Here is a 71,828-nt window from a genome sequence, read left to right as displayed (position 1 = left end):
ATATAAAGAGAAGTAGCAAAAATTAATGTTTCTTCACCACTTCAAACTTTTTGTTGCATCTTGTTTCTCTACTCTCTCTCTCTCTCTCTCTCTCTCTCTCTCTCTCTTTCTTTCTCTCTCTCTCACACACACACACACACACACACCTCATTTCTCTTATTTTCCACCAAAAATACAAAACCCTAGTGTCCATAATCTTTCCCAATGTCTTCCTCCCTCCCTGGTCCCAATTCCTCGAACTTACAAAAACCAACTATCTCCTTTGGTTTCTATAAATAAAACCATTTCTTATTTGTTATGGCTCATGGCACTTCGTTGATAGCTATTTCCCTCAAGCCTCACAATTTCTCATTCCCTCATTTGACAACAATGATACTGCTACACCCCAACCCTGACCATGCTCTTTGGCTTCAACAGTATCAACTTGAGGTGAGTTACATCACTACCACTCTCTTCGAATATGTACTCATAGTGTGTTTTGAGTCCTCCAACTCATGGACATGCAGAAATGCTCTCAATCTATTGATCAATACAATCGTCACACCAAACTCCTTGTCGACTCTCTTATTGCGATTGATGAGCTCATCTTCAGTAAAAACCTTGTCATTGTTGTACTATATGGTTTAGGCCCCGACTACAAAATGATGTAATGACCATTTTAAATTTTCTTCCTCTTCTTGAGTTTATTGACTTGCATGTTCATTTTCTTACCTATGAGGTTCAAAACCCCAGCATTTACAATCTCTCCTCAATTCCTTCCATCGCTTTCATGGCTGTCCAATCTCCCAACACTTCCCAAAAACATGGTGGTCTTTCTCACCGGAGCTCTAGAAGTTGTCTTAGTTGCGGTCGTGGTAGTCTTATTTTTGGTGGTCGTGGCTATATCCAATCGATGTAGCAGCCACAACACTACTGCAACACTTCCATAAGCTCTGCATGTTGTTGGCCGCAATAGGTGTTTGACCCACAGTGTGTAAACTTCTTTTCTAGACTTGTACACGAGGGCTTATTTTGAGAGCAGACACTAAGAGAATTATGTGCCTTTATATATATATACTATGAGTAGCCATGAATGATGCACCTTGAGGATCATTGACACCATTCATTGACATTTTTTCTTGAGCATCTCTATTGATGTAGGCAAACTTACTTGCGCGGTCCAATTTCAGATCTTTTTGCATTATTAATTTTGTTTAAGAGGTTTCTGTATGAATTTTGTTTTGGAGGTTTCTAAATAATTCTACTCAATGTTGGGTACATCTTTGTTTGTCTTGCATTACTTTCTCACTCAGCCTCCAGCTTGTGAATAGTCATTCATCATTTTTCAAAAAATTGCAATTCTACAGTAAGAGAGAAATGGAAGCGAAAGCTTGAAAGATTTTAATTTTGATAAGTTTGGGTACATCTCTCCCTATATCCTCCACCATTACCTATGATTCATCACAATCCTCTCTCTCTCTCTCTCTCTCTCTCTCTCTCTCTCTCTCTCTCTCTCATAACCCCTCTCTTATTTTCCATCAAAACCACAAAACCCTAGCTGTCCAAAATCTTTTATAATGTCTTCCTCCCAACCTAGTCCTAATTCCTCTAACTTACAAAAACCAACTACCTCATTTGGCTTCGGTAAGTAAAACCCCTTGCTAACTCAATCTATTGATCACAACCATCGTAACACTAAACCCTTTGCTAACTCTCTTGCGATAGATGAACCCATCCTCAGCCAAGACCTTGTCATTATTGTACTCCGCGGTTTGGGCCCCGACTACAAAATGCTAGTCTTCTTCAGTTTAATGAGTTTAATGAGCTGCGTGCCCGTTTTCTTCCCTATGAGGTTCTAATCTTCAGAATTGATAATGCGTCCTCAAGTCCCTCCACCATTCTAATGGATGCCTAATCTCCCCACTTTTCCCAACAATGTGGTGGTTTTCCTCACCTAAGTTCTGGTCGTGACTCTCTGTTACTCAAATCATTACTAGATCTGTTAAATGATGGAAAGCTTGGACATATATATATATATATATATATATTTGCTGATATGGACTGGACAAAAAAGTAATAAAATATTATTTTCCTATGAAATAATTTTAACAAACTAAGATCAAATATGTGACATAACATAAAAACAAAACAAACAAAAACCCACCTCCCACTCTCTTATGCCTCCACCACTACCACTCTCTCTGTCTTCATCTTTCTCTGTCTCCTCCACACCAAAACTCTCAACCCACAATCTCTCCTATGGCTCCTAACTTTATGTGATGTTATTCTAATCATTTTGCTAAAAACTGGATATTCTATTGATTACTACTCCAATCAATAGATGCAGTATGTTGAATCCTTAAAAAATATAGTCTTTTGTTGTTCTAGCTAACTGCCAAAAATGATGGCACTAGAATTTTTTGTCAAACACAATAATTGTGGGAGCATATCGGCAACCAATAAAAAGATGACACATGGAAAAAGGAATATTCCTTGGGTAAACTAATTTATCTAATTAAATATTTAATTAGGGGATTATCTTTGATTTATGATAGGAATATCTCATTCAATCAAGGATTTGATTTCTAGCAAATCTCTTTGATTAATTCCTATCATCTTTTTTTGGTAACAATAATCCTAATTAAATAGAGATTAATTTTCAAACCCTAGCAAGCAAGGAGTCTATAAATAGATGGCTACATAAAATATTTGAGGTAATGCTAAACCCCTAGAGAAATCACTCACTCACTCACTCACTCACTATCTCTCTCTTTCTCTCTCTCTCTCTTGCCGCCCTTCTCATTTATCTCTCGCCTCCCCTCTCATCTCTTTCTCCTCACATAGCTACGCCCCACCACACATAGCTAATGCCCCCTGGCTTTCCCCGTCAGAGAAAACTCTGACCTTTTTGTTATCTCCCTATCTTTCTCAACATCATTTAACTGACTTAGGCATCAGAGGGCCTTTAGCCAACACCCATCGGTTGTGGTCCGTTGACCTAGATTTGTTTTATAGGAATCAAGGAAAAAGAAAGAGAAGGAAGCTCAAAGGGTGGAAGAATCACATGCGAATATTCTCCCGTGAGAATTTTGTTTAAACATTTTAGTGCTTTCATTTATAGCAACAAAATATACTCAAAGTGTTGCTCTCAAATTAAAGGAATCTGCTTCCTTCCATAAATCACTCAACCAAAGCCTTCCAAACAACCATCGCTGGACGCAAGCGCACAAGAAGCAAGACCTCCATGACCACTCAATCCGCGAAGAGTCCGAGTTGTCACGACAGTGCGACGACGAGCCAGCTGTTGCATTCAACTATTGAGACCGTGGTTGCCATTGTTGCCGCCTTCATAGCTCCACCTCTCGCCCATCACCGAGACCATCGCTCCAGGCGAACTGCAGAGCCTCCTCGCCATCCAGCAGCAAGGGTGGTCCAGCAATCAGCTCTACCTTGCTTTCATATATCCCCACAGTTGAAACAACAATTCCACCTCATGGCTCCGCTTCTGGAACCAACCTGCATCCAATGGCCTCACAGCTGGATTCGCTAGTCATGACCATTTTGGTGCTGCCGCCAATTTTGGCTCTCTTGTGGAACAACTGCATCCATTCCCTCCTTTGTCATTTCACGCCTGACGTATGCTCCCATGCACACCTCCAATGAAACCCTAGTCCGCAAGTAATTGGGCTCCACACAATTCTTTCCTCTTGATCCACTCAGTCAAGCAAACCTCAGTCTTAGAGTTGACCAGCTGACTCAAATAGTAAACGACCAAAACAACTTGGTCAGATAGCTCTTCAGGCAGATTGACTTGGTTTGAGACATTGACCTTGGATCCAATGGTGAAGATAGAATGATGGACGAACTCACCGGCAGGTAGTTTGAGAGGTCCCAAGTAGGTCGAGCATGAACCAGCTAGCGATAAGGAGGACAAGAACGATCTGCCCAGCATCCTGACATGTCACAAGCATACCCAAGTTCTAGCCCAAATAGAGCAAATCTTCTTTTAAGGCTAGGTCCGAGGATCAATGTGCACGAGAGGTTGGGCCCATGATCCAATGTTTATGCCCATTTGGGCCCGTAGAGAAGCATTCATGCGAGATTATTCTCCCAATGAGATATCCTTATGATCCTCCTCATGAGATATGAGTAGGAAGAGGCTCACCAGCCCAATTTGAAACAGTCAATTCACGGCGAGAAGCCACAGGGAATCCCTTGCAAGCTCAGTCCACCAATAGGCCGTGGAGGCAAAATAACTGAGGAGATCAACCCCCAAGAGTCAATAAAGAGGTCAATTAGCGACCCTTGAGTCATAGGAGACACCGACGTAAGCTACAAGCCTTGTGAGTAGAAGACATCGAGAAGCTCATGAATGATCGACTTTGAGACTTGAAGGTTGGAGGAGACTTGGAGGATGCCCTGCGCAAGGAGGTTGACCAAGTAAACTCATTTCCTTTTGCTAATGAGATCAAGCAGGCGGCCTGCCAAGGGGATTCACAACGCCATATTTCATGCCATTCAAAAAGGATTTTGATCCCGAGAACCATATGAACCATTTCAAAAGTGTCATAATTCTGTATAAGTCTAAGGATCCGCTGATGTTCATGGTATTTGCAATGACCTTGTAAGGAGCAACTCAAGACTGGTTTCATACCTTACCATTTGGGTTAATCAACAGCTTTAGAGAACTAGCACTCGTATTCATAAATGAGTACACCTTCTACCATATGATTAAGAAGCAGACTGACCACATATTCAACTTGTGCAAAAAGCATGAGAAGTCTCTTTTTGACTACATTAAGAGATTCAAGGCGGAAAAAGCTAACATTGTGGGATGCTATGATCAGATCACATCCTCTGCTTTCAATAAGGGCTTGCCAGCCTAACACGACCTATACCGCTGAGCTGAACATCGCTCCCAGCTAGACTCTGCAGGGTCTTCAAGACCGGGGAACGCTATGCACTCTGGAAGGATGACCACATAGCCGCCAAAAAGTATGCCAAGCAAGTCAATCAGCCACCCAGGGAAGTAGGTCAGAGGGGTGATATAGCTAGTAGTAGGAACAATAAGGGAAAACGTAAGTCGCAACCTCAAGAGAGTGCCTTAGCATATGAAAGATACACTAAGTTGTCCATGCTGATACATCAAATCTTGGCCCAAGTGAGCGACAAGCCCTGGCTGAAGAGACCGCTACCCTTGAAAGGAGATCAAACTAAAATGGATACTAGCATGGGACGCATGAGCATTATACAAATTTTACTTTGCATGGAAAAAATACCACAAGGAGTTGGTCAAATATTGTCATTGCACAAAGTTCATGGCAAAGAAGGCTATCCAACAGATCAAGGATCGCGATGCAACCAAGGAACCTCCCCATAAAGTCATAAGGATTAACATAATCTTGGTAGACTCCGAAGAGTTCAGGCTGACCAGTAAGGAAAAAAAAGAGGAAGATTAAGCAGGCAACTGTGATCTCCTAGGTCTTAACCAGTTACCCAGCAATAGAAGACGATCCGATGATCGGCTTCCAAAAAAAATACTTGGTCGAGCTTGATCTGCTACACAATGACGCCCTCGTCGTTAACATCCATGTTGCACAGGTGTGATCTGTTGACTTCATATGGACGAGGGCGTAATAAGCTAACATCTTTCAGCTTTCTGTTGTCTAGTAGTTAAGCATGGAGACCAAGATCAACAAGTCAGCTAGGTCACAAACCGGCTTTAATAGGGCAACCACAGTCACCGTGAGGATAATATAGCTTAATGTCTATTCTCCACTGGTGATCAACTCACAGACATTCATGATTATTGACGAAGTCTTCCCTTACAATGACATCTTAGGAGGCCATGGATTGGCAAGATCAACGATATCACTTCCACTACCTAATTCCTAGAGGTGGTGTCGGGCATATCAACGGCGATTAGTTGATGGTGAGAAGATGCTCAACCCAAGGGTTGAAGAAAAGTAAGCAAGCCTAATTCATACCGATAAGTCAGACATAATAAGCAAGGGAGGAAGCGAATCTCGTTCCTGATAGTCAAGCAGACCAGAAAATAAATGGAATAACCATCTCCCAAAAACAATCAAAGAGTCCGGACCAAGAGGAGGGAATCCGTCCAGAAGTCTCTTCTGAAGAAGAATGGAGGCCCGAAGAGGACGTTGAGCTAGTACTCCTTGATCTTGACAAGCCAAAAAGAAAAATGCTGATCGGCTCACGCTAAAGCCTAGAATAGAAGATAAAGCTGACCACTTTCCTCCATAACAACAAAGACATGTTTGCATGGTCACCATCTGACATGTCTAGATGTGTCTTTCAACCCAAGTCACGAAGTACTATATAATGTACCAAAAGTGTATCAACCTCTTTCAGTGAAGCCTTATCTCAGTTCAATCTTTTCTCCAATCATAACTATCATTTGGATAATATGGATACCAAAGCCAAGCAATCTCACATTTTTCTCTTCCCTTATATGGCACCTGGCCACATGATACCAACCATAGCCATGGCCAAACTATTTGCTTCAAGAGGCATCAAAACAATCATAATTTCTACTCCTCAAAATGTTGCCTTCTTCTCCAAAACAATTGAAAGAATCAAGGATTCGGGCTCTGAGATCGAAGTTCTTCTTCTCAAATTCCCTTCTGTAGAGGTTGGATTGCCAGAAGGCTGTGAGTGTGGTCACATGGTTGAAACACTGGAAGAGCTCCAAAAGTTCTTGAAGGCCACCTCCTTACTTGATCAACAACTTGAAAAGCTCCTTGAAGAACACCAACCTAACTGCCTTGTGGCTGATAATTGCTTTCATGGACAACTGATCTTGCTACCAAATTTGGAAATCCAAGGCTTTTTTTCCATGGAATAAATTTCATCTCTTTATGTATTTCACAGCATTTGATCAAGACATTAGTGAAGTCTGATTTTGAGCCTCTAGTAGTTCCTGATTTACCAGATGAGATCAAGCTTGCAGGAACCCAGATACCAAATTTCCTCAAACAAGAAACCGAGTTGAGAAATTTTTAGAATCGACTGCATAAACAGAGAGGAGGAGTTATGAGGTGGTTGTTAACAGCTTCTATGAGCATGAGCCAGCCTATGCTGACCATTATAGGAAGTTCTTGGGAATCAAGGCTTGGCATATTGGTCCCACATTTTTATGCAATAAGGACACTTATGCCTTCCTAGATGAACATGAATGTTTGAAGTGGCTAAATTCCAAGACACCCAATTCAGTAGTTTATGTGAGCTTTGGAAGTGTGATCAAATTTGATGACGCTCAGCTCCTTGAAATTGCATTGGGTCTTGAGGCTTCTGGGCAGCAGTTCATTTGGGTTGTCAAGAAAGAAAAGAGTGATGAAGAAAATAAAGAGGACTGGTTGCCTGAAGGGTTTGAGAAGAGAGTGGAAGGCAGAGGACTTGTTATAAGAGGGTGGGCTCCACAGGTGCCAATTCTTGAACACCAAGCAGTTGAAGGCTTTGTGACTTATTGTGGATGTAACTCTGATTGAAGCAAAGTGTCTGCTGGGTGCCATAGCTTTTTCTGATCAGTTTTATAACGAAAAGTTGGTGACCCAAATACTTGGGATTGGGATAAAGATTTGGAGGGGAAAAAGTAAGGAAGAGAAACATAGAAAAGGTAGTGACACAGATTATGGTGGGGGAGAAAGCAGAGGAAATGATAAGCAGAGCCAAAAGGCTTGAGGAAATGGGTTTTTGTAAGTTTTGGTATCCGATTGTGGCGTCTTTAAAGTTCATGTATGAATTTGTAACGACCCCTATAGTTTGGGGAGATTTATATGGTTGATCCCAATTTAAATAAAGGTAACATGGTGGCCAAATGAATGTGATTTAGCATGATGTCACATTATGGTAAGCGAACAATTGATGGCTGTGATATTAGTTTAAATGAAGATGATTTAGCATGATGGTTGGTGGACAGGCGGTGGTGCCTACCTAAACTAAAGTTGGCATACACGTAAATGTTAGTCCCATAATTTTTTTTGAGTAATTTTCACTTTACTACGGTAAAGTGTACTGACTTTTGGAGTTCGATACATCAAATTTTTTTTTTCATCTCAGTCGCATACATAATATTTATTTTCATACCAATTTAATATGTCCATCAATGCCTCCGTTAAAACGTTGATGTGGTAATCAATGAATCCACATAAACACATATTGTGACATGTGGACTAGAAAAGAAAAAAAAGAAAATAGTTTAATTAAAATAACATTAAAATATCTTTGCTTTTTATTTTTATACCTCAACCATATCATGTTGTATCTTGAATTGTGTGCAAATCAGAAACAATAATGGATGTTGAACTGTTTGCAAAAACGTAATAAAATACCAAAGGATCATATTAAATGTATTTTACAATCCAACGATTCTTTTTGGATAAAATTATATCTTCTCCAAATTTAAATATTTTTAGGTCTATTTGTTTGAAAAAAATAAAAATAAACCTAACACATACAAAATTAATTTTATAAAGTTAACACAAAATAAAAATTTAACACAAAAACGAATTAAGACAAAAAAATCAATTATACATCTTTAGAATTACATCTTCCCCAATGAAGCAAAAACCACATTTACAACCCTCGGAGGTGTAAAAGGGATGTAAAAATGGCTTTACAAGCCTTGAAAATACTCCCCCACTGTAGATGCTCTTATCCGACTACACATTCTCCCTCATCTCTCCCTCATCTCTTTACCTCCCTAAACCAAGATGGTGATCAACATGGTTTCAATTTTTCATGACCTTACAGATCTCGATAACTTAAGGGCATTTCAACATACCCAAAATCTAGGCAGGTCCTTGAAATACCTAAAATCCTTCTTAAGCGTGGTAGTGTTCCTTTTTGGACTTGCTACTGCCACGTACGCCACGGAGGTTGCAGATGAGCTTGAGTGTGGTCGGCATGCTGTGGGCCCAAGCCAGGGAAAGTTGCTTGTTGTCATAGTCGGCCAGGGTGTTGGGCACCAAGTGAAAGAAGAAATTGAGGCAGGGGTTGTTGGTGGAGAGAAGGTGGTGGAATTATTCTCGGTCAAGCCCATCAGGAGTTTGTTGGCCATCGCTATGTCATTGAAATTTGAGACAATGAGGTCGACAAAGGGGTCGCCGGTAACGGTCTTGGGTTGGGATCCGGTACGGGTTGAGATTGGAGGAGTGGGGTATGGGTAGGTTTCCTGAGCTCTGGAGGACCGAGAAGACTAGGAGCAGCCATTGTTGCGAGGTGTGAGAAATTGTGATCAAGTAAGCATGGTAGTAATGGGTTTGTTGGTAATGTTCAACTTGGGTTCTAATCAGTTAATGAGTTTTCAATATTTGGATAATAATGGGTTTGTGGTTAAGATTACAAGGGAGGCTTGAGAATGGTGGCTATAGCTCTGCCTTTCTTCACATAGGGAAGAGAGAAAGATGAGGGGATGGGCGGTAAGGAGAGGGAGTGTGTGGGCAGCATCGATGATAGGGTAGAAGTGAGTGGCGGTCATGAGCGGGTAGGGTAAGGGTTGGTGGCGTTAAGAATATGGTGGGGTGTTGAGCTTGGGGAGGAAGATGAGTTGGAGATGGATTTTTATTTATTTTAGGCTTCTTTACTGTAATGCCCCCTGAAATTTCGGTCAAATCTCACTTTAAACCCCCCACCCCCCTAAAGTTAAAGTGACCTACTTTCATCCCTTAACCGAGGTTTGGTGATCCACTTTGTCCCCTATCGTTAACTCCATCCAAAACTCTGTTAAATTTGATGATGTGGCATGAGTGTTTTTGTAATTTTATACACATGAATCATTACACAATTGAGTAGGTGACATGGCAAGTTGAGCCCACCTCCACATAGATAAATATATAATTAAATATTCTTATAATTAAAAATAACAAAATTAAAAAATATACATATATATTCTAATAATTAAAAACTGTACCCAACACCCAATCACTCCCCCAGTCACCACAATCCTCGCCAACCCATCCCTCCATCATCATTTGATCTCAAATCTCTCTGCCAAGGAGAAGCAAAGCAAAAGCAAAACAAAATTACAGTAGAGATCAGTTCCCAAGCCACCCCCTATCTTTTCCTCTCTCTCCATGTCTCTTTCTTTGTTTCTTCAAACCCCCCAACCAGGTCGATATTTTAATTTAAAATCAAATACCCACTGCGTTTCTCCCATCCCCACCCATCACCATCAACGATACCCACTGCACCACCTAACAACCCCATGGCCGCCAGCGAACTCGTTTGAATTTGTTTCGCAAACTGGGTTTATGCATTTACATTGTCTTCTGTGTGCGAAACGGGGAGAGAGAGAGAGAGAGAGAGAGAGAGAGAGAGAGAGATAGCCTAAAGGATGAGATAGGGAAGGGGGAATTAGAATGGGGTCGGGAGGATGAGATGGCCTAGGTTTTTTTTTTTGGTTTTTTTTGGTTACTTTTTCTAATATTTTGGTTATTTTATTATTTTATATATTTTGATTTTAAAATTTTTAATTAATTTAAACAATGAAGAATTTTTAATTAAGTTCTAAATCCATGTGGTATCCACCTCACCCACTCAATTAGTTTAATGATTCATGTGTATAAAATTACAAAAACACCCTTGCCAAGTCATCAAATTTAGCAAAATTTCATATAGAGTTGACGGCAGGGGGCAAAGTGGGTCACCAAACTTCGGTCAAGGGATGAAAACGGGCCACTTTAACTTTAGGGAGGTAAAGTAAGATTTGACTGAAGTTTCAAGAGGCACTATAGTAAATAAGCCTATATTTTATTAAACTTTTCTTTTTCATATTTATTTAATTAATAATGTTGTTCTATTTATTTAGTCTGGGCCCATTTAGGTTATTGAGAAGATATGGTGGGTCACAGTACCGTCACATCAGCGGTTTAACAGAGGGATTGACTAAGCACTGATGACGTATTAGATTGGTGTGAAAATAAATATTATGTATGCGACTGAGACAAAAAAAAAAATTGATGTATTGAACTCTAAAAGTCGGTAAATTTTACTGTAGTAAAGTGAAAATTACCCTTTTTTTTAAAGGATCTCTTCTGTTGAGATGTGTGATAATATACTAAATTCAAACACACTACATGAATGCTAGGACTCAAAACCATGACCTTACCTGATGAACAATTACTTCAGTCCACTTCACTAGTTGGCCTATAGTATGAGCTTACACATTGACCTATAACCAACAATTATAAATTCATTTGACCAAGACAAAAAGTAAAAGATCCCTTTATCATATCCTAATTACTAAAGATTTTATTGAGTTTAACCTAAATTATCTAAAAAATAAAAGACTTGGAGAAAACATTCAAAGTGGAATTATCTGAATTTGAATCCAAATCCAAATTGTAAAAGATGGTTAGGGTTAGGTTGACCTTCAAACACGAATAAAAAAAAAATTCATATGATAAAAAGAAAACAAGAATTATAAAATGTTGTTGATTTAATTTAATTTAACTAGTGATTTGCCCTCATGAACTTGTACTTAACTTTCGATTTACCCCATATCCTTTTTAAAAAAAAGAAAATTAAGGATATGAACCTCTTCTTCTTCTTCTTATTTGCCAAATTCCCCCTACTGTCTAAATCCGCAACATTTCATTCAATTTGCAATTAAATATGAGGGCAAAATGGTTATTTTGTACATTAAAAATCAATATAAAATAAAAACTAGAAAATTCAAATAATACTCTCTCTCTCTCTCTCTCTCTCTCTCTCTCTTTGCAGGTGCAGACTGGGTTCTGTGGGTGGGGAGGGAGCATGGATCTGTTGCCACCGCTGAGGAGGAGGGGAGGTATGGGTCTGGGTCCTGGAGGCAAGGGCTGGGGGTGGATCTTGCGTTGGGATGGTTCTCAAGCTGGAGAGAGAGAACAAAAATAATGGGGAGGGGGAGTGCGGGGGTGTGAGGGAAGGGGAGAGGGATCTGTGGGGTAGGGGATTGATTTGGGGATGAATGATTGGTCTGAGGGTGAAGGGTGATGGTCAAATAGGGAATGGGAGGAGAAGAAAACCCAACAGGGTAGGGGCGGGCTGGGCTCAGGGGTAAAAGAACAGAATGGGGAGGTGAGGGAGGAGTCTATGGGGTAGGGATTGACCTGGGAGTGGAGGGTGGTGGTCATGGGGAATGGGAGGAGAAGAAAACTTGGAGGAAATGAGGGTGGGCTGGGTTTGGGGATGAAAATACAGAAAGGGGAGGTGGGGAAGGGTCTATGGGGGTGGGGATTGGTCCAAGAGTGGAGGATGGTGGTCATGGGGGAATGGGAGGAGGAAGAGAGGAGATGGAAGGGGAAGGAGGATGGGGTTCTTTGGGTCAGGGGAGGGAGGGGTTGGCTCAAGGTTTAGTCTTTTTCTTCAATTTCTTTCAAAAAAATAATTTTTAAAATTGATTTAACCGAAAATTGGTTGAAATATTGAGGATTTAGACGGTAAGAGAGAAATTGGTGAAAAAAAAAAGTTTACATTCTTAATTTTCTAAAAAAATAAAATAAGTGTGAATCGAAAACTAAGTTCAAATTCAGGGAGCAAATGACCGATTAACCTTTTAATTTAATTTAGTTCCAACTCCTGTACAAACGTGTAAGCGAAAGGAGCCTTATCCCAAGTTTGGCCAGTTACACACATTACATATCCTGTCTTCACTCTCTCTCAACACAACGCGTTTCACTCTCTCCTCTCATCCAAAAAGTTCCAGCGTCCACAACTCACAACAAAAACCAAACTCTCTCTCTCTCTCTCTCTCTCTTAATGGCTTCCATATCTGCTCCTACCCCAAGCCCTCACAAGCTCCACTTCTCCAACCCCAAACCATACCCTTCCTCCGTCGGGAAAAGACCATTTTACCCTTTTTCTTCCCCTTCCTCCCAAACCCGCTTCAGGTTTCCCGATTCGGCCCTCTGCCGATGCCAGAACCCTTCTTCTTCCTCCTCCTCCGAGTCAATTCAGTGGAGATGGGACTCTGCGATCCAGGGCCTCATCCAAAATGCCATCGAACGCTTCGATTCCTACTTCAATTTTAAACCCCAAGGAGATTCCCAAAACGCACCGTTTGAGAGCGGTAACAGGGACGAGCCTGATTGGGACTGGGATCGCTGGCGCCAGCATTTCCTTGAGGTCGAAGAACAAGAGCGCCTTCTCTCTCTTCTCAAGGTATCGCCTTTTTACATATTCCTTTTGCATGTTTTTGTTTGAATATATAATATAGAAATGATGATCGGTTTGCTTATTTATGTGAATTTTGGGTTTATGAACAGTCACAGTTGGGTCGTGCTGTGTATACAGAGGACTTTGAGGATGCTGCTAGGCTCAAGGTTGCAATTGCCGCTGCAGCTACAAACGACGTCGTTGGCAGAGTCATTTTTCATCTCAATGTGCGTGTGTGTTTGTTTTTATTATTCCTCACTTCTCTGTTTAACAGAATTAGCATCTCTCTTTGGCTAGCACTCTAATTATGGTATTTTTCTGCAATAACAAAATAATTTCAGAGAGCTGTACAGGAAGAGCGATACCAGGACGCTGCATTTTTTCGAGATAATGCTGGTGCTGGATTGGTGAGGCTACTTAGAAAGGAATTAAGTTTTTGATTAATAATGTGAAAATGTATGTTTATTATTTCTTCCATTTGAGTGTGTTTTTGGCTGGTAGAATTTTGACTTGGTAGTGATAAAACTGTGCTTGGTTTAATTATATGTGGACTTCCGATTTTGGGTTCTAGGTGGGTTGGTGGGCTGGCCTTTCAAAAGATAAGAAGGATCCTCATGGCTTAATTATACGAGTAACTGCAGAGCATGGAAGATATGTCGCAAGGAGTTACAGTCCCCGGTAAGTTGCTTTGCTTTTCAGTTTAACTTAGGGACCTTTTTTTGTTTCTATTTTTAATTTTTATGGAACCCAACCCAGTAGAGCATTTTAATCTCAACCAAGAACAAGTGGGAGAAGTTTAAGATTAAGAATTTGGCCCCTTGTTTTATCATTGTAAGAGCTAAAAGGTTAATCAGAAGAAATAGGACGATGCATGGGAGGTTATGAAGACAAACGGGGGATGCATATTAGCATAGGATAGGAGAATCCCAACTGATGAAGGTAATAAAATTACATTTTCAGCATCTTCTTGTCCTTCATTGTTTGTGGAGATCTGTTGGACAGGGATAACCACTTTTCCCTTTTCTTTTGTTAATGTGCGATGGCTAGTCAATATTCTGCCGACTTGCATCTCTAACCATTTTAATTCTAGTTTGTCTGAGCTGCTTGCATCTGTACTCGCCCAGAAAAAAAGAAGAAGAGTCGTCTCGTAAAAAGACATTTTACTGAATTGGACGTGGTAGTAGCAAGATAATGTTAAACATTCCCATTCATATCCCTACTCCTCCATCCCTTGAATTGAGATGGTACTAAGTGACTTCCTGTGTCAGTATTGGATACTATAAAAGGTCTGTCTAAGAACCTATGTATAAATAGATGGATCAGAGTGTGTTATGTTCTATCTGCAGCATTTGCATGTTTTATTTTTCATTGTAATTTTGTTTTGTTAAGACTCCTTTACCATTTATGGTTTCTATTGGAAGTTTTATTTTGTATTTGAATTAATTTTTATCAAATGGACTTTGCCGTTCTGCACGCTACTTGTGCATCCTACCAAAGTTATATCTTTATGAATTTTCATATTTTTCAGGCAGCTTGCTACAGCTGCAGCTGGTGTACCATTGTTTGAGATATTTGTAACAGCAAATAAGAATGGCGAATACAGACAGCAGGTATCCTTGTAATCTCTAATTGTAGTATAATGTAATGCATCAGTACTAAATTTTAAATGGGCAGTGATAGGCTTGCATTTTCTAGTGAATGTTTGTGACTGTTTTGATCTTAATTGGACTTTTGCAAACTTTCTTATTGATACAAATTGAAATGCTAAAGTACTTCATATTCTAATGCCCTGAATTTCAGGCTGTGTTTTTAAAGCGAGGAGGAGTTTTGAGGATTCTTCACCAGTTAGCTCCAAAGCATTGGATGCCACTAGCAGCTTGAATTCTTTAGATTCAACTGAAGAAAAAAGTGATCTACTTGTTGCAGGCAGTGAAGATGCTGAAGATGGTGATGATGGGGATGATGACTCTGATCTTTCTGGGGACTTTCTGGTTTTCAGAGTATCTTGAGAGATATGATCCCTAATGTGAAGGTCAAGGTTTTGAAAGTGACATCACCAGGGAAGGTAGACAGGGATCTAATATCAAAGTGATTGAACAGATTATTGAGGAAGATGATGAAGATAAGGATAGTGAAATAGAGAGTTTAGAAGCTGAAGATGATGAACAGGTTGAGGATGACGAAGAGACAGATGTGATTGAACTGGATGCTGATCCTGGAATTATTCAAGGTGCAGAGCGACGTGAAATTGCAGTTAAAGTGGTTGTTGGTGGTCCTGGGCAGAAAATATCAAGTAGGCCTCCTACGAAAAATTTGCTCCGAGTTCCTGCTAAAATAGAGAAGAAGGGACGTTTATCATTTTCCTTTACTGTTGAGAAAGATATTGACCAACAGGATTCCCAAGAAAAGGAACGGTCGTCAGTAGATAAAAAAGCTAAACTTGGAGGTCAACGTAGCATTGACAATGTTATGTTTGATCTCGCTAAGTTCATTGGTAAAGAGAAGATACCATTGAAGGTTTGCTGACTTTTCACTGTAGGATGAGAACAACCTGTAGTTTACCAAATCCACCACTTTTCATACACTAAATTTCTTTCTGTTCACTTTTTCGACTATCAGGTACTCAAGGATGTTGGCGAGTTAATAAATCTTGCTCTTAGCCAGGTTAACAACCATCAACCACTGTCAGGATCAACCACTTTCAATCGCATTGAAATGCCTAGTTCTCCAGATCCTTTAAATGGTGAGTTTCTGCAAAATTTTCACTTTATGATGCTATAAAGAGGAAGAAAGTAAGTGCACAAAGCTCTTTCCCCAACCCATTACTCATTCCAAAATCTTACCTTTTTTCCATTTCCCAATTCAAAGCGACAAGAAGAAGAAAAGGAGTTGATACCGTGAGAGTTTTTTTCTGTGGACACTGACTTATGCCCTTGATCACTGTGTTGTCTTGGAATCCCAACCATTTTCATGCAACCCAGCATGGCATAAGGAATCCCCTCTTCAAAGGAAATCTCCGCAACCATCTTTCAAGTAGTGCCAAATTTTTTATTATATAAAATTCCTTGCTCCTCGCCCATAACCTCTTTTCTTACCACTCTAGATGCAGCCCTAATCAGATGATCCTTTCCCCTTTTCATAATTCTGGGAATTTTTTATGTATGCAATTCTCTTTTTTCTGACTGGAGGACTGTTGTTCTTTAAGTGGTTCATTGCCACTCTTTCTTGTATTGTACTTTTGTTTATTCAAGTTTGTTAGTTTGTAGACTTTAAATTCAGTGGATATATTGTCCTCTGCACCTTGAACTTAGTAAACGGAATCTTACATTAGAGTTTTCTTATAGTTATTCATTCTTTTCTTTTTTGGTTCCAAAAACTTTAAATGCATTTGCTTTACTTAATGACAGACTCTTCCGCCAGCTTAGATTTAATGTACTGAGAATAGGTTGATTTTGTCAGGACTTTACATTGGTGCACATGGGCTCTACACCTCAGAAGTGATTCACCTTAGACGTAAATTTGGTCAATGGAAAGAGGATGGTGGTACTCAGGAGCCTTCAAACCTTGAGTTTTATGAATATGTAGAAGCCTTAAAACTTACTGGGGATCCTTATGTACCTGCTGGCCAGGTAAGTTTAAGGATGTGATTATTGCATAGCTTCATAACAGTTCATTGAAATATAATCTCATGGGATATTTGCATGGAATCTGCTCGTAGTTATTTTTTCATATTTTTTTCTGAAACAAGTTATCAAGACTTGGTTGACTGGAAGCCAAACTTAGGTCATCCATAGTGCTCCTCTGAACTTCAGAATGAACATTTGGGCCCCACAACACTTTTCAATGAATAACTATGGGCTCCCTAAACCACCTCCTTACACAAAATTTAGGAAGGAACTGAAAAAACACAACTCCAACCATGCTCCTTATCCACCTAAAATAGGGAGACCTCTAGGAGCTCCTAAATCTGGATAGAGAGAAAGGACTCCTAGTGGCTCCCTATAATTAAAAATTAAAACATTTGTTACTCTCTAAACTATGGAGTATGGTTGGAGTTGAAATTTTATAGAGAACTCATAAAATAGCTTTCAAGTGTTTTTAGCTAAATTAGGGAGCATGATTGTAGATGCTCGTACCTAGTTTTTCTCTAAACCTTAATGGAAAATTATCAATTCGCTTCTGCAGGTGGCATTTCGTGCAAAGATTGGGAAAAGATATCAGCTTCCTCATAAAGGGATCATACCAGAAGAATTTGGAGTGGTATATTCTTAACTTGTTAGATCAAATTTTTTCTGATCACTTATTATTATTATCAGGCACATTTTTGTTTTTCTTGGGAAGAGTTTCTTTTATTGACTTTTTTTGGAAACTCAGGTTGCTCGATATAAAGGGCAGGGGAGACTTGCTGAGCCAGGGTTTCGCAATCCTCGATGGGTCGATGGTGAACTTGTTATTCTTGATGGAAAGGTTTAATATTTTTCTGCTTTATCTTTTGTTTCAGTGTGTCTTAATCTTAAACAATACTTCATTCACCATCTCCAGAATGATAGTGACTACATAATATACCTTTATTAAACTATTGCAGTACATTAAGGGTGGACCTGTTGTTGGATTTGTTTATTGGGCTCCGGAGTATCATTTCTTGGTGTTCTTCAATCGACTGAGGCTTCAACAGTAGATTTCCATTGTACATAATGCTCAAGTTTGTTGATATTTTTTGTTCAAAATTTTGTAGGGTAAGTTCCTTTTCATCTGAAATTATCTATGTAAATTGTACAATATTGCAAATGTTGCTGTTAAATTTCATTTTCTCATTTTAAAAAAATAAAAAAATGTTGCTGTTAAATTTTCTGCTATACTCTGCAATTAGTCATACATGTCTTGTTTTGGGAGGTGATCCAATCCCTCCTAAAATTTGCTTGCAGTTTGCTAGATTCCAGTGGCAATTTTTTTTTCTACAATGAATCATTTTAGATTGAGTTGAAAATTAACCTTTTGATACCTGATGTGCATATCGTAAGGTGGGTGTTGGATATGATTATAGTGGAGTTGTAGTACTCATAACTTTTTAGTTATCAGATTAACTTTAGAGGTTGTTGTAAGTACATAGAAAAATTGAGGATGAGAGATGATAAAACATAAAAGGGGATATCAAGGCACCAAGCCTTCATGGGAGTAAACCATTCTGCAAAACTTTATTTTAATTCATCAAAATATGAGTGGCTTTCCTTATTTGTAGGATTTACAAGCCATACGAAGAAGGGAAGGGGGAGAGGGTGGAGTAGAAAGGAAGAAGGGAAAAGAGGAAAATTTATTTTCTTTCCTTTTGTAAAATCTAATGCACAGATGCATTAGTGGCCTTCATCCCTATCGGGCATGATCTTTTAAGGGAGTGGGTGTTTATGTGTTTATCTTGTATGGACATCAGTTTTCCAGTTTCTAATCATCATTAGAATGTTTTCCTTTGTGGTTTTATTGTTCTAAGATGTTAATTATTAAATAGAAAATTATTTAATTATTCCTCTGATGAAGTTTTCCTTTTCTGTCTGTTGTTGTCCAGTTTTGCAGATATTTATTAGATATCTATCTGATGGGCTACATATCCAATGCTCACTCAACTGACTGGTGCACTTGCAAGCATGTTGACTCGAAAGCAACTACTCAAGCTTTGGAATGCAATAGAATAGATAAAGCCCTTCTGTTGACCTGTTTCCAGAAAATGGTTTTCTGTCAATGTATGTATTTAACATCTACCATACCATCAATGTTTTATTTCAGTTATTATTAATTAAAGTTATTGCTTTGAGCAGTCTATTTCTTATAGCCTGTTCTTGAGTAGTCTTCATTCTGTAGAAGCAGTTAGCACTTGTGAAATACATGAACTATAGATGTGAGAATTTGATTCCTGTGGATATTGGTTGTGCTCATTCAATGTGAATAATAGAAATAAAATGCAATATAACTATCTCAGTTTCTCTTCTCATAATGAAAGGATTACATTAACAATGTTGTGCACTTCTTTTTTGTTGGGTTTTATTATTGGTTCTGTTTTTCGGCTATCAAATTTGTTCATGATGAAACATTGAGATTACCATGTTTCTTTCTCTTTGTTTTCCTTCCTAGGTGTTTTTTTCCCTCTTTTTTTCAAGGTTTTGGGTAAAGGTTTGAGCAAAGGAAGTTGTAGACTAGAAGCCTGTTACTGACTTTGCAGTTTGCCTGGTGATTTGCAAGATTTTGTTCTCATCAATACCCTAAATCCTTATGCTTTCTGTAGAAACCAGTGTTTTAGCTCCACTAAGTTAACACCTTACCATAGATGCATGCCTTGATAGAACCACTCTTTCGATGCAGTTGAAGAAGTAATATGTTGTTGCTTGACCATCACTCCAACACTAATGTTGATTAAGGCCACCTTTGATTCCAAGGATTGAATTAGATAGGATAATTGAAGGAAGAAATGGAGACCAACTTCTAAATTTTGTCCAAGTTGAAGATAAAAGATGGATTAGCCACAAAGGAAACTTATCCCTTTCAATCCCAACAAAATAAGCTTGTTTGATAACTATTTTATTTTCAGATTTTAGTTTTAGTTTTTGTTCTCTTTTTTTTAAAACTAAAAACATGTTTCGTAACAATTTTTCGTTTTTCGTTTTCGAAAATATGAAAAATCAGCTTTCAGAATAAGGGTGGTATTTGAAAACAACTTTAAATGTTTACATTTTTCAGTTTTCGCTTTTTGCCCTCTTTTCTAATTCATCAATTCTACATCAACCACGCATGCATGGTAATCCAATTCCAAAAAATTCGGCTGCTTGACTCTTGTGTTCAGCCTCGAGACCTAGATTTAAAATTTACAAAAACATTCATCTTAACTTCAAATCCACAATTCGACTCTAAGAAAATTATAATTGAACTTGAGTGAAAATTGAAATTATGATATGAGATTCATATCGCTAGCTCGATCAAGTGGACCCCACTTATTACCCTCTAGCACCCGACATTGGCTACCAGACTCCTCTCCAACTCTTGCACATTCGCACTCCCGCATCTGCACCATCTTGTGTAGGGCTCGTCAATGGGCCCGGCCCAAATTTAAAGGATTGGGTAGGGTCGACTTTAAAGAGAGAGAGAAAATATCGGGCCATGCCGAGCGGATTTTTAGAAAATTCAAAGCCCAAGCCCGACCCATAGGTCGGGCTTGAAAAGCCCATTGAAACGGGCTGGGCTAAAACGGGCGGGCCGAAACGGGCATACTTATCATAAGGGCATTTTAGTCTAAATTTGAGATTAAACTCACTTAATTCCAATATTTTCACATCAAACCCAATTCATAAAATACCCAATAAAGCCACACAACTTAATAAGATTTTCCACAAAAATAATAAAATAAAGTATTATTTTTGAGGTTATTACATAATTAGACCGTAATACGTTTTAAGAAATAATTTTAAAAAATAATAAGTATCAAAAAGATATTTTTTTTAAAGGATGGTATAAATAAATATGTAAATGTTTGGTGATGTGTTCAAGAAAAACATGATTATATTTGGTGGTAGTAGTACGATTATGTTTCGTGATATGATTATATTTAGTGATATGATATATTGTTCATCTTATTTATATATATATATATATATATATAATTGTTGTATTAATAATTGACACAAATTAATGTGCTAATCACCCAATTATAAACTAGGAATGAGTAAAGAAAAGTAAATGAAATGAAACAAATTATATATGTGATTTAAGTGATATAATCTTAATCCTAAACTCTTATTTATACATAATTATATATGTATGCTGGCCTAACGGGCGGGCTTTTGTGGGTGGGCCGGGCGGGCTTTCTTAGGCTTAATCGGGCGGGCTTATAGGTGAGCCAGACACCCAAGCCCAAGCCTAGCTGGCCCAAAGGCGGGGCCATCTCAAAGCCCATAACGGGCCGGGCCGGCGGGCCCCCATTGGCCCATGAGCCTGCGGGCCAAATGATGAGGCCTAATCTCGCGCATTATTGCACTTGCATCGTCGCACTCTCACACCTACACATACACTTGAGGTCTGATCTTATAAATATAAGATCAGGTATTGAAGATCTTCATGTAGATGTCAAGATCTAGTAGAATCAAAACAGACCCAAACCAAATCAATTTTATAAGGAGTAATGCTATTTAGTCACACAAGATTGATCACATTAGCTGACCACTTTATGTGGCAGCTGATGTGGTCATGTCATGTCAATTAATGAATACTGTCATGTAAATTTTATTTTTATTTACTTTTTTTAAATAATCCTTAAAAACAACAAAATTATAATTAACCATAGCATCTATACGTTGTAGCAGGCTGTAGCTTCGTTCTCTACTGTAACACCCCGACCCCAAATTTATCCCATGTTTAATTAATTTAAGTGGAATTGAGAAATTACCAGTGGGATAGGGGTATTTTAGTCATTTTCTTACCCGGAAGGAATTTGGGAATTTCGGTTGTACCGTTGCGTAAAGCACGGTGAGATGAGTCCGTAGACACGTAGTGGGCTCGAATCGGAGTTGTAACGAGAGAGATATGATCAAAAGAAGCTCAGTGGCATAATCGTAAATATTTGAAAATTGGATTTTTGGTTAAAAGGACAGGTGCCCCGTCTGTCTCTCTCTCTCTCGCGTCCCTCTCTCCCTCCGCTGGTTCGCGCAGCAATGGTGGCGCCACGTTTTGGCGGCCGTGCTCTCGTCCGCCACCAAAGTCGACGGGCGGTACCAAAATGACGCCGTCCTCTTCCTACCCGGTCTCGCCGCCGCCGTGATTTCGCGGAAAACGAGGAGAAAGCGCCGGTTTTAGAAACCGCGGCCGTTCTCCGTCGTCCGCCACCGATTCCGGCAAGTGAGGTATGGATTCTCACCTATTTTCCGAGCTCTAGCTGATGGTTGGGTAGGATTTCATAAATTTTGAGGCTAAGTAGCTCGATCTACGAATTGAGATTCGGCCGGTTTTGCGATCGCGATTCCGGCCACATCCGGTCAATTTTTGGGGTATGCCCAAGAACAAAAGTGACTCCAAATTAGGTGTATTACCTAGGGTAGGAGTCTTGGCTCACGATTTGGAGGATTTCCGCGATGCGATATCGCTTTAGACACCCACGCTGCGGCGTGGGCATAGTTAAGGGCATTTTGTCCCATTATGATCCTCTCGATGTCACGAGCGCGTAGGTGTGCTCGGATCTCAATTTGGATACCGTTAGAGTTCCGAACGGATATCGCATATCGCGTATTTTTCGGGTTCGCTAGGTTTGGACCGTTGGATGGTCCTGAAATTATAATATGTTGATCAGGTATCTCCAGGATCATGTAGGATTGTGGATCGTAAAACGGAGTCCCGGATACTCCGGAAATGTCAACCCTAGGGTGAGGGTTTTAGCGACCGTCCGATTGTGCGATCGTGAGCGATCCGACCGTCCGATCTGGACCAAACTTGCAGGACGTGTGTCCTAGACCTTGTAGAACCTATAGGAACTGTCGGATCATGATTTGGAGGTCGTAGGCCCCGCGGGCCTGTTTGACCAAGTTGGGTAGTGTGACCCCGGGTTGACCTATAGACTTTCGTTGTGTAGTTCTATCATCCCAGGAGGGTTAGAATCACCTTAGTGACAGGTCTTGAGCGTCGTCGAGTTAAATGGTTTATGCGTGATTTTAGGATATTATTATATAATTTAAATTGCAGAGTTATCAGATGCTTTGCCAGGGTTGAGGCTCGTATAGAAGTAGAATTTATATTTTAGATATTTAATTGTGTGGTTGTTTAAAAGTAAATAAAGCGATTGAATATTAGCTTACAGTGCTATACGCACTACCCCACGTACCCCCAATATTGTGATCATGTTGATTTGGTGAGAATGTAGCGAGCCCGGTGTGAGGTCGCACGCGTCTTGGATTAGCGGCGTGTTGCACCCACACGTGGCGGGTGCGTCCGGCGTATGAGGAGATGTGATTGTGTGATGGTGGTGAGAATGTAGCGGGCGTGGTGGTGAGAATGTAGCCAAGCCCGGTGTGAGGTCGCACGCGTCTTTGGATTAGCCGGCGTGTTGCGGACCCCATACGTGGCGGGTGCGTCGGCGTATGAGGAGATGTGATTGTGTGATGGCTGGTGAGAATGTAGCCGGGCGGTGGTGAGAATGTAGCCGGGCCCGGTGTGGTCGCACGCGTCTTTGGATTAGCCGGCGTGTTGGCGGACCCCACACGTGGCGGGTGCGTCCGGCGTATGAGGAGATGTGATTGTGTGATGGTGGTGAGAATGTAGCGAGCCGGTGGTGAGAATGTATCCGAGCCCGGTGTGAGGTCGCACGCGTCTTTGGATTAGCCGGCGTGTTGCAGACCCCATACGTGGTCGGGTGCGTCCCGGCGTATGAGGGGAGATGTGATTGTGTGATGGTGGTGAGAATGTAGCGGGCGGTGAGAATGTAGCCGAGCCCGGTGTGGTCGCACGCGTCTTTGGATTAGCGGCGTGTTGCGGACCCCATCGTGGCGGTGCGTCCCGACGTATGAGGAGATGTGATTGTGTGATGGTGGTGAGAATGTAGCGGGCCGGCTGGTGAGAATGTAGCGGGCCCGGTGTGGTCGCCGCAGCGTCTTTGGATTAGCCGGCGTGTTGGCGGACCCCACGTGGCCGGTGCGTCCCGGCGTATGAGGAGATGTGATTGTGTGATGGTGGTGAGAATGTAGCCGGGGCTGGTGAGAATGTAGCCGCCCGGTGTGAGGTCGCCGCAGCGTCTTTGGATTAGCCGGCGTGTTGGCAGACCCCATACGTGGCGGGTGCGTCCCGGCGTATGAGGGAGATGTGATTGTGTGATGGATGGTGAGAATGTAGCGGGCGGGGTGGTGAGAATGTAGCCGAGCCCGGTGTGGTCGCCGCGCGTCTTTGGATTAGCGGCGTGTTGGCGGACCCCATCGTGGCGGTGCGTCCCGGCGTATGAGGAGATGTGATTGTGTGATGGTGGTGAGAATGTAGCCGGCGGGTGGTGAGAATGTAGCCGGGCCCGGTGTGAGGTCGCACGCGTCTTTGGATTAGCGGCGTATTGGCACCCCATACGTGGCGAGTGCGTCCCGACGTATGAGGAGATGTGATTGTGTGATGGCTGGTGAGAATGTAGCGAGCCGGCTGGTGAGAATGTAGCTGGCCCGGTGTGAGGTCGCACGCGTCTTTGGATTAGCCGAGCGTGTTGAGGCCCCATACGAGGCCGGGTGCGTCCCGTCGTATGAGGGGTGATATTGTGTTTGTGTTTGATGGGTTGTGATGGATAAATATTAGAATGTATGTAATTGTGTGATGGTAATGGTTTATTTGATATTAGGAGCCAGGATAGATACGAAAGAGCTACGTGTGGCTTGATCCCTCAGAAGGTGTACGTAAGCCTGAAGTTACTAGGTGCAGCCACAGATTAGACCCCACTTAGGTGGTCTTATTGAGATTGGTTCGGACCTTGTTGTTGGTCCCAAAACTTGGTTGAATTGAGGCTTCTCCTGAGGACTAAGTGAGTGAAGGTGCGCGTGAGTAGATTTTGAAATTGCTATATGCATGTTTGATGCATTAAATTATTGTAAAAACTTTGTGGGTAGTTCTGCTAGAATCGTTTGAAGGCCGGAGGCCATTTGTATAAATTGCATGAGATTATATTGTGCGTGCTGCCGGATGGGTTATAAAATGTGTTTTGTGCAGGTGGAAATTTTGGGGAAATGTTCAATTTACAGGGGAGACTCTGCGAATTTTGTGAAAGTCTCGTGCCCTTAATCCTCTATGGTAAATGAGGACGTAGATTTAAGGAGTAAACCGGCGTGGGTGTGATGCCGGGTCTCCGCAGGTTAAATCTAGGGTTCCGGAAATTCGGGACGGGTCCTGTCATCTACTCAACACTCCCTTCCTCCATCAAATCTACCCTTACTAGTAACACTGCCAAGCTGCGCGAGAAACCCGACAAATCACATCGATCCATCTTGGAAGAACATTCATATTTAAAATAAAAATAGTTCATATTTTGGGAATTGTTCGACTTCGATTGTTCACCAGACCGCCCATTTGATTGGAAAGCTAATACTCCATTCCTAGCAACATACTAAAGCTTTAAAATTCTTTTTAATTCTTATATACATGACCAGAGAATATGAGATCTTAAAATCAATTCGGATTTTCTAGATAGCTAGTGAAATAGGCATTTAGATTTTTGAGTTGGATTTTCTTGATTAGTTGATTTGCATAGTTGGGTTTGTTGAATCAAAGAATTGGTTTTCTTTTTGGAGAGAGATTGCAGGAGGATGAGCAAAGGCCAAAGGGGAAGGAGAAGGTAGCCAAAGGGATACAACGAAGAAGAAGAAAAGTTGAAAATATAAATTACTTAATTTAAAAAGGAAAAAATAAAAACACAGTTGGCCACATTTAAGTGACGTGTGGCATATACACATCACCGCTATATAAGGTGGTCACTAATGTGGTCAATCTTGTGTGTCCAAATAACATTACTCTTTTATAAGATCAAGTATTGAAGATCTTCATGTAGATGTCAAGATCTAGTAGAATCAAAACCGACCCAAACCAAATCGATTTGGTTTGGTTAAAATGTTTTGAGCATTTCAATGAAAATCAAAATTGGACTGTTTCCACAGCTACCAACAAACATAAAGGGTTTTTTTAAAATTATTTTTTTAATAAATTTTTTACCGCAAATATTTAACTTTCAATCGCCTAGAAAAATAACTTTTTTATTATTATATAGAAGACTCTTGATTTTGCAACTATTGGTAAAGGTATTTAGAGAATTTAACTATAAATTTAAACCACCATAATTTTTCTTTTTTCAAAATTTCTTCTTCTCATTTGAAGAAAACAAAAAATCAAGGCTATGCTCCATTTTATTTTTCATACTGATAATTAACAAGAGGTATTGTAATTTACTAATAAAGTTATCAACTTAATATAATTTTTTATATTTTAATTTTCAATATTTCTTCAACAGCTACCTTTTTAATGTAAATGTTCTTATTATTTGTTTTGGCTTGGACAAGCTTTTAAAACCAAGAGCCCCTTATCCCGGCACCTCTCTTTTCCTTGAAACCCCAAATCATCTCCAAAAATGACTCTAGACTTATGAAGCCCCAAAAAATCCACACATATAATAACATGCCATTACCCACAACCATAACACCACCATCCTTGTGCCCTGCTCCAATCTTCCCTCCAAATCACCCCCATTTCCCGCCAAGAAACCAGTTTCCTCCGAGACCCATCTTTCACAGGCCAAGAATGGCAACTCTTTCTGGGTTCATTGCTGGGTCACAACTTGTGGGTTCTTCAGGCAGTGGTGGTGGTGGTGATAATGAGGCCCGCACTCTGATTGAGTATGTTGGCGGCGGAGGTGTCGATGTGGGCGATGATCTTGTGCTTTTAATCCATCACTTACAGTACGCCTGCAAGAAAATCGCAGCTCTTGTGGCCTCTCCTTTCAATTCTACCCTTGGGAAGCATACGGGTTTTGCTGCCGGCGCCGGCGGTTCGGCCGGTGGGTCAGGCAGGGATGCACCGAAACCGCTTGATATTGTTTCGGTGAGTTTAGGCTGTTTTCTTTGAAACCCAGAAGATATAATTGTCTTTGTTTATAATGTGCTTTGGTATTTAGTGATTTATAATGTTTGATAGTCGTAGTAAGTTGGGGAAGAAGAAACTATGTAGTTGGTGGGAATGTTTGTATTGTTCATGTTTGGGGAATTGATTGTTGTAATGCAGTATATATGCATACTCTCAGTAGAGTTCTTGGACTGATTGTAATGTAGATATAATTTCAGTGAATGTGATTCAAATTGCTTGAGTTGAAATTAACTCCTTTTGAGTTTAAGTAGCCTAAACTAGATAATTATTGTCCTCAAACATGTATGAGAAGAGATAAGAGATGAGAGATAATTTTTCAACCAAATCGGGCTTTACTTAACTGTTCATTGAATTGAGAAAAAAAAATGCAACTAATGTTTAACTTCTCTTTTGCTTGACCCCTTTAGAAGATAGGATTGAAATATGCTGTGTGTTCTTCATTGAACCCAGATCATAGAACCTTTTTTTCTTTCTCTTTTTACAAACTGAAGATGATTCAACTACCTATATCTGATAACCTATGACATGGGCATTTCAATTCAAATAATGTTTTTAGAATAACACCTATGGCTTTCAAATGAACTGCTTAAGCCAGACCAAAAATAAAACATAAAAAAGAAATGCTCTAGGATCAAATCTCTTCTCCATCAAGGTTTCGTGGATTTCCCATCTTTGGGGTAGGGTGTTAAGGGTTAACTAAAAGAAAAAATTCAAACTAACTGCAGGGAATATAGCACTGATCATCTCTCCCTTTGTAAGTATTCACATTGGGTTGTCATCATGAATAAAGAAAGAACATTTTTGATTAACTGACCTTTCTTGTTTATTATAGAATGAAATCATCTTGTCGTCACTTAGAAGTTCTGGGAAGGTAGCTGTCATGGCATCGGAAGAAGATGACACTCCAACTTGGATACGTGATGATGGCCCTTTTGTGGTGGTAACAGATCCTCTAGATGGTTCGAGAAATATTGACGCATCCATTCCCACTGGGACGATTTTTGGGATTTATCGACGCCTTGAGGAACTGGATGATCTACCAACAGAGGAGAAGGCTTTGCTGAATTCACTCCAGACCGGAACTAGGCTTGTAGCTTCTGGTTATGTTCTTTATTCATCAGCCACGATATTCTGCACAAGCTTTGGTTCAGGAACACATGCATTTACATTGGATCATTCCACGGGAGATTTCATTCTTACACACCCAAGCTTAAAAATTCCTTCTCGAGGTAACACTGAAATAATAATATACTTCAATTTAGTAGATTTGATTTGAAGATTTATATAAATTTCTAACAGACAAAATAAAAAATGGATTTATTCAGAAAAATCAAGAAATTATCTAACCTGTACAATGACTATTACACATTGACAATAAATTGGGTGGTTGATTATTGACTGTTATTTATCAGAATAAGCATCTCCCTATAAATACTACTATAACTTGGTAATAAATAGCCAAAGAAGTCAATTTCATGAGAGGGTCTGCATGTTTGTTTCAGAAAAAAGAGATATTGCGGAATGCAACATAGAACCATTTAGTTTGCACTTACGGTGGTGGCTCTTTATTTTCCAGGGCAAATATATTCTGTAAATGATGCTCGATATTTTGACTGGCCCGATGGATTAAGACTCTACATAGACACTGTGAGACAAGGAAAAGGCAGGTATCCCAAAAAGTACTCTGCCCGTTATATCTGTTCTCTGGTAGCTGATTTTCATCGAACACTACTGTATGGTGGAGTTACAATGAATCCAAGAGACCATCTTCGTCTCGTGTACGAGGCCAACCCACTCAGCTTTCTGGTGGAGCAAGCTGGGGGCAAAGGCTCTGATGGTAAAAATAGAATTCTTTCAATTCAGCCAGTGAAGCTGCATCAAAGGCTGCCTCTGTTTTTGGGAAGTTGTGAGGACATGGAAGAGTTAGAGAGTTATGGAAATGTGCAACAGAAAGTGAACCCTGGATATGAGGTCTGATAGTAGGCTAATACCACAAGATCCAGTGGATTATCGCCATAAGAGCCAACTGTGACATCCAAAGCGCTGTGTGTTTCTTAACTACTTCAAGTCCTAATAGTTGTGATTCCTTGTCCTGTCGGCAACTATATATGTCATGTAGAGTCTAGGTGTGAAAAAACAGGTGACATGAATCTCTTTGATATGTATTTAATCATGTAAGTAACGCTCATCTGTATGATTTTTGTGTAATCTCGTTTTTTCTGTTTTGGTCGTGCGTCTCTTCTTGTCAGATTTGGGCAATAAGTTGCAAACTTTGCCATCATGTAAAAACTGAATGAGTACTTATTTATCATCTCATAGAAGTGCTGAAGCAATGAAAATATTGGTGTACATTTTTTTATATATGGTTTGTGCTGCTTGTTTCGCTATCAACGGTCAAGGAAAAATTCACCAAAAAGTCATTGTAATTTTGAAAAAATCACTGAAAAAAATTACGAATTCTTTGTAAAATGCACTTTCATTTCATGACCTCAAATTCATATTTTGACCGAAAAACATTCATTTCCAAGTTCCACATTAATAGGTTTTCTTTGAAGTTCCATTATAATTGAACAAGGTCGAAATTGAAACTATGATCTGGGACATGCTACGTTGAGCAAGCAGGCCGCATGTCATATTGTATGCAAGTGCAAACCTCCCAGCACCATTTAGCCCTACCTAGAAATGTTATACCCAAAAAAAAAATTGTTGAAGACTAGGAGGAGAATGAGGGAAGACAAAGCCCCCAATTCTCATTTGTGTGTGGCCAACTAAGGATGATTGGTCACTTGATGTTGATGATATCCATCCACATAGCCAAAGACCTTGTTAATGTTATACAATTTTTTTTTTGTCACTAGATTTTACACAAAAATTCAATTTGACCACAGAGAAATTTTTTTTAGACAAATTGGTCACTGTGTTTCCCAAAATTTACAATTTATAAAAATTTCGTTAAGTGTAGTTTTTAACCCTAAAATAAATTGTTGAAGCTCTTGTTAATGTTGTTTTTTTTAGGTACAAGCGATAGTCTAACAGTTAGACTCTAACTTAGAGGGGAGGGGGATTCCTCACACACACCCCTATGATGTCATGGGGGTTTGAATCTGAGACATCTAGTTTGCAAGTCAAGACCATTTTTCATTAGGCTAGACCTCCGTTGATTAATGTTGTTTTTAAGTAGTATTTTTATTTTTAAGGTTTTTTTCTTGGGGCCTAATGACATTATAGCCCATAGAAGTGGGTCATTTTCAAAATGGGTCATGAAATTCATTTTCATCAATTTACACCTCAACATTATAGAAATTGACCAATTTACCCATTCCGTCAAGTTCAACGTTTGGTATTGTGTTAAATTAATGACGTGGCAAATGTGGAATACAATTTTATACCGACGTGTAAACAAGAAACAATAAAAATTTACTTAAAATTATATGAAAATTATATTTTAAAACATAATAAAAATGTGTATTTACTGTAGTACCCTCTGAAACTATGGTCAAATATCCACTTTACTTTGAAAAATTTTAAGGTGAGACCGTTACACTGTCATGTGGTGTTGCTAATTCATGTACTATAATACAAGTAGATAACATTGTTTATGTATTGGACCTTAGAGTATAGTATTTATATATAGATACACACATTATAATGGTAACACCATATAACCACGTGACCATGACACCAAAGACTTTGTAATTAAATCCAAAAGTTATCCTAAACCCTAAATCATATATGAGGAATTAATATTCTTGGGTTTTTTTCAAATTAAAAACCATGCAATATGACTGGTTTTTTTTGCCTTGCTATGTCTTTGTAAACTGGTATTAGAAAAGGCCAAATGGAAAAGAAGGAATGTGCCAAGTGATAGGTCGAAAATGGTTGGAGTGGTTGGAAGCCCAGGATTGCAAGACCTCATCAAAGACTACAAAGCATGCTCAGTTTCAGAGAAATCTAATTGAAACGTACAAGTATGTGGTGGATATGCATTCCTCTTACGAGCATGGCCATGAATTTCAAGAGGCTAAATGGATAGTTGAAAAATATAAACTTCACAGAACAATCGATCATATTTTAACCTATAGAAAACTTCCAGAATAATGATGGCTTTGTTGTATAAATGTACGCATTAATAAAGGTAGGGAAAGAAGTTTTTCAATATTCATCCAAATGTAAATATCTTTTTGTCCCACATCGACAATTTAGAGAACAACAAAGGGCTTTATATGGCCTGAGCGCGGCTCATGGGTCACGACCTTACTTGGACAGGATCTGTTCTATAGTAATCGTACCTCCGTATCCTTGGTTTCTAAGGAGACAGGAATCCCAACCTGGTGGATGAATCATGACCGTAGAGGATCGTTCTCAGTTAGTTTTCATCGAGGTGGTCATACGGTTGTCTGACAGGTTCCCTCTTTTTTAAATTCCTTTCATTTTGTATTTTTTATAGATTAATACTAAAATTAATTAATAATTTTCCTTCCTTTTTTTAATATGCTATTTTAGTAATTCCCTTTTTTTCTTAATTGGGCAAAGTAACAAGCTCACTACCCAGTAAATACACAACACATTAGGGCAGGGGTAGGCCTGTCATGGCTGTGGCCCCCAATGAAAATCTCATTATTTTTTAAGCATCAGCTACAATATTAGTTAAAATATAACTCTATATAATCTTGAATTTATAGTACTGGCCCCCACAGAATAACTTCTAGCTCTGCCATTGCATCATGACGAACATTATCAATTAAAATTATACAAATTAATGAATAATTTTCCTTCCTTTTTTTAATATGCTATTTTAGTAATTCCCTTTTTTTTAATTGGCCTAAGTAACAAGCTCACTACCCAGTAAATACACAACACATCAGGGCAGGGGCGGAGCCACATGTAGGCCTGTCATGGCTGTGGCCCCCCAAAACTCCATGAAAATCTCATTATTTTTTAAGCATCAGCTACAATATTTGTTAAAATATAACTCTATATAATCTTGAATTTATAATACTGGCCCCCACAGAATAACTTCTAGCTCCGCCATTGCATCATGACCAACATTATCAATTAATGTTGGATTAAAGCACCTTCTGGAGTGTTAATCTCTAGCTAGCTTTACATTTGTTAAAGCAAAAACATTTACCCCTTCTGAATACATCGCTTGTCACAGTTTGGAGGCCATCTGCATATAAACCCACCACATTTTGGTGGCCAATTTTCATTATATTGATGACCTGACAATATCATATAAATTAGAGTTAAGTACATGGACAACTTACACTACCATACTTTAGGTTTCAAGTGTTTTTCGTGTTTTTACACTAATATTCTTTGAGGTTTCAAATTGTTTTTGTAAAAATTCTCTATTTAATTTTCCGTCTTAAAATTACATAATATCATCCAAAAAAAAAATTATGCAAATGATAAAGTTAATCTCAAAGATTAGATTGCACGTGTATCTAATCATTGAGGCTGACTTTTTCATTTGAAGTAGTTTCTTATATGACACTAGTAATGTTTGGATGAAAAATTAACGAAATAATTTTGTGAAAACAATTTAAAATTAACAAGAAAACCCATACTTATCAAATTTGAGCCACCCTCTCTTATAAAATGGTTCAACCACAAGGTCATGGTTCACTCAAGGGTGCGATCATTACGCCAATAGGCGCATGCCTCTTCATGCCACATGGCATACGCCTCAATTAATTCCCCTTTCATGCATGCATAGATGTCTAAGTGACAACCAATATGTGCTTCTCCAAACATTCGCATTGCAATGACTCCTAAAGTGACAATCAATTAATGACCACCTTACCGAACGACAACGACACAAACACGCTATGAGGCTTGCTATCCGTCTCTCTTTGCAAATCCGTTATGTTCCCGCCATAGGGCCTAGGTGACCAAAGGTAAGCCCACTTCTAATTTGTATCCATTTTTTACATCAAAATATATAAAACTCATCAAGTTCGATAGCCCACTTGATCAGGCGTCCCGAGGTTTTTGGCTTCTACAATACTTGGCGCAATGGCTGATTTGTAAGCATCGTGATGGTATGCACCTTGAAGTGTGGTCAAAGCTTAGGCGCTGAGAAGATCAATGATAGGCCAACTTTTCAAATCATGGTTGTGAAGCTTTATGTCTTAAAGGCCTTGCTAACATAGTATACTGGGTGTTCCACGCCATTGAACTTATGGATGAGTACAGAGATGACTGTTGTATAGATACTTGAGAGGTAGATGATGGGGCCTTCACCAGGGAGTAGTTTAGATAGTAGTGGTGCCTTGCTCATGTAATCCTTCAGGATTTGGAAAGCTGCCTTGCATTCAGCAGTCCAAGTGATATGCCCTTTGTTGCCTTCGATATGTTTTTGTATCTTTGGCACTTGCATGTTCATTAATTTTTCTGGGTTAGGCTCAATACCTCATGGCTGATCATGAAGCCCAAGACTTTATCAAAGATAAACGAAGGAGCACTTCATTGGGTTACTGCGCATCTTTTAGTACTTTAGTATGTTGAACATCACCAAGAGGTTATGAAGGTGCAAATCGGCAGTTTTTCTTTTGACCAACATGTCATCCACATAGACTTTCATTTGTGGTTGATATGTTGGGCAAAGATCTGGTTTACCAATTGCTAGTAGGTGGCTCTTGAGTTCTTCAGGTCAAAGGGCATGACATTGTAGCAATAGAGCCCATTGTCAGTGATGAATGTCGTATGCTTATCATCGGCACCGTGCATGAAAATGTAATTATACTCTGAATAAGCATCCATGAAGTTAAGAAGCTCATAGCCTTATATGGCATCCACTAACTGATAGATCATGGGGAATAAAAAGCTATCCTTAGGACAAGCCGTGTTGAGATTGGTATAGTCTAGATGTCTTCTTGACCATTATAGAATTGGCCAGCCATGTAGGGTAATCCACATTTCTGATGAAGCCGAACATGCGAAGCTTGTCTACTTTGGTCTTCATGGCCTCATAATTTTTATGGTAGATGACATCCGGTGAAATGCCAAGTATATTTCCGTAAGACCGAGCAAAGACTTCCGAATTATCTTTGAGGAATTTGATGAAATTAGCCCGAAGAGCGTCAAAAAGATATGTGCAGATGCAGATTAGTGGAGGGTTATCGATTCCAAATCCTCCACCAGTTGGGCTTGAGGAGTAAAAGATTCATCTCTTGGGTCCTCTGACCGATTGGTGCCCTTATGGTTAGGCATTTGCAGCGTCGTGGCAGATACAGAAGGTTTCTGCCCTAATGATCATGGGATCTTCATGAGGGAAAATGATGCCCTTCTCCTCTTCTTTGGGGAGGGTGATCGGTTCCTTGTTTGTTTTCTGCATCTTTTAGTTGCACTCGAATTCGATACCAGGGACCTTTAGGTACTGAACGGCATGCCTGCCATTTTTTTTTTATAGAGTTCTTGCTCGTGCCAGCAAAGGTGGGGCCATCACTGATGGTCTTGATCATGTTGATTTGCTTATTAAGCTTTTGTTGTGGAGGGGGTTAGTAGCTAGGGTTGGTGGTTGGCATATTGCACCAGCTTGCCCTCTTGTATCAAGCGTTCCACGATTTTAAGCCAAGATATGAAAGATTAGATATCATGGTCGTTGTGCTGATGATACCAGCAGAAGTTCAACATGGTGAACAGGCCTGGCCGAGGCTTGCTCCAGGTAGGCTCTTAAGAATGGGACTTTTCTTCCTCAAGTTTTCTTTTTATCTTCTGGAAGAGGAGACAAATGGTGAGATTAGCACTTAGGAGCTCATGGTCAGCCGAACGACAAGGTGATCTTGCCAGGGGTTGTTGAGCCTCGTTAACGTTGTGCGCTATCGACGTTATGGGTCTCTCTCTAGCTCTCTTTGGTCCTGGTGGAGCCCTCTTGTCAGCAGGTTGTACCGTCAAAACGTTTCGCGAGGTAATGCCCATGTCATTGGCAATGTGTTCCTACTGATCGGTATGACTCTGTTGCTTCGGTATCAATTGGCAAATACTCTGAGTCCCTCATTTCTTCGACACCGCGTTCTGTATGGGCGTGATTGATTTTATCCTTAGGGCCAAGAACCTGCATACGAGGATCATTAAGCTTGATGTTAATTTTGATCGGCTCTTCCTAACGAGCCCTCATAATATGCCGAAATTCAGAATTAACTCGGTGACCATGGTAAGGTTAGTCTTCAAGAATGAGCATGATTTGCTACCCCAAAAGAGCAGGTTTGGCAGAATAGGATTACTACCTCTGATTATTATTCAGCTTAGTCGAGAGGATGTTGTTGTGCTTTTGCATTTTGGCCATGTCTTGGCGCAAGATGTCTAGTTGAGCTTGCATATTTGCTTCGACAGTTAGTGGCCAGATAGTGACGTAATGTCACTGGGAAGTTGAAAAGTCGATGGTGCGATTGAGAGAGAGAGAGAGAGAGAGAGAGAGAGAGAGCTAAAGTGTTTTAGGGTTTTCAGCAATTTTTCAAAACTAAAAACACCTTGGCATTCTAACGCTCATAACTTTTTCGATACAACTGCAATTTCCAATCCGTTCGCAAGAGCGAGCTCGACATCATGGTGCAAAAGAACTTCCCAAAACTAGCGTCGAACAAATATGGCTAAAAAATCTAGTTCTCGAAAAATAAATGCATTGAGATTAAAGCCTTAGGATTTCTAACCCAAAGATACAACGACTCCCCTCCTTATGAAAGAAGCACTGCAATTCAGAAGGAACTTTGAACCAAATTATGCAGGAACCTCTTTTTATGCAAACTCTAATGCTCTTTATATATGAAAGTATGTATGTAGAGAATTAATTGAATGAATAAAACTGTAGGATAATTGCTCTATTTATAGATGATGAAATACCCTTTCCAAAAAGGTATCCCAATCTGAGAAGGCAAACAATGCATCCCTTGGTCTGAAAAGTTGTCCTCCCAAACAATGCATCCCTTGGTTTGAAGAGTTGTCACCCCCCCAATTGAAGATGTCTTTAATCCAAGAGTCATGTCTTTAACCCAATTGATTTTATTAATTTCCATTCAAATAGAAAATTAACATTAGATAAAATAATATTAAATTTCTCACAATCCCCCACATGAATAGAAATTAGTTTCAACAATATGTAAATGATAATGCAAACTTAGAGAGAGTTCCTATTAGAAGAATATGGCATTTGGATAGGTAGCTTTTGGCTTTGAACCTTCCATAGTGAAGTACTATTGGATTCATTTGGCTAATCAGTGAACGTGATGTCTTGAACTGTTCAGCTGTTCGTGTAAACCCAGACAATAATACTCACACAATACCCTTTTAGACATATTTGGTTCGATCGGTTGTGCTCGTTTTGGCCTTGAGCAACTCCTGGTTTCATAAATGCTTTAGAGAATTTAGCCTTGAAAATTCTCATGGAAACGGCCCCATTTCACACTCATATAGGTGACTTCCTATTGGTAATATCCTCTCATATCTTACTCAGATAATCAAGGTATTGGAATCATTAAAAGCATAGCTTAACTTAAACACATTGCATACAACATTGTATCATCATAGGATATGGGTAGGAGAGTATTATCTCTGCAGTGTTATTTTTAAGTTATCATAATTTAGTTGTCCGTTTTGAACCTAGCTCTTGGGATCTCTTGTCAACTAGGTTGAGTTTCCACTATGACGTACGACTCATTTGACATGGGCTTTAACCCCATTCCCCTCGATGATCTATAAACTTGCTGTGAAATCCTGTATTTTTAATATATATTGGGAAATTAAATATAATGTTACATATTTAGTTTATAACCTATATATATTTTGATAAAGCCAAAAGAGTTAGCTTGAGACACGTCCACTTACTAGCTAGGTACTTTAGACTTGGTTTGTTGTCAATCTATGGCATAGCATGAAAACACCTGATGCTATTTCTCCTTGTAGATGGCAACAAATGCTTGGTCAATAGATTTAAGAGTTATCTAAAATTTACTTGGCAAGTGGTAAATGCACAGAGAGAGAGAGAGAGAGAGAGAGAGAGAGAGAGAGAGAGAGAAGAATGAAAACAAGAGAAAGCAAGTGGTGATCAATTTCTCAGGAGGAGTCAGAGGTCGTAGCTTGTGTGTTTTCTTAACTTGGAGTTGGCTTCAGAAACAAGGTAAGGGGTTTCTTGGGGGCCTTTACGGGGATTCATCTAATTAAATTTCGTGAGCAATATATTATGGATGATAATATTATTTGATTATTATTGATATTGGGTGTTTAAGTGTTGTTAATTATCATTATATCATTTGATTAATATTGACATGTTCATATGTTGTCGGTGGTGGTTGGAATTCTTGGATTAATAAAGAAATTATGGAAAAGAGGGTAATGGGAAGAATCTTTTGTGTAGTTGAGTCTGATCATTGTAGGGACCAAGTCCAAGCAAGCCCGTGTGCATAGTAGATTAGGAAATCGGCGGTATAATCAATTGGGTGATTTGGGCTTGGAGATCAATGGTGTAGACAAGATGACTAACAAAAGGGGAATTATGGGATAACTGAGATGGGTGTTAGTTCATATAAATGGGCATTCGGGACCAAGTGGTATAAGCATGGTATGGGACGTGCAGGTCTGCTTGTTCAGTTATATGAATTAACGGGAGTAGATGAAGAGCATTCATTCATGCATTATTATTAATAATGTGATATTTTGGTTGTGTGATTGCATATCACTTAATTTAGTTATATCAATCTACTGTGGTAAGGTCTCATGTCCTTGTTAAGCTGTGGTTGCTCACCCCTCACCCTATTTAATTTTTCAGATGAATTAGGGGGCAAGATGATGACTAAATCGATTGAGGTTGAATTAGATGAGAGTAGTAGAGCTTTATTTATTAATTGTAAAGTTGTAAGATTTTTGAGCTATTTTTATAAGAGAAGTTTATTTTAAACCAAATGTTTTGGCTTTCTTTTTATTTTATTTTAGTTTTTATTTTCTTCACATTTTAGTTATAGTTTTTTATTAAATTCTATAATTAAGGTGTGAATCACGTCCTAACCCAAGGTTTTGTAAATCCGAGGGTTAGGGTGTGACACTTGCTCTCCGTTCAAACCTTTAGTAAACGGATCAGCCAAATTATCTCTTGATTTTATGAATTCAATGGTAATTATATCACTGGAGAGTAGTTTCTTAATAGTGTTGTGTCTTCGACGTATATGTCGAGACTTGCCATTGTACATATTGTTTTGTGCCCTTGCAATTGTAGATTCACTATCACAATGTATACATATAGCAAGCACAAGTTTTGGTCAACATGGAATATCTTCTAAAAAATTATGTAGCCATTCAGCTTCCTCACTAGCTTTATCTAATGCTATGAACTCAGATTCCTTAGTAGATCTAGCTATAATAGTTTGCTTAGTAGATCTCCATGATATAGCTGCACCTCCAATTGTAAAGACATATCCACTTGTAGGATTGGAGTCTTTAGTATCAGATATCCAATTAGCATTACTATATCCTTTAAGTATAGTTGGATATCTTGTATAATGCAGTCCAACATTTTTGGTCTATCTTAAATATCTTAGAACTCTGACTATAGCTTTCCAATGATCCCTTCCACGATTACTAGTATATCTGCTTAATCTATTAACATAGTAAGCTATATCAGGCTTTGTGCAATTCGTAAGATACATGAGACTACCAATGATATGAGCATATTCTATTTGTGATACATCATGACCTATATTCTTCACAAGATTAAGACGCTGAGAAGATTAATGCTAGGGCCAACTTTTTCAAATAATGGTTTTGAAGCTTTATGTCTTGAAGGCCTTGCTAACATAGTATACTGGGTGTTCCACGCCATCGAACTTACGGATGAGTACATAGATGACTGTTGTACAGATACTGAGAGGTAGATGGTGAGGCCTTCACTAGGGAGTAGTGTTTGTATTCTGCATATTGTAGTTGCACTCGAATTCGGTACCAAGGACCTTTGGGTACTAAACAGCATGCAGGACATTTTTTATAGAGTTCTTGCTCGTGCTGACAAAGGTGGGGCCATCACTGATGGTCATGATCATGTTGATCTGCCTATTAGTCTTTTGTGCTTTGGAGAGGGTTGGTAGCTGGGTTTGGTGGTTGCATATTGCACCAGCTTGCCCTCTTGTATCAAGCGTTCCACGATTTTGAGCCAAGATATGATAGATTAGGTATCTTGGTCATTGTGCTAATGATACCGACAGAATACACCCATATTTGCTAAAAGCCTTCTTATTAGATGGCTTCAGAATCATGTTGGTTTTGTTGAGGAGAATGGTCTCGTACATGGTGTTCAACATGGTGAACTGGCCTGGCCAAGGCTTGCTCGAGCAGGCTGTTAGGAATGGGACTTGTCTTCCTCAAGTTTTTTTTAATCTTTTGGAAGATGAGACAAATGGTGAGATTAGCACTTGGGAGCTCATCGTCTGCCAAACGGCAAGGTGATCTTGGCAGAGGTTGTTGAGCCTTTTTATCGTTGTGCGCTATCGGACGTTATAGGTCTCTCTCTGGCTCTTCTTGGCCCTGGTGAAGCCCTCTTATCAGCGGGTTGTACCGTCAGAACATTTCGCGAGGTGATGCCCGTGTCATTAGCAATGTGTTCCTATTGATCGGTATGACTCTATTGCTTCGGTATCAATTGGCAAATACTCAGACCCCCTCATTTCTTCAACACTACGTTATGTATGGGCGTGACTGATTTTATCCTTAGGGCCAAGAACCTACATACGAGGATCATTGAGCTTGATGTTAATTTTGATCGGCTCTTCCTAACGAGCCCTCGGCATATGCCGAAATTCAGAATTAACTCGGTGACCATGGTAGGTTCGTCTTCAAGAAGGGGCACGATTTGCTAACCCAAAGGTTCGGCAGTTGCCAAGCCCTTGCCTTTAGTGCATTGGTTAAGGGTGTACACGCATTGGTGGGTGTGTTCTTGCTGAACCTGCATGGTGCACTCAAGGCCTTGCTCAAGCTGGCAGAGTAGGATTGCTGCCTCTGAGTATTATTCAGCTTAGTCGAGAGGATGTTGTTGTGCTTTTGCATTTTGGCCATGTCTTGGCGCAAGGTGTCTAGGATTGCTGCCTCTAAGTATTATTCAGCTTAGTAGAGAGGATGTTGTTGTGCTTTTGCATTTTGGCCATGTCTTGGCGCCAGGTGTCTAGTTGAGCTTGCATATTTGTGAGGACCCGCCGAATTTCCCAAAGGCGGACCCGTTTAATGCCGACATCACTGCGATGCCGGGCCCCTTACTAGAAATCCAAGACATCCTACCAAAATTTGGTGAGTCTCCTGTAAAGTGCTCAAACCCACAAAACTCAACTGCACAATTTACATCATAATAAATCCCAACCACATGCTTTTAACATACAACAATCCAACACAAATGGCCTCCGGCCTCAAGTAATAGCCTAACATGGGCGTATGAGCGTCTACAGAATTTGTTTACAACAAGCGGGAGTAGAAAGAATTTATCTGAGACCCTAACAGCGGCGACAAGCTTGGAGCTCGTGACTTGCTCGACGCCTTGGAAGCAACTCATCAAACAGAAATATGTGAGTGGACGAAATAAAGTTTCACTTAAAATCAACATAGTAACCCCACCATGTAAAAATAATGCTCTAGCATGCAGTTTCACAATTCAGAAACCAAAAACTCAAACACAAAATCCCAAAGTCCAAAACATCTCCACATCTCAAGTCCACGACTCATTTCCCAATGATATATAACTCTCATTAACCCGTAAATACCCATATATAAATATATATATATATATATATATATATATAGCTAGGACTTTAATATAATATATACTCCTCTCCATACTAATGTAGGGAGACAATCCAGGGATTGTTAGGTACGCAGGATTTCGAACACTAACCCGCGTCCGGGGATGAGTAGTCTAACCGGGGCGGAACTCCATAGCTCACTGCGCGGCACGCCAGCGACACGTGTAGCTCACAAATCTCATAGCAAGTCCTACGCGCGCAGCGGTATCATCACCCACGGCACTGCCAGCAGCGTGTGTGATGATACTCAAGCAATATACATACTCTTCCCATACGCCGGCACGCCAACGACACGTATGGAAAGTGTCTCACACACCGGCACTGCCAAGCGACATGTGTGAGACCCGTAATCTCATGGCCTTCCCACCCCACCGGCACTGCCAACGACGTGTGTGGGAAGCCTAGTAACTAGGGAATGGTACTCACCTACCATACTCATACATCTCACAACCATCCCTCAATTTCACATCTTTCCACAATCTCACCACAACAACCTCTCATACTCTATACATAGACAATATAGATAGCCATCCCAAAATCCATATCAACATAATCATCATACTCAAATATATATATCCATACTCAAAATATATAGCCAAGATGTATCAGAATATTCAAATCCATCAATCAAATGCTTATTAAATCAAAATCACCATTTAAAATATATGCACAAAGCTTCCATAAATAAAAACCATGCATATGCTTAAAACAAAGTCCACTCACAAGTAATCCCAAGCTGCCCGGCCCCGTGAGGGTCCCGCCTGCTGCGAGTGATCAACCGAAGTACCTATTCCAAGATACAAATCCTTGATTAACATCACGTACTTCCAAAACGGAAATTCACGAAAGGAAATACTTAAATCCCCAAGTTCCCGATGCGCTCACGTCCAAAGGAACATCCTAAGGTCGGTTCTGATTGGAATTTGCTTCCCAATCGCACGGTGATCGCGATTTCCTAAACTTCACATTATTGAATCGGAACATCCGGGCTCCAATTCACGATCCGCGAATTCCTACAGGTTTCTAAGAGTACCTAGATTAACATACTTCAATTTGGAACGATCCAACGGTCAGAACTTATCGAACCGGATAACGCACAATATGCGAAATCGTTCGATAGTCAAGCGATATCCAAATTGAGATCCGCGAAATCCTACGCACTCGTGACAACCTAAAGATCTCAACAGGACAAAAACAACTTCACCCACCTTGCCCACGTGCGCCACGCGCGGCGCGGGTGTGTAGAGAGATTTCCGGCGACGGAAAATCTCCAAACCAACGCTCACCCTTCCAATCCTAGATACTACTCGAAGAATGGAGCAACTTTTTCAACTACGGCAACGTCCAATTCGGACGGCAAGTGGCCGGAATTTCAAATTGAAAACCGGCCAAAACCTAAGTTTCAAATTCAAGAATTTAACCTGCAAATCTATCAAAACCTATTCCACAGCCAGCTAGAACACATAAAATGGATGAGAAACCTCACCTTACCGTCGGAGATGGTGGTGGAGAGAGAGATCGAGCGGCTGGAAGTTCCGATCAATTTAAACCACGTTTACGCAATTTGGCGAGTCAGAAGGTTTGTCTTGGCCGGGAAGAGAGAGGGAGAGGCAGTTCGAGCAGGACCGGTCGTCGGACGGGGTGGTCGGAGGTGGCGGTGTGTGGTGGTTTCGTTAGATGAGCGATAACTCGGGAGGAAAAATCGCAAGGAGAAGAAGAAGACGCGGGAGGAAGAGAGAGAAAGTGAGGGTAAATGTGAAAAATCAGATTTTACCCCAAACTTACTTGAAATAATTACAGTTGCCACCGAACAAGTTTTGATCGCAAAACCGTTAAATCTCCGATTCAGGCCTACCTTTGTCTACGGTTTCATCTCGGTACCACCTACGCAACCACACCACTCACGGTCCCAAAATCTTCCCGGATAAGAAATTGACCAAAATTACCCTTAACCCAAGAGTAAATTAATATTTTCCCTTAATTAAATTAAATTAGGAAAATAAACGGAGTCGGGGTGTTATCGGCAGTTAGTGGCTGGATGGTGGACGTAATGTCACTGGGAAGTTGAAAAGTCGATGGTGCGATTGAGAGAGAGAGAGAGAGAGCTAGTGTTTTAGGGTTTTCAGCAATTTTTCAAAACTAAAAACACCTTGGCACTCTAACGCTCATAACTTCTTCGATACAACTGCGATTTCCAATCCGTTCACAAGAGCGAGCTCGCCGTCATGGTGCAAAAGAACTTCCCAAAACTAGCGTCGAACAAATATGGCTCAAAAATCTAGTTCTCGAAAAATAAATGCATTGAGATTAAAGCATTAGGATTTCTAAATACATTCAAAGGTAATGCTTTGGTTTAGGAAAAAAATTAAATACCAAGACATGTAGATTGGACCTAGTTAAGTTTTAATAAACATAATAAATTTTATTTCAAATAGTTAAACTGAACATTATTTTCTTGTCAAACTAAAAATCGTCCTAAACAGGTTCCTCGAAACAAAAACCAAAAAAATACAATTCTGGCAGAAAGTCGTGTGCAATTCTTCAAAATCCAACAATTCTCCTTCGGAAAAATACATAAAATTGAAGATCAATGGTTGAAGATCAAGGGTTATGGTAATCATCAATACCAAGTGGAGGTTGAAACGGAAAAGTCTACTTTGATTCATTTGGAAGTTTGAGGACTCAAACGAGGACTTTGATTGTTTATTTAATTTTAATTAAATAAACAATCCACCGGTGTTAGATCATCAAATCACTTTGGACCCAAAAAAAACATCACTCCCAAAAAAAAATGAAATGATGCTGGCAGGTGTTAAAATGATATTTGTGTATCAAGCACCAAACTCGGTAGTAGGCTCAACAAGTTCAGATCAGAGCATCACGCCAAAAATAAATAATAAAATGAAGGGAATCCTAATGGAAAGCTTCAACTTGGTCCTTGAAGTGTTGTAGTAGGCTCTCCATGCTCATTACTGTCACATCACCCTTATCTCTAACCCTTACGCTAACCTGAAACCATAAGAGATGGATCAGAGATTAACTTCTCACTAGAAGACTTCATGGCAGAGTTTAACTTACAACAAAGGACCATGGGCAGCATAAACAAAAATTACAATATTACGAAGGAAAAAAATAGGACCTGTCCATTTTGAACTTCCTCCCCACCCACAACTAAAATGTAGTTGTACTGTGCGATCTGAGCTTGTCGTACCTGCAAAAACAAGAGCAGTATCAGTAAACAAACACAAGGCTGGTTTGCTTCAGATGTTACATCTCGGTTCAGCAAAGAAATCGACAACGCTGAAGCCATATTCATAACGTAAATGAATGGGGTGTTGCCCTCACTATGTGTCATGCAAGAGACACAAAATCCCTAGGCTCATCAGGATGGTGTTGTACAGTGCACTCAAAATTACTGCATGGAAATAGAATAAAAGAACCATGCACTACTTTTCCTTAACTAGTTTATCTCAAGTTCCAGAATTTGGAAATATTTTGGCATAATCAAGTTGACTGATAATAGGAATTGCATTACATCTTAATTACGTAATTATTATATTAATATATGCAACACTACAGACTGCAGCATGAGCATTGAACCTCCCCTGTGACAGTAAACCATCGAACCACAAGTGTGAAATCAAATCCTGCATTTACCCAAGTTATGAATACTCACCTTTTTCTGAATTGTTTTATCACTTGTGTCAACATCGACATAATAACCAGCCTGATGGATCTGATCCCGTACCTACAAAAATGCAAATGCAGTTTTTATCTACGACTTGAGCTTAAAGATATTGTACTCCATTAAGCATTTTGTACAACTCATAACATCAATAATTAAAAATATATTTTCAGTTCATCAGTTTCCTAAATTATCAACAGAAGATGAACCAAACAATACCAAAAACAAAAAACAAAACAAAACAAAACCCTAATCTAACCAAAGAGGGGTTGGGTTGGATCAGTTTCCTTCACCGGTAACCAAGTGAATTTGTGCATCTGAATAAAGTGTACTTCAGTACCGAAACCTAATATCAAACTAACTAGATTTTACTTCAAAAATATTTAAAGAGAGTAGATATGATAGAGAGGCGATGAAATCTGGAGAAAGAGGCAAGACTTTAGCCATGACTCCATGATCTAAATCTTCATTCTCCACAGACAAAATTATGTCAGACAGTTTGGTTGTTTACTAACTGTATCTCAGACACAACCAAAAATGTCAAAAATAGAACTAAAACAATGTAAGCCACTCTAGCTTGGCAAGCAGTTGGCCACCAATAGAGAGGCTACTGAAGAAATATGGTGATTGGCTCGCAAGATGAACAACCTGATATAAAAAAACTTGATGGCTCATAGCCTTACACGATACACAAGCTACACTCAAGCAAAACAGTCGATCCAAAGACGGGAAAAGTAAAATTTTTAATTAAAAAAAAATTAAAAAAAAAGCCAACCTGCAGAGCATAAGGCAGGGCTGTGTGCGACACAGGGCAAACAATTGCCTGACGTGGACTAAGCCAGAAGGGCCATTTCCCTTTGTAGTGTTCCAACAGTACAGCAAGCATACGCTCAACAGAACCTAATACAGCTCTGTGTATCATAACAGGCCTCTCCATCTTGCCGTCTTCACCCTCTGCTGAGTAATACAGCTTAAAGCGGTCGGGAAGTTGAAAATCAAGCTACAACCACAGCATTTTTCCAAAATGGTAACAGCAACAAAATGAAACGTCAAGAGATCATGAAACGAAAAATAGTGATCATCATATACCTGTAATGTTGCCAACTGATGATCTCTGCTCAATGCATCAGATACAGTGATATCTATCTTCGGTCCATAAAATGCACCATCCCCTTCATTCACCTGCGCAACATGACTAGCAATGTAACCACACTCCAGACACAATCTAGAAATTCAGGAGGCCCTACTGTAGTGCTTTAAAAAGTACAGATAATCAACCAAAACAACACCAATCACAGAATTTGACCATTCTACCTTCACCAAGTGAATGAGTAGAGAAGAAACTGGGTAAGCCACTCCAATCCAATCCATCTGGCTCAGTGTTCCAGCTAAGCCAATTATGAAAACTGTACTGACTGAGCTATTCAAGTTTTTAACCCACTTAGCTAAAAAATAAATAAGCTAGAAGCCGTTGGGAGTTGGCCCAAGTGGTAAGGGTGGGTGGGGGAATCAGTTAGGATGTCATAGGTTTCCAATGTGACCAAAAAGGAAAAACAAAAACAAAAAGCATGCAACTACACTAGTCTTCCACATGAATTTTATTATCATTAGCTGCCAAAGGAAGAATAAGCTAGATGCTTATGTGCAATTAGAGTATCAAGTAAAAGTACCTCCCAGGGCTTGCCGAACTCAATTAAAGCTTCTTTAAGAGCAGCCTCAGCCTTCTTCCATGTTGCCAAGTCTCCCATGTGGCTTTCTGGCATCTACAACATAAACGTACGAGGCAGAATAAATATGAATTTCCCCTACTTCATAGACAAGAGATAGATACACACAATTATAACTCATAGCATTATGCAGTACCAAAATAATTAGATGTAACCCATACCCAATGAGTTAAAATGTAAAATCAGACTATCAATACTATGTGATGATAAAATAAAATTAAAAATCCAAATCCAGACATCACACTCAAAATAGAAGCTAAATCTACAACAAGACTGATAAGATATTCCCTTGGAAGTATTCGTCGTCTATTTTAGATTGAAAATAAACTTCCAGCTTAGGCTGATAACTTGTGAGGAAGAACAATGACACTTTTCTACCGAAAAGTACAAAGAAAAACTAGATGTTCAGCTCTTCAATCATAGGGATCCAGAACCTTACTGTTGAAAGCTTCAGCTTAAAAGTGAATCCAAATATATTATAGGTATACTCAATAAACTCTAAGACACCCCTCACTTCATCTTTTACCTGAAACACAGAGACATTAAAATACTATAAGCAAAACGAAACTGCAAAAATACAAAAACAAAAGTAAAATGTTAGGAGCTATGTGAGTAAAGTTTAACTCACTTGGGACTCCCTGCAGAAGATATGAGCGTCATCCTGTACCAAAAAGAACGTCAATAATGCTGGGAACTGGTACTAATACTCTAACTATACAAACCTACAACATTAACATCATCTAAAGTATCATGGTGGAGAGATTTGGTGGAGACAGATTGTAGGCATCTAACCATACAAACCTATGCAAAATGCTCAATTGTAGGCATTAACCTCGGGAATGGCTCAGGTGGCTGGGGTGGCATGGGAAAATTAAATTATGTGTTAATTGCTTTGGAGGAAGGAAGAGGGGCGTAGTTCTAGGTTATTGCGCTTTGATGGCAGTATTTTGGGTTGTGTGGGGGGAGAGATGAGTTATGCGATCGAGTTTATTTTTCGGCATCTACTTCCTCAGAGTTTAAGGGGATCTTCTTCCAGCTTATTCTTCTAGATTGGAAGGCAGTTGCTTTATAGTGCTATTTTGGCTTTGTTCTTTTCCTTGTCTGTGCTTATAGTGGCCCTCTTGGCCACGGTTTCTGTTATATATGTAATCTGCTTTTGTTTCAATAAAATTTCGTTTCTTTTCAACAAAAAAATATATATATCTAAAGTAAATGCCAGGAACCCAAAAAAATAAACAAAGTATACCTGCTGGAATCTCCTGACACGTGTTAATCCAGTGAGTGCGCCACTGGCCTCATTCCGATGTAACACCCCAAAATCGGCCATTCGTAGAGGTAGTTCTTTGCATAAATATCAAACGGACACATAAGTAACAAGTTCAAGTCCTTAACAGCAAAGGATGGTCTATCACAGTTTTACCAAGGTCAAGAAAATATTGAGCAATTCAAGTGAATAATATGCTCAAGAAAGAAAGAAAAAATACCTCTATAAGAACGGTTCCTATGCTGAAACATTACACAGTGCCCTGGGCAGTTCATTGGTTTCAATCCGAAGTCCTGTTTCTCAATCTGCAATGGAACTTGACTTCGTCATATAAAAGGATACAAAATCAAGATAAACTTAGCCCGGTTCATTTACACCGCATGACTATTAGATGATGATCTCAATCAATCATCTGCATTGAATTTCATACTATGATTTCCATATTGTTTTACTGTTTTAGCAACATAGCCTTCTTCTTCATGACATTATCCAATATTTAGTATCATTCATATACACAGAACTAATAATAAATAAATAAACATTTTCAAATCTATGTTTTGACCTTATTTTTATGTTTATCCATCAATCTGTCTTCCCACTACTTGATCCCTCACATGTAAGATTACTTTTAAGCATACAGTTGCTTCAACATAAACAAACACGATGGTATCAAGTCATATAAAAACTAACCTCCACCGAAAACATATTGTCTTTGTATTTTTCAGCATGACCAGATGTTTCCCAGAGTTTCATATTGTACAAGTTTGGTGATATAACCTACCAAAGCAAAGAAAACAATGAGCATATTATTTAAGATTAATAGGGTGATGCAACAACTGAACATTGACTACCAACCTCTTCGTATCCCCTCTCTCTATACTGATGCTTTATGAACTCCATTAATTTATTATAAATCCGAGCCCCTTTAGGGAGGAAGAAGCAGCTTCCTGGGCTGCAATTGACGAGTGGAAATAATCAAATGAAAATCATTCACTCTTGGTCAATTAAAAAAATTAAGAAATACGAACTCAATACATACCTAACTGGGTCGAAAAAGAAAAGTTCCTGATTTTTACCCAGCACTCTGTGGTCATATTTTTTTGCTTCTTCTAGCTTATGGATATGTTCCTGCAGAAAAAAGGTATGTATTTGTAAGAAAATAAGTAATTTAATAAGTATAATAATCTGACCATTACAAATTTACATGTTAACTTATGTTGAAGAGGGTATGAAAAGTTCATGTCCTCGACATCATTGCTTTAATAAAATTACACCAACTTGTAATGCTTGAAACCATTGAACTTCAAGCAGCACCATTTATTTTCAGTTAACATATCTCACAAACACACCCAAACAGCTAATAAATATAAAGATAGGTGTCCACTTTCTATCAAATGTCGTGAGAGAACAGCACCACTTCTAACTGCGACATATATACTACTAGAGCTGTCAGGTTCATGTGTGTGTGTGTGTTTTTTCTAAAGGGGTTCATGTTTAACAGATGACAGCAAATATTTTCAGTACCAACGCACCAAGGGATTTGGTTATTTTTATGAGTTTGCACTGATATTTTTTTATACCCAGAAATCCACCAATCCATAAAGGGAACAGCTATGCACACTTTTCCTTTTGATATCAATTAAAGGAATTAGTGCAACAATTTGTACAAGGAACTTTAAATTTAACAAACACTCAAAAACACAGCAATAGTAGCTGATACAAGGAAAAAGATAAAAAAGACCAAAACCAAATTTACAGAACGTCAAAACATAATGTCACCTGCAAACGTTTTTTATCAGGATAAGATATTCCATAAACTCTCTGCAAACTTTCACGATCTTTGTTGCCCCTCCAGTAGGCTGCAGAAGCCTGGGATTGCAAATTCATGATTTGAATACAGACACTCAATACATTAATAACAAGAGATGAAAGAAAATCTTACAAACTACGGCTCTAACACACATAGAACACATACCTTCAAACATTTAAATGCTTTGACAAATGATGTATTTGGTATGTGGGGTCCACGACACAAGTCAACCAAAGGGCCACATCTATATACAGTTATAGTTTTGTCCGCTGGAAGGCCATTGATGATTTCAACCTAAGCAAAAATAAATCTTAAATCAATTTTGAATGCATGTATGAGAAGTAGTTTTAAAAAGAAAATCATTCTATTGATTAGAAACTAAACTAAGCACCTTTCCTTACCTTGAATTTATTATCACAAAACATCTCAAGGGCTTGTTCCCTTGATACTTCAATGCGTTCAAAAGGTTGTTTCCCCTGGGGAAATATAGTACAACTAACCAGTCAAGGATTCATAACAAGAAATGAAGGAGCAACAGTCTCCTCCATACAACAAGTTTACATGAATTCTATTACAAGAAAACAAACAATACCTTAACAGCCTTCTCTGTCCATGATTCGATTTGCTTAAAGTGTTCATCATTCAAGCCAAAATCTCCATAAAATGCATCATAGTAGAAACCCTGATTGAATTCAATCATTCCATAAGGGAACCAAATGAGAAACCACAAAAACACATAGCAAAAACCACGAAATATATTTTAGACGACCATAAAAAGAAAACATCTTCTCAAAACTGGGATCACAAAATTTTAACTATCCTAGTAGTTGAATTGCACGTGAAGGAAACCACATACGCAAACAAAATTCCATGCAACATATTGGTCAACCAAAGAAGGAGACAAAATATACAGAAAACATATAAAATATTACATTTAAATTAACAACTAGTACGATTATTTAAAAACCTCTTTGCTAGTGGCACACATATCGTGTCTTGTTTCAATTCTGGCACACGGACCGATGCAGAGTTTGCATCCGTACTCGACCTCAAGTGCCTGCACGGTATGGAAACTTGTTAAGCATCCGATCCAAATCAAATCAATACAGTAAACCAAAACCAAACCAAAAATCTCAGTAATAACTCTTGGTACCTACCTGTCCAAGAATGTGGGAGCTAGAATGCCAGAAAGTGTGGCGTACATCCTCATTGTTGTCGAATGAGTCCAATGTGAAGAGCCTCAGCTCAGCATCGCCCTCCAAAGGCCTGTTCATGTCCCATAGAACCCCATTGACCTCAGAAATCAAAGCGTTAGAAGCCAAACTCTTTGAAATCTCACTTGCAATTTCAAATGGGGAAGTTATCCACTTCTTGCCCTCCTTCACCTTCCCGTCCGGCAATGTAATCCTAAAAAATCCTCACTTTAGGAGTTGCTTGGTACTCACGTTAAAGGGTTTAGGGTTTATGGTTTATGGTTTACCTGATAGGATCAGAAGAGGGGAGAGACTGTCGAGCAGCACGTTGTTCTGCCTGGATGGACTCAAAGAGTTCAATGCGTTTGGGAATGACAGCCTCGAGGTAGGCTTCATCTTTGGCCTGGACCACCATGGCCGTTCACCTTTGCTTTTGCTTGAGTGGGAGGAGGAGGAGCAGAGAGATGAGTAGCGGGTCCTTCACCTACAGAATGAGATATCAGAAATTGTTCATGTTTGACTCATAAGGCATCAATATGCATCCGATAGGGCATCGATACGTATCCGATACGGCATCGATACGTATCTGATACTCCATCGATACGGTCACGATACGTCAAGGGGTAATTTTGACGGCAACCAAAAGAGAAGAAGAAGAAGGAAGAAGAAAAGAACTTACTTGCGCTTGCAGCTGCTGCGAATCTTCAGTTGCAGACAGGTGCTGTGCGAAGAAGACGCCGCTAACCAGTGAAGAAGATGACGTTAGGTGCCCTAATCACAATACGCACGGTTTTAGTTGCATGTTATACCTTTTGAAGTTTGATGCATTCATTTGGGCCCAGCCCAAGAACTGAAACAAGTCATATATGGCCTAGAAAAACATAAGGAACCAGAAAAAAAGGCCCAAAATGCTAATTTTACAGATATATGTTTATATATTTATATTATTTTAGCCAAGCAAATAGGTAAATGTGTTAGCCAAGCCAAAAAAAAAGAACTCCATCTCTAACTGGTTGCCCAGCCAGCCATGGCCTACACTCACCAATTGGTGGCTGGGAAAGAATACCCCCACCACTTGCTCGATGAAATACCTCAGTGACCTTTCTTGCGAAGAGTTTTCTTTTCTGAGTTGCAGAGGAGGCACTGTGTGCAGTGGCGGATCCAGGAATTTTTCAACGGAGGTGCAATTCTTAAAAGCTAAAAGCTCCACAAAAAAATAAAAAATAAAAAATATGCATCCGACTTACTTTGTATTAGCGTACTCAAGAAGAAAAAAAAACACAAGACTCTTGTGATGCACACACACTTTGAGTGATTTAAATTGGTTTTTTATAAAGAGAATTTTCAATCCCACTTAAATAAGGAACTTCCAAAACCCAATTGAATAAGAGAAGTTTCAATTAAAACCTAGGTAGGAATTATATAAGCCCCTTAGAATAGAAGCCCATGAATGCCCAGCAGTTTCCCCTTTTTTTATCTTTTTTTTTTTTTAAACCCTTATTTAAATTGGCTTATCCATGACCATGAACAAATGGCCCACGAATGGCCAGGTTTGTTTTCTTTAAACCTTTCCACGAATGGCCCACCTAGGTTTTATTTTTTTTGGTCCAAAACGATGGCTACGAATGGCAGGTTTGTTTCTTTAAACCTTTATCCACGAATAGCTAGGTTTTATTTTTTTTAAAGCAGCGCCTGGTCCAAAACGACGTCGTTTTGGCCAGGCTTTAAAAAGAGAAGTCGCGCTGCACACAGCAGCACAGCAGCCCTTCATTTGCACATCTCATCGAACACCTTCCGTGCATGAGCAGAGGTGCAACTTTAGCAGCTTCTATGGAGTTTTCCGGCCGGAGGTGCAGGTGCACCTCCTTGCGCCTGCACAGTCCGCCATTGACTATGTGCTTGGCAAAGAAGACGATGTCTGGCTTGTCTCGGTGCCCTTGTAAACAAAACACACCGTTTTGTGATTAGCCTCCTTTAGTGAAACGGTGGGTTTAGTGTTCAACACTTGGTTGCCTCTTGTCATTATCGATGGGTTTAATGGGCTAGTTTTGGTTTTATCTGTTTTATGAGGTTTGGCTTCATGGTAACGGGTGAATTATTTAAAAACTTTATCCTATGGGCCAATATAATATAATAGAAGATTATCTAACAAACAAAAAAACTATTTTATTTATATAGAAATTTATATATATTTAACTAATGTTTTAATTCGATAACGCAACGATAATTGAGGAATTTAAAACTTCTAATCTAACCTTTGCATGGTAAAATTTTAAATTTAAATAGTGTTAATTTGTATTGTATTGCATTTACTTGTGATTTTTATTTTTATTTTTTATATATTTTTAAAGTTTTTATTTATGTATAGAGATGCATTTAAGGTAAGGCTCATTACATTCCCATGAATAGATGTATCTTTTTGTGTTTATTAATGAATTCACTCGTAATCTTGAGTTTAATATGTAAGTTTTGCCCAGCCGACTTTCAAATCCTTGATCCGTATCGTACTCATATCCTACATTTTTGGAGATTTTCTGTATCAGGATATTATATCATATCGTATTTATGTACCCATATTTGTATCAAGTTGTATAATCATAAAGTAGGACAAAATCCAAGAATTTGTCTGGGGTATGTGTGAGTGAGAGGAACGAAGAAAGAACCACAACCACATCCAATTACACTACTAAAAAAAGGCTCAAAAGAGACTGAGTGATATCAATCCCTTTTGGCTTCTTTAAGGACTGAAAACAGTATCTATTGTAGTATTAAGGACTAATATATATATATATATAAGTGTCTTTTAAAGGTCCTCTATTTATAATATGTCACTGATTATAAAAATCAGTGCCTAATTTTTGTAATGAGTCCCACATTCCTAGCACCCAATACACTTACATCAATTCCAAATGCATCCGTAACTCACTATAGTTCATGCAACCCATGATACAATTAATTAACGAAAGCCCCCCACAGTTGTCTAGCTAGTATAGTTCATGCAACCCATGATTTTAATACAGACAAAATCACAGGTGCCAATAAAAGAGAAAATCAGTAACAAATCAAATGCACAAGAACAGAACAGAACAGAACAGAACAGTAGAATACCTTCCCTCTTATTTCTCTCCCCTTTTTCTTTTAAAGCTTCTCTTTCCTATACTAGCAACAATAACATCAAAACCAAAAATACAGCAACAGCAAAACAAAAATAGTCCAAATATCAAATACCGACAAATTAAACCAGTCCAAAAACACCAAATCAGAAACACCCAAACATCGAAAGCTTAGGGATTTTCATACCTTAGATTAAAGCCCAGATTGAGAGAGAGGAGGGAGGAGGTGGATCGAGGGTTGAGAGAGAGAACGAGATAGGGTTGATAGAGTGAGGAGTGAGAGTGCGAGTGAGAAAGAGAGCGAGACTTGCCTGCCTGAAGAAAGAAAAGAAAGAATGGTGCAGCAGACAATCTAGTGTATATGTATAAAGTCTTTAGTTGGCACTGTCTTTGTGTTGGTTCGTGCCTTATTGGAAATGATGGAGGGATTTAGACACGGTTTTCAGTTTTTCCGTGCTTTATTCTCTACTTTATTCAAATAATTAGTCATGAAAATTATTAATCCGTATCCAATAACATTTTATAGGGACTGTTTCTATTATCAGTCTCTAATAGCTTCTATAGAGACTGTTTTTATCAATCAGTGTTAACCAAGATGTAAGGGTTAATGACTTAGATGGTCCCTCAACTATTGCTCCATTATCATTTTGGTCCACCAACTAAAATTTTCAATTCAAACATCCTTAAACTTTTTATTTTGTACCAAGATGGTCCATCCATGACAGATTCCGTCACTTTTGATCACGCGATGGCCACGTGATGAGTTTTGAAGGGTATATGCGACTTTTTGAGAAGCTCTATCGAAGTGTATGACTAAAATGGTCCATCAATTATTGCTCCAGTATCATTTTGGTCCACCAACTAAAATTTTCATTTGAACCGTCCTTTCACTTCTTTTTTTTTTTGTATCAAGATAATTCTATCGTCAAAGTCTATCAATTTTATTATTATTTACTTTTGTATTTATCTTATTTTAAAATTTTTAATTAATTTAAACAATAGAGAAAAAAATATTACTTTTTAAGTCCCATGTCATTAAAAAAAAGCCATGTTGGTGGTGAGATTCAATTTTTTCAATTTTAAAATTAGGTACAAGTTCCTATAATAGTTTCCTTTAATTTTTAATTATATATTACTATTTTAATTCATAGAGACATTTTTACTCCGCAATTTAACAATAAAATTGACAGATTTTTACAGTAGGACCATCTTGATACAAAAACAAAAAAAAGAATTGAAGGATGGCTCAAATGAAAATTTTAGTTGGTGGATCAAAATGATACTGGAACAATAGTTGAGGGACCATTGAGATCAATAACCCTTTTAGAGGAGGATACTCACCTAAAAATACGGTTTTGTCCCTCGATTTCATGGAATAATACACAGACTTTGACGGATGGACCATCTTGGTACAAAATAAAAAGTGTAAGGACGTTTGAATTGAAAATTTTAGTTGGTGAAACAAAATGATAATTGAGCAATAGTTGGGGGGTCATTTAGGTCATTAACCCAAGATGTAAATATCACTGGATGTGGCACTAATACATGGATTATATTCATTGATAAAAGACCAAATACAACCTTAATATGGCAATGAAGGTAGTGGTAACACTCCTAGACCGATTTGTTAATACAAAAATAATTTTACATCTGCGGGTGTGTGTTTGTGTGAAAGATGATATTTTCTCTGATTTCGAAGGTCAAAATTTTCTGCTGGAAGGAGTAGTCATTATTATGTTTCATGGGATTAGACTCTCTTGCAAAGAAATAATGATTCTGATACATTTACAATGTTGCTGCTGGAAGAGCTACAATGTTGCTTCAAAGTGAACCTTTTCACTACCGAGCTGCCAGTGCACATATGAGCTGTTGGGTACTAGCACCAAATTCTTGTCAACTTCAAAAGTGCAGGTTACTAAACTAAAGCTAAATCACCTCCACAACAAACAAGAACTGTTGGAAAAAACAATTATCAATGACTGATTAAAACAATTATATAAACAGAATTTATAACAATCTGTAACACAGAATACAGTATATGAACAATAAATAAAACTGACTTGAATTTGAGATAGAGGCTTGCAGATTTGATGCAATGTCCTAAAGACAGTAATTTCACCCCTTCTCGGTGCTTGAAGTTCTACAGGTGACTGCCTCCCAGGATTCAACTATCTGTATTCTAAGCCCTAGCACTCGGACTTAGAATCTGGCGAACGTTGTTTGTTTTCCTCTCAGACAATATGAAATGCTTGTAGAATGCTTTTTCTGTGTTCAACGTATGAGGCCTTATTTGATTTAAATAAACTTCTGAAACCTTATCAGAAGAGTCACAACTGTTAGAAAACAGTTAATAAAACTAATCCGAATTAATAAAAAATTATTAATTCGAAACCAAAAAATAATTTTAAATCTGAAAGTGCCCAAGTGCCCCAAGGCCCAAGGCCCATCTTTTTGACTATTGAATATTATATTTTTATATAATATTCAAAGCCCAAATTGATTTTGAAGCCCAAATTGCTTCCACTTGGCCTACTTCCATTTACTAAGTGTGGCACTTCCACACTTATAAGGACCTCACTCTTTCTACTTTCTATCAATGTGGGACAAAGGTTCTTGAATTTAATTCAAACTTCCAACAATACCCCACATTTGAATCGAAATTCTAGACCCCACATTTGAAATGTGATACTTTTACTGCTAAATGTATGTAATGCATTTGAGAGGAAACAGATGTTATATACATCAGGAAAAGTGTCTTTTGGACTTGAACTTACCCTAGTGAAAACATATCGAATTTGCTTGATGACGCAGTGGATATAGTTGATCTTGAACTGTTCACCGTTATAGTAAACCTAGACAATATGTCTCACACATATAACATCTTAACAAACGTTAGTTCATACGTTTTTGTTCATTTTGGTCCTGAACATATCCCAGGTTTCATGAGAGCTTTAGAGAACTTAGCCTTTTAATTTTCCGTTCTCATAAATGCGACCCCACATTTACTCCCATATAGGTGACACCAATTAAGAGTTTTCTGCCTAAACTCCTCTTAATAAGATATTAGTGTCATTAAATGCAAAGCATAACCTTCACATCAACAGACAACACACTAATCATCATAGGAATGAGTTAAATTGTGTGTTCACCTTTTGAATCTTACCCAACCAGTTTGCCTATTGAACCTAGACCATGGGATCTCCAATCAACTAGGTTTCCGTCAGTTTGATTCATTGGATTGGCTTCAATCCCATTCCCCTCGATGTAAATTTGATTTGCTCTCTTGGTAGGCCTTTTGTCAAAGGATCTGCAATATTTTCCTTTGACTTCACATAGTCAATGGATATAATTCCATTTGAGAGCAATTGTCTAATTGTATTATGATGTATATGTATACACCAATTTGTTGTTAAATCATCAAAATACTTGCAAGAATACAAGGTAATTGTAGTATAAATGCTCATGCAATTGTGATTGTTTGGTAATTAAACTAACTCTTAATTAATAACTAAAATAGATTTTATCAAAGATTTGAAGTTTATGAATTTGAAAAAGTCTGAAAGTTGGGAAATAATAAAGGATTTAAAGACTAACAATTTAGAGAAAACTTTTAGCCAACCAATCCTATGATGAATTTCCACATATATGCTTTGAAGGTTAGGTTTTCCTAATGCATACTTTCCTTGTGATCAAGCGTATATCTAACATGCAATCCGTCTGTGATGTTGATCAAATATAAACATGCAAGACTCATTAAGCTTTGTGAAAATGAAAACCATGCAACCCTTAAGAGCGTAAGGAACTTACAATTACTAATCACAAGAAGTCAATGGTGATGTTAATTGCATCAAATTACTTGTCTACATATCCTAATTGTCATTAAAATAGATAAATAGTTTTAAACACTGATTAATAATTCAAAGCAAACATGCATCCATTCATAAGCAAATTAATAAAACTATATATTCATTAAGGACGGCCTCGCCCATTAGTTATAATCATAATTGAAATCCAAGAAAATATAATTCGAATGAGTAAGAATGAAAACACCTCAAAGTGGCAATTGCTTCAAAAGCCTCTGATCCCAAAATTGCAGTGCTTAAATACCTCCTATAACCTAGCTACCCAATACAAGGAAATTAAGTTAAAATAAAATAATACTAGGAAATAAAGTCCAAATTGGATTAGGAGAATCTGCCCAAATCTGCCCAGCCACGTTTTGGTCTCAAATCTCCTCCAAATCTCAAGATAGCTCATTTTAAAGATAAAAATATTCGAACACTTCTCCAGAAGGCCACGAACCCATCCGAGGTCATCTTGGGCTCTAAAATCGCAATAAAAGCCCAAAACGTCACTATTCCAGCATAGCGCACTGCTCCTTTATTTATTGAAATCATCGCTTGGTGGAAAAGTCTGAAATTCTGACACGATCAAGCTAAGTGACTCACGAACGTCCTCCAACTGGAATTACTCCAAAATTCGTCCATTTGATTATGTTTTGCTCCAGAGGAAGTTGGAAGACCTATATTAGAAATATAATTCAAAGTATCAAAATTCTTCCAAAATATTAACCAAAATATACTAAGAATGGGGTTAAATATATAATATAAAATCGACTCATCAGCTACAAACTCTGATTCCATTGTAGAGCGTGCTATACACGTCTGTTTAGAGGATTTCCAAGATACTGCAGCTCCACCTAATGTAAATACATATCCACTAGTTGATTTGGTTTCTGTACTGTCAGAAATCCAATTTGCATCACTATAGCCTTCTAGAACTGGTGGATATCTAGTGTAGTGCAATCCATAGTCTTGTGTGTATTTCAAATATCTTAGCACCTTGATTAGTGCCTCCCAATGATCATGTCCAGGATTGCTTGTGTATCTACTAAGCCTGCTTACTGAATAAGCTAAGTCTGGCCTAGTAGAATTCATTAAATACATTAGGCTCCCAATTACTTGGGAATACTCCAATTGGGAAATTGCATCTCCACTATTCTTTTTTAACTTGCAGTTTACATCAAAAGGAGTCACAGCAGGTTTGCAATCAAATTGACCAAACTTTCTTAAAAAAATTTCTACATAATGGGATTGAGTAAGAATATACCCATCATTATTTCTTTTGATTTGAATTCCCAATATGACATCAGCTTGACCTAAGTCTTTCATGTCAAAACTTGAATTCAACATCTTCTTTGTAGAATTTATCGCATCCTTACTTGTTCCCATTATGAGCATGTCATCAACATATAAACATACAAGAACACAAGAATTCTTATTGTTTTTTATGTAAACACACTTGTCACATTCATTGATCTTAAATCCGTGTGACATCATTGTATGATCAAACTTTTGATGCCATTGTTTTGGTGCTTGTTTAAGTCCATATAAAGACTTAACAAGTTTACAGACTTTAGTTTCTTGACCTTTTACCACAAAACCTTCTGGTTGTTCCATGTATATTTCTTCATCTAATTCCCCATTCAAGAAAGCTGTTTTTACATCCATTTGATGTATGTCCATATTGTGTATTGCAGCTATAGCAATTAACATCCTTATAGATGTAATTCTTGATACTGGAGAATAAGTGTCGAAATAATCCAACCCTTCCTTTTGCCGATACCCTTTAGCAACTAAACGTGCCTTGTATTTATCAATAGTACCATCGGCTTTTAGCTTTCTTTTAAAAATCCATTTATATCCAATTGGTTTGTTACCAGGTGGCAAATCAACCAATTCCCACGTATGGTTCTGCATAATGGATTCTACTTCGCTATTAACAGCTTCCTTCCATAAAGGAGCCTCAGGTGAAGCCATAGCTTCCTTATAAGTTTGTGGTTCTTCTTCATCAGGAAACTTACAAAATCTGGTCCAAAACTTTTTGGTGTTTTAGTCCTCTTTCCTCTTCTAGGTTCCACTTCCTTTTCTTGGACACCTGAAGAGGATGGTTCATCAGGATTTCCATTATGTACTTTCCTTTTGTTTGAACCGGACCTCTTTTCTTTGTAAGGAAAAATTTCCTCAAAGAAATCAGCATCAACAGATTCTATAATTGTGTTAACATGTATATCAGAAATATCAGATTTAATAACTAAAAATCTATATGCAGCACTTGTGTTAGCAAAACCTATGAAAACACAATCAATAGTTTTAGGTCCAAGTTTTACCCTTTTTGGTAAGGGTACTTGTACTTTAGCTAGGCAACCCCACACTTTCAGTGTCTTGTATGTAGGAATCCGTCCTTTCCACATTTCATAAGGAGATTGTTTACTCTTCTTATGTGGAATTCTGTTCAAGATGTGATTTGCAGTAAGTAAGGCTTCACCCCACAGATTGTGTGGAAGCCCAGAGCTATTCAACATGGAATTTATCATATCCTTGAAAGTTCTATTTTTCCTTTCTGCTACACCGTTTTGTTGCGGTGTATATGGTGCAGTGGTTTGATGTATAATTCCATGAGTTGCACAAAAATCAGAAAATGCAGTGGACTCATATTCTCCACCTCTATCTGATCTAAGTACTTTCACTTTTCTATCAAGTTGATTCTCAACTTCTGCCTTGTATGTCTTAAACATCTGTAAGGCTTCATCCTTGCTATGTATTAAGTATACATAACAATACTTACTGCAATCATCTATAAATGTTATATAATAATTTTTCCCACCACGAGTTGGTGTAGATTTAAAGTCACAAAGGTCACTATGAATTAATCCAAGTAATTCATTTGATCTTCCTTGAACAGATTTAAAGGTTTGCCTAGAAAACTTGGATTCTGTACAAGTATCACACTTATTATCAAAGTCAATATCAATTTTAGGCAATAAACCTAGATGCATCATTCTATGCATAGATCGATAATTTACATGACCTAATCTAGCATGCCAAATATTAGAAGACTCAGCAAAGTAAACGGAAACCTTATTTATATTATTATTAAAAGCATCATTGCCAGTTACATTGAGTTTGAACAAACCATCAGCAAGGTAACCCTTTCCTACAAACAGCCCTCCTTTGGTTAGGATGAACTTGTCAGATTCAAATACAAGTTTGAAACCCTTCTTACTAAGAATAGGCCCAGACACTAAGTTCTTCCTAATTTCAGGAACATGCAGCACATCCAAAAGGGTTAAAACCTTCCCAGTGAACTTCAGAAGACACGCCTTTGCCTTCAACTGCAGATGCAGAGGCATTTCCCATGTACCGTTTCTCACCACCGAATTCTGTTCGTAATCGGTGAACAGATTTCTGTCACCACAAATGTGCCTAGTAGCACTGTATCAACCCACAGTCCTTAGTGTCGAAACCAGATTGGTTTCAAACACTACAGCCACAAAATGTTCATTGACTTCACTCACATTGGCTTGAGGATTGGTTGGATTTTGGTCTCTTCGGTGGCGGCAATCTTGTGCTTTATGCCCTGGTTTTCCACATACCCAGCAAGCACCTTTGATTTTCTTGAAATCCTTGCCTTTTGGTGCATGAGTTTTGCCATAGTTCTTTGCAACTTTCTTGCCCTTGTTATTCTGGAATTTTGGCTTTGATGTCTCAACGACATTGGCTTTGGCTTCCATGACAGGCACTTCACCCTTGTCACCTTTCCTTGGCTTTGGCTCCTAACGCCCATCTTTTTGACTATTGAATATTATATTTTTATATAATATTCAAAGCCCAAATCGATTTTGAAGCCCAAATTGCTTCCACTTGGCCTACTTCCATTTACTTAGTGTGGCACTTCCACACTTATAAAGACCTCACTCTTTCTACTTTCTATCAATGTGGGACAAAAGTTCTTGAATTTAATTCAAACTTCCAACAAGAACAACCAAATAGCTCCACATGCAGAAAATCCATATAATTTCTTCTTCTTTTTTCCTCACACATAATATCATTTATTTCTCAACCAAACGAGTTGTGGACAGGACCAGCAGGAGGAAAGGCCTGTATTTTATGATCAATCATTCACCCAGATCTTTGAGAGGCTTTATCACTCTGGGGAAGAAAATCACTGATTGTTGTGTAATGCATTGAAAGAGAAAAGACAACTTCCTAAAACCCATTTTTTGTCATGAAATACTAGAACTTGGGTTCACAGCCGTATTGTTCCAATCATAGTTTTGGAGAACCACCAGAATATTTCAACAAGGAGCTGCATGCAATCACTATAACATCCAGAGAAATAATCAACACCATGCAATATGACGAAAGTTAGCAAGACAGGTTTCATACCTCTGAGCAACCTCTTTTCGACAAGTGTATCGAATTTTCTTTTCAAAGCATCTCTCTTTCCGTTTTTCACAGAACCTAACAAGAGATGCAGTTCTTCGTGAAAGTTTTGAATTTCATGAGATGTCGCTTATACCCTAGAGTGTAATTTTGAAAAGGCATCAACAATTAGAGAAATATTAGCCCGTGTGGGGGAAAACAAGAGCAAGTTGATTTATACAGGAACAGCAAAAAAACTGCTTGCACCTGTAATTAATATTCCAGAAAATCAGGCATTATTACCCCAAAAGAAACCAAGCAGCAGATTTATACAGGGTGAAGCATAGGCACTAAAGCTTGCACCATGTTTAAACCATTCATCTGTGCAACTCACATATGAATAGCCAAAAAGCAAAGAAGTCAATCACTATGCAACTTTCCCATTTTTGAGAGAAAGAAAAATGCAAGTCAACGGCAAATGTATTTTTACAGATCCAATTAACAGTGTGCCTTTGGAAAGAACTTATCTTCTTTTACCAATTATTAGAGTAATTCGGATATGTATGCTATAGTGATTAGAAGACAGAAACGCCATTTTCGACTGTTTTTAAGGTCCCCTAAAGATGGTATCTTGCTCAGGGATTAATCCATCAAAATGACCACGTCAAAGACTACAGTCCAAAACATAATTAAATAGTACAGTAATTTTTTATTATATAACTTTTGGTTAGGCCTCTAATATTCTCTATCATTACTTAACCATTGACCTTCTGGCATAATAACAATTGTAAACTCATTCCTTTAGCCAGCTGTTTGGCCAGGATAGTATCACCCAGGTCCTAAACTTGGGAATGAATTCTCAAGTTTTCCGATTGAAAAAAATAAACAAGAACCATATCATTACATCTAAATGATTAAATGGAGCACCTTATTGCGTAATGTAACTTGCACAGAAGAAACAGCCTTTTGGTAATGCTTCCAAGTTCCAACAGGTACATATGAAAACAAGAAAGAAAGGAATTGCTGATAATTTCCAGAACTATAACGTGGACTGATCTAGCTGAAAGGGCTTAAATCTACTCATTTATTTCCCATAACTGACGGGCAACTAATTTCTATGATACTGGGACACTAGTATTAAACTATAATTTGAGAATGAACTCAAAAGGGACCAAAATTATTGAATCATCAACGGATTTCAAACTTGTCTAACCTGCTATGGAAAATTCTGTTGCTATCCAATCCTAAGTTTTTCACCAGAAGGAAAGTCCTCACAAGTCTGCCTCTAATTAGCTATTGTTGCTAGCTAGTACGTTATTTATTCGACAAAAGAGTTCTACAAGCAAATATACATTCAAGAAAACAGAGAGAGATTCCTTTTGTTTTTCAATTTATAATCCTTGATTTTCCTCATGTTTCCCGGGAACCAAACAGAGAGAAACGAACCAAACGGACTCAAAATGAAATTAGCAGAAAGACGGAAAGCCAACCTTATCGGGAGTAACCACGGGAAAAACGTGGACCTCGCCCACGAAGGCGATGGTGAGCTCACTGGTCCGAGAAGGCAGAGCCGAATTGCAGCGACTCATAGTTACTCCAGAGCTCCTCCGAGCTTGGTCCCCTCCATTCATGGCCGCTTTAGCACCACCTCCTTCGTCATAGTCGCCTTCCAACTCTGCCGGTACATGCACCAGTTGATCTTCCCCCTCGTAAGCCCTCGCTTGCAGTGGCTGAGCGTTCACCGTCTCCATTTCTAAAGCATCACTCTTCTTCGCTCAGTTCTTTTTTCTTCAAATTTTCTTGCTTTGCTAAAGAGAAATAGATTGAACCCCTTTTGACCAAGATTTGACTCCGAATTTAAACGTTAAGCCTCAGATAAACGTGTTTAGAAAGTCATAATCACTATGACGCAATAATGGAAAAATAATGTTCATAAAAAAAATGGAAAAATAATAAAAACATTTATTTTCTAACTCTATAGATCCGACTCAATTTAGCACAATTTAGTAGTAGAAGTGAGCACGGTCCGGATTGTATGGGTTTTACTCTAAAATTGTTCTTTGAATCAATTTCAATAAAACTATTTGGTTCGGTTTTGTTCCACTAGTTTGGGCAGTCCTTAAATCCTTTGGACATAAGCCCAATTATTTTTTCTTTTGCATGATCTCATCTTTGTTAGTCCATTTGCAACACAAATTTTCATTTTCTAGTGTATCAACCTATCCTAAAATTCAAAGTTCAATAACTAATAGAACTACTCTTCAAATTCAACATCCTTATTTAGTTATTATCCAATAAGAGGACTACAAAATAAAATGAATTAAAAACAAAAATACAAAAAGATGGTCTGGTTCGATTTAGGCCATTTTGCAAAAGGTCCAAACCAAACCATTATAATCAAGTTCAATTTTAAAACTTTTTGACTTTTTTCTTGATCAAAACCAAACCAAACCGCCTAATATGATTTGAATTGGCCGGGAGAACTTTGGAAGAAAAAAAACATTCAACACTGTCTTAAGATTATTGGTAAAAGTATAAAGATAATTGCTATATTTACAAAATTTCAAAAATAAAACTTCACTATAAATTCGAAATAAATACAAGAAAATAATGACAAGGTAAATGTTAAGATGAAATTGCTATATTTACTTTAAAGATGATCAAGTCTACAACTTGGTTATATCTCCTTAAGACGAAATTGCCTCCTCACAGGTGCTTTTAGGATTTGTTTGGTAAACATCTCCCAGGATACAACGATCAACTTCTTGTTGAAGTAGCATTACAATCCCTAAGAAAAGCGAATTCAAACTTGTGTATGAATTCTCTCTTACTAACTCACTATATTTCAAAAATATAATGCTATGAATGCTCTAAAAACTACTATTGTTGGATGACAATTGGATGAATGAAATGTTGTAGGACCTTCTTCATTTATAAGCAACAAGGCCTCTGTTAAGAGAAGATGTGACTGAAAAATATCAACAAATGTGTCTTTTCATGTTGCAACCATAAGCCAAGAAGTGCAATGTTTCAATTATTATGAAACAATGCAACTTAAGCCAAGAAGTGCAATGTTTCAATTTCTATGAAACAATGCAACTTTTCACATAAAGTATTATTATTTTATTCACAAACAAAATAAAGAATATTGTATTTTTCCTCGGTTAAGAACATGACTATTCCTCAATGGATACATACAAATTCATAAAAGTTATGTACTTAAAGTCACAAGTCCCACAATTTAATTTTCATTCAATTATTAAAAAATTGACTAAATATATATATATTATAATTTTCTAACAATTCCCCACATTAATGGAAATTAGTTAATGCAAATGTACAATGTTGTGAGAGTCCGTTTTCTTAAATGTTGAATAAAGAAAAATAAATGTTATTATATATTTTTAAGTAATTAGCTTAGTAAGAAGGAAAAGTATATTTATAGTTGTTTTACTTTTATAATACCATTTCAATAGTTATATATATTATTCTATTATATATATATATATGTTCTTTTCAAATAAAAAAGGTTTATTTAAATTATATACTTATTTATTATTGCTTGAGATGCCATTGGATGGTTATTGGGTGCTTTATATACTTATATGTATTAACTAGCTCTAAAGTGGACGTGTAGTTTGTGTTTTATCAAGCTACTTTTTCCTTATCAACAACCCATGACTTGGAGTCATAGAACAAAATATCGATAATTTCGCCGAAATTTCGGCAAAATTATCGTTTTTTTGGGGCAGCGATATTTTAGCACACTTCCATATATATATCGTCAATTTATCGATAATTTCCTATATAATTGCGCCGATATTTCAGTAACGATATTTTCGTTCAAGTTGCAACTTTAAATGGCCAATATATCGCGATATTATCGATAATATCGCGATATGAACTTACAAAATTAAACTCAGCCTTCATATGAATCCCTTAGCCTCGAAACTCAGCATTTCTCTATCTCTCAACTCAATCTTAACTCAACTCTCTTAAAGAAAAAAGAGAATAGAAGAAGAAAGAAAGAGGAGAGCGAGAGAGAAGGGAAGAAGAGGAAAAAAAAGGTATGGAGGATTGTGATGGAGGAGAGAGAAGAGGGAAGAGAAGAGAGAGAGAGAGAGAGAGATGGAGAGAGAGACGGAGAGATAGAAGAAGAAAGGGAGAGAGAGAGAGGAATAAATAAATAAAATAAAAAGGGAGAGATGGGTGAATGCCCAAAAGAGAGAGAGAAGGTTGCGTGTATCTATTTGCAACCTTGGGAAGTCAGACAAAAAACGGAAAAAAAAGCCTTGGGAAGTGGAAGAGGGAGGTAGGGAAACGTGAAAACATTTGGGAAGTGTGAAATGTGACTTAATTACTTAATATAATTTATTTCTTTTTTATTTAATCCATTTAATGTTATTCATTATTTTATTATTCATTATAAGTACTTACATTACTAAATTCTCCTTTAAATTTTTGCTTAATTACTTAAATCTCTATAATCATTTTCATTATTTGCTATTTAATTCTTCCTTGGATAAATTTATTTATGTTCTTAGTTAATTTTCAATCTTCACTATTATTTTTTAGGCATGGTAAAGTACCTAATTTTCATGAAAAATCAAATTGGTTTACATCTTTAATTATTTTTCAATTTTTGATAAATAATAAATATAATAACGTGTACCATGTCTAATGAATAACGTGAAATAAATTGTTGCTTAATTACTTAAATTTCTATAATCATTTTTCTTTATTTCCTATTTAATTCTTCATTGGACAAATTTATTTATGTTCTTAGTTAATTTTCAATCTTCACTATTATTTTTTAAGCATGGTAAAGTGCCTAATTTTCATGACAAATCAAGTTGGTTTACATCTTTAATTATTTTTAAATTTTTGATAAATTAATAGATATAACAACGTGTACCATGTCCAGTGAATAACGTGAAATATGGTTACTCATATATCTTATCATGCAATTTATAAAGTGTAAAATATTGTACTAAAAATTGATAAATAAATTACTAAGGGGTGTTTAATTCTCTTTCATTAATTACTTCAAATTTTCTAAGTCACAGAGTTTGTCAGGTCGCAATATAATCAACTTAAATCACACAAACCCACTATGCAATGCATTTCCTTCCAATTTTTTGTGTCAAAATAATAGATGATTGACTAAATAAATAAAGTTTCATTAAAAATTTCCATGTATTTATCATAATTTCCATGGTTTTTATCCAATATCGATATCTTCCGATATTTCCATCGATATTTCCGTGTTTTTGAACCACCAATATTGCCGAAACTATCGATATTTAAGACCTTGCTTGGAGTTAGCACGTGGAGGTTTTACATGCATTCTTAGTAATTGAATTTTGGTAAAGCAACACGTAGGAACTCATTTTAACTTAAGGTGGCTAGTCCAAATTCATCCTATTGACACATGCACACACATGCAAATACTTAGTCTTTAAATATAGTAGATATTTGTATTTCTTTGGAGAATAAGTAGGTTCGATTCCTTGGAGAATAAGCACGCATGATATCTTTTAATTGTTTAATAGTTGCTTTAGTTATTACACCAATAAAAAGCTAGTAGCAACCGACTTCTTCTAGTATAAATAGGCCTATATGTTGAATCTTTTCACAAACCTTGTGTATTAATTAAGGTTACACATTGCATGCAAAGTAAGAGTTCTTGAGAGAGAGAGAGAGAGAGAGAGAGAGAGAAAGCTAGTGGTGATATAGTTCCTGGAAGAGTAGAGGTCACAACTTGTGTATTTTCTTAAACTTGGAATTAGCTTTGATAACGAGGTAGGGATTTCTTGAGAGCCTTTACATAAGATTGATTTAATTAAATTTCATGAGATTTAACTATGGAAAATTCAATTCACCTTCAGAGGCTCTTTCATACTTGCAAGAATTGAATTTTCCGCCACTAGCTGCTAATGTCGATTTCAGTTAAGGCACAGATATGTTCTTCAACCCAACTCAAATACACCAACCCAAATCCCCATTTTCCAGCAACTGAGGCTTTTAACTCTGACCCATTGTTTGAAAAACAAAACAATTGAAATTCTTAGTAATGAATCACCACAACGCCTCGCCATCATGTGTTAGTTTTCTTTTATTTCTTTTCCTTTTCTTTACTCTCTGGTTTCTTTCTTTTATTTTATTTTATTATTATTTTCTTTCTCTCCTAATTTACTTCTTTGGTTGTTTCCTTTGTTTATTTTCCACACCTTGATGACAATGTGTGATTTAAGTTTGGGGGTGGGCAATAAAATTTGAGTTTATTTTATTTTTGAGTCTTGTTTAAAATTTTTGTTTTTAAGTTAATATCCATAGATTATTTTAAACTTTGGAACAAATGGACATGGTAAAGGTTAATCCCACAATAGAGTCTTTTCTATTTATTGTTGCTAGACACTAATTCATGAATTATACTTTGAAATTTGCACATCACACCAACATGGTTTTGGGGAGTGAGATTGAAATATTTACTTTTGTCTAAATGTGTTTTAATTTTTGTTCTTTATACAAATAAAGTTAGTATGTGTTATAAAGTAATAATTGCCTCACAGCTTTGCACATGCCTAATCAATGATTCTTGAGTCTTTGGCATGAGGCAGGGTGGTTAGTTGGTTTAGCCTTTTAGTGAGTTAATAGTCCTTAGGGTGTATGCCTTAAAGCCTTAGTGGTTTGGGAGTCATTGACCTAAAGTACATGGGTTGGATTGAAAGCTTAAGGGAACCAACATTGCACAACCACTACTATTACTAAAAGGGATGAGAGATAAGGGTTTTAGTCAAGTCTCTTTAACTATGATGGTTCACTTTACACCGAAGGAAGTTTGTGAATTCTTTTCTAATTGATTCTAAATAGCTTAGACTCTGTGGTGGGATTACTTGGATCTATTGAAAAGATGTTCTAGTTTTTAAAATTTGCTATGCATTGCAACTTGAAGGTGGAAATTTTATCCTGGTTAAGTGTTGGTCAAGTGTCCAGTTTGTTAAGTTCTTATTTTTTGTTTGAGCTTGAGGACAAGCGAAAAGCTAAGTTTGGGGGTATTTTGATGAGTCGATTTTATATTATATATTTAAATCACTGAAAATCACTGAAAATCACTGAAAATACTTGCAAGAATACAAGGTAATTGTAGTATAAATGCTCATAGGTCGTTGTCCCCAAAGATTGTTTGACTAATCTGTAATTAAACTAACTCTTAATTAATAACTAAAATAGATTTTATCAAAATATTTGAAGTTTATGAATTTGAAAAGATTAAACTAACAGTAAAAGAAATCTGAAAGTTGGGAAATATAACAGCAAAGAAGAAAAACGATTTCTTTTTAAAGACTAACAATTTAGAGAAAACTAGGGTTTAGCCAACACCGTGCAATCCTATGCAATTCTATCAATTACTTATGAATTTCCACATATATGCTTTGAAGGTTAGGTTTTCCTAATGCATACTTTCCTTGTGATGTTCAAGCGAAAACGTATATCTAACAAAGATCAAATATAAACATGCAAGACTCATTAAGCTTTGTGTTTGCAACCCTTAAGAGCGTGATGTTCGCCTTAAGTGAACTTACAATTACTAATCACAAGAAGAGATGAGAAAGAGATGGTGAGTCATTAAAATAGATAGATAGTTTTAAACACAGAGAGAGAGAGCTTACGGCCTCACCCTAGCAAAAGGAGTTACACATAATCATAAGAAATCCTATTCGTGGTGAAAACATGAAAGTAGTTCAATTGCTCCAAAAGCCAAAAAGAAGAGGAGAGTGAAAAGAAGGTCCCCACAAGGAAACACAACTTGTGTGCCCAGCCATGGTTCAAATCTTCCAAACTGGCCCAAGATAGCTCGAATTATTCCGCTTCTCCAGAAGGCCACAAAATCCGAGGTCATCTTGGGCTCTAGGGATTCTAGCACAACGCACTTCCTTCGGGAGCCTTGATACGATAAGATTGATTTAATTAAATTTCATGAGCTCTATATTTATGCATGATATTATTTTTTATTATTATTGATATTGGGTGTTTAAGTGTTGTTAATTATCATTATTAATATTGACATGATCGTACGTTATCGGTGATAGCTAGAATTCTTGGGTTGATAAAGAAAGTGTGGAAAAGAGGGTAATGGGAAGTATCTTTTGTGTAGTTGAGTCTAACTCTTGGCAGGTACCAGGTCTCAGGGATCCCACAATGCACATGGTTTTTATTGGGTGATTCGGGACTGGCGAAAGGGAGTTAGACAAGATGACTAACAAAAGGGGAATTATGGGATGATTGAAATGGGAGTTAGTTCATATAAATGGGCATTCGGGACCAAGTGGTATAAGCATGGTATGAGGACGTGCAGGTTTGCTTGTCCAGTTATATGAATTAACGGGAGTAGAATTGAAGAGCATTCATGCATTATTATTATTAGTATTATTATTATTAATGTGATATTTGGTTATGTGATTGCATATCATTTAATTTAGTTATATCAATCTACTGTGGTAAGGTCTCATGTCCCTACTGAGCTGTGGTTGCTCACCCCTCACCCTATTTAACTTTTCAGATTATTTAGTGGGCAAGACGAGGACTAAACGGTTGAGGCTGAATTAGATGATAGTGATAGATCTTTATTTATTTCTTGTAAAGTTGTAACATTTTGGGAGCTATTTTTATAAGAGAAGTTTATTTTAAACCCTATTTAGGCTTTCTTTTTATTTTATTTTAATTTTTATTTTCTCACGCACCGGGCGCAGGATTTTCACCGACCCTCGGGTCCGGGGCGTGACAAATGCAGACACTTGAGAGAATTCAGTTGAAAAGGCGCCACATCAAGATAGGTAACTTTTGGCCTTGAACCTTCCATAGTGAAGTAAAATCGGATTTACTAACTAATCAATGAACATGATGTTCTTGAACTGTTCAGCCGTCGTGTAAATCAAAACAATATTACTCACATAATACCTTTTCATACACAGTTGGTTCTAGGTTGTGTCCTTTAGGCCATGGACCACTCCTAGTGTTCGTCAGTACTTTAGAGAATTGAGCCTTGCAATTCTCATAGAAACAACCTCATTTTGTACTAATATAGGTGACTTCCTATAAAGAGTATCCTGCTATACTCCACTTGGTTTTCCAAGTCACATGAATAATTAAAAGCTTAACTCAACTATACACGATGCAGGGAGCATTGTATCATCATAAGAATGAGTAAGGATGGAATCCCCATAATGCTCGCACTTCAGTCACACATAACTTAGTTGTCCCTTTGAACCTAAGTCTTGGGATCTCTAGTTAGCTAGGTTGGGTGTCCATAATGGCAACTATTTAGATATAGGCTTTAGCCCCCTTCCCCTCGATGATTTGTTAACGAACTCTATCGTCAAACCTTTTGTAAACGGATCTGCTAAATTATCTCTTGACCTTATATAGTCAATAGTAATTATACCACTTGAGAGCAGTTGACTTATGATATTATGTCTTCAACGTATGTGTCAAGACTTACCATTATACATATTATTTTGTTATGACTTATTAATTGTGCCAATTGAGTAACCTTCTAATACTCAAGATGTAGCTTGGCGTGATGAACTTGGGGTATCCCTTCGTTGCAATGGTGACAATTTGGCATAATATGGTGATAGCATGGCTTCTTCTCTGTGCTTCTAGCAACTAGAACTGCAAAGTTCCAATTTTTATGATGACTGTGTGGCCTGAAAAGCTTGATCTTGTGATATTTGGTTTGGTTTGCTTGAAATGATTGCATCAAGTGAAATACTTGAGTTGCATGATTTGTGTGGATTGATTCACAAATGCTTGTATTGATGCATGGTGGGTTGAAGAAGAGATGAGGGCTTGAGAGCACATAAGAGAGTTGGGCGCGTTATCCCCTTTACTGGCTTGGTCTTCACGTGGGCAAAATTGTGTTGCCCCTTCCTTTTGAATTTTTTATTTGCAAGTAGCTGCTCTCTTTTCCTTTCATTTGGCATGGCATGCTTTATTTTCTCATTCTCCTCTTTCTTCTTCTTCAAGACCCAAACCCGTGGGTATTGTGCATCAGTACATAAGTCATATTTCGGAAGCTCGGATCAGAAAACTTCCTTGATCAAAGTTGTTCATCTGCTCGAGTACTATAGCCAGTAAAATTTGCAGAATTTTTTGAATTTTTCTGATACCTCAAAGCTGGTTTGCAACTTCTGCATTCATCCATGGCTTGTGAGTTTTTGTAGATTTTTCTTCTGCATGTGTCTTTAACTTATGATGCTCGTATGATTACGCTTGCTTCACAAAATTTGCTTCAAATTAT

At 38.0% G+C, this 71,828-nt stretch overlaps 4 protein-coding genes, 1 non-coding gene and 1 pseudogene across 6 annotated transcripts; 4 read left to right on the top strand and 2 right to left on the bottom strand.

The window, feature by feature from the left end:
* The first annotated feature begins 6,406 nt into the window (after positions 1 to 6,406).
* On the top strand, positions 6,407 to 9,167 carry LOC103335891 (UDP-glucose flavonoid 3-O-glucosyltransferase 7 pseudogene; annotated as a pseudogene).
* A 3,454-nt stretch (positions 9,168 to 12,621) lies between these two features.
* On the top strand, positions 12,622 to 19,104 carry EX1 (UvrB/UvrC domain protein (DUF3506)). Its single transcript, XM_008238907.3, is given in 15 exon segments — positions 12,622 to 13,140; positions 13,245 to 13,361; positions 13,476 to 13,541; positions 13,706 to 13,812; positions 14,663 to 14,744; positions 14,935 to 14,956; positions 14,959 to 15,117; positions 15,120 to 15,215; positions 15,218 to 15,651; positions 15,754 to 15,877; positions 16,594 to 16,763; positions 17,320 to 17,394; positions 17,509 to 17,601; positions 17,720 to 17,870; positions 18,695 to 19,104. Coding segments are annotated over 14 exon segments (2,040 nt in total). The 5' UTR covers positions 12,622 to 12,738; the 3' UTR covers positions 17,813 to 17,870; positions 18,695 to 19,104.
* A 7,061-nt stretch (positions 19,105 to 26,165) lies between these two features.
* Positions 26,166 to 29,118, top strand: LOC103335874 (Inositol monophosphatase family protein). Its single transcript, XM_008238906.3, has 3 exons — positions 26,166 to 26,715; positions 27,590 to 27,986; positions 28,334 to 29,118. The coding sequence occupies exons 1-3, from the start codon at positions 26,260 to 26,262 to the stop codon at positions 28,732 to 28,734; spliced, it is 1,254 nt and encodes a 417-aa protein (XP_008237128.2). The 5' UTR covers positions 26,166 to 26,259; the 3' UTR covers positions 28,735 to 29,118.
* A 1,887-nt stretch (positions 29,119 to 31,005) lies between these two features.
* On the top strand, positions 31,006 to 31,164 carry LOC148916394 (small nucleolar RNA U3). The gene has a single exon (XR_016128408.1). It is a non-coding gene; the product is annotated as a small nucleolar RNA U3 (small nucleolar RNA).
* Positions 31,165 to 43,166: 12,002 nt separating this feature from the next.
* Positions 43,167 to 53,658, bottom strand: LOC103335890 (threonine--tRNA ligase, mitochondrial 1-like). The gene is made up of 22 exons (XM_008238926.3): positions 53,509 to 53,658; positions 50,888 to 50,979; positions 50,496 to 50,692; positions 50,173 to 50,422; positions 49,983 to 50,072; positions 49,608 to 49,697; positions 49,417 to 49,491; positions 49,181 to 49,309; positions 48,985 to 49,074; positions 48,245 to 48,333; positions 48,061 to 48,157; positions 47,896 to 47,982; positions 47,426 to 47,510; positions 47,188 to 47,282; positions 46,570 to 46,602; positions 46,381 to 46,467; positions 45,885 to 45,977; positions 45,304 to 45,396; positions 44,990 to 45,214; positions 44,206 to 44,277; positions 43,669 to 43,740; positions 43,167 to 43,538 (listed from the first exon to the last, which is right to left on the bottom strand). The coding sequence occupies exons 3-22, from the start codon at positions 50,621 to 50,623 to the stop codon at positions 43,443 to 43,445; spliced, it is 2,076 nt and encodes a 691-aa protein (XP_008237148.2). The 5' UTR covers positions 50,624 to 50,692; positions 50,888 to 50,979; positions 53,509 to 53,658; the 3' UTR covers positions 43,167 to 43,442.
* Positions 53,659 to 54,655: 997 nt separating this feature from the next.
* LOC148916393 (uncharacterized) lies at positions 54,656 to 63,353 on the bottom strand. 2 transcript variants are annotated; one of them, XM_089055325.1, is made up of 2 exons: positions 63,016 to 63,353; positions 54,656 to 55,274 (listed from the first exon to the last, which is right to left on the bottom strand). In XM_089055325.1, exons 1-2 carry the CDS (start codon positions 63,274 to 63,276, stop codon positions 55,248 to 55,250), a joined length of 288 nt encoding a protein of 95 aa, XP_088911451.1. In that variant the 5' UTR covers positions 63,277 to 63,353; the 3' UTR covers positions 54,656 to 55,247. The 2 variants fall into 2 exon arrangements, with proteins under 2 accessions (XP_088911451.1, XP_088911450.1); XM_089055324.1 differs by lacking the exon at positions 54,656 to 55,274 and adding an exon at positions 57,609 to 57,843.
* Positions 63,354 to 71,828: the final 8,475 nt, after the last annotated feature.

This window comes from Prunus mume, linkage group LG6, assembly GCF_029339155.1.
Source record: "Prunus mume cultivar Tortuosa linkage group LG6, ASM2933915v1, whole genome shotgun sequence".
Classification (NCBI taxonomy): Eukaryota; Viridiplantae; Streptophyta; class Magnoliopsida; order Rosales; family Rosaceae; genus Prunus; species Prunus mume.
This window is presented reverse-complemented; position numbering and strand designations above follow the sequence as displayed.

Excerpts from the sequence above, each read along its gene's own strand:
- LOC103335874 (XM_008238906.3), top strand. The coding sequence starts at position 26,260 with ATGAAGCCCCAAAAAATCCACACATATAATAACATGCCATTACCCACA. Across the intron at positions 26,716-27,589 it reads AACCGCTTGATATTGTTTCG|AATGAAATCATCTTGTCGTC; the intron begins GTGAGTTTAGGC and ends TGTTTATTATAG. Across the intron at positions 27,987-28,333 it reads CTTAAAAATTCCTTCTCGAG|GGCAAATATATTCTGTAAAT; the intron begins GTAACACTGAAA and ends TTTATTTTCCAG.
- LOC103335890 (XM_008238926.3), bottom strand. The coding sequence starts at position 50,623 with ATGGTGGTCCAGGCCAAAGATGAAGCCTACCTCGAGGCTGTCATTCCC. Across the intron at positions 49,492-49,607 it reads GGACAGAGAAGGCTGTTAAG|GGGAAACAACCTTTTGAACG; the intron begins GTATTGTTTGTT and ends ATATTTCCCCAG. Across the intron at positions 45,215-45,303 it reads ATCAGTTGGCAACATTACAG|CTTGATTTTCAACTTCCCGA; the intron begins GTATATGATGAT and ends CTGTGGTTGTAG.
- LOC148916393 (XM_089055324.1), bottom strand. The coding sequence starts at position 63,276 with ATGGAGACGGTGAACGCTCAGCCACTGCAAGCGAGGGCTTACGAGGGG. Across the intron at positions 57,844-63,015 it reads CCGTGGTTACTCCCGATAAG|GTCTTCCAACTTCCTCTGGA; the intron begins GTTGGCTTTCCG and ends TTTCTAATATAG.